Source organism: Triticum aestivum, chromosome 7A (genome assembly GCF_018294505.1).
Source record: "Triticum aestivum cultivar Chinese Spring chromosome 7A, IWGSC CS RefSeq v2.1, whole genome shotgun sequence".
Lineage (NCBI taxonomy): Eukaryota > Viridiplantae > Streptophyta > Magnoliopsida > Poales > Poaceae > Triticum > Triticum aestivum.
In genome coordinates, this window is record NC_057812.1 from 206,755,827 (window position 1) to 206,827,915 (window position 72,089).

At 45.6% G+C, this 72,089-nt stretch overlaps 1 protein-coding gene across 2 annotated transcripts; it reads right to left on the reverse strand.

Moving 5' to 3' along the window:
* Positions 1-12,625: 12,625 nt before the first annotated feature.
* On the reverse strand, positions 12,626-22,924 carry LOC123151614 (protein DETOXIFICATION 16). Of its 2 annotated transcripts, XM_044571296.1 has the most exons (8): positions 22,452-22,904; positions 14,308-14,852; positions 14,154-14,240; positions 14,009-14,065; positions 13,669-13,907; positions 13,465-13,583; positions 13,291-13,377; positions 12,626-13,173 (listed from the first exon to the last, which is right to left on the reverse strand). In XM_044571296.1, exons 1-8 carry the CDS (start codon positions 22,707-22,709, stop codon positions 13,111-13,113), a joined length of 1,455 nt encoding a protein of 484 aa, XP_044427231.1. In that variant the 5' UTR covers positions 22,710-22,904; the 3' UTR covers positions 12,626-13,110. The 2 variants fall into 2 exon arrangements, 1 of the variants encoding a protein (XP_044427231.1); XR_006475737.1 differs by lacking the exon at positions 12,626-13,173 and having other exon boundaries at positions 13,465-13,594; positions 22,452-22,924.
* Between the last annotated feature and the right edge of the window lie 49,165 nt (positions 22,925-72,089).

Genomic DNA, 72,089 nt, shown 5'->3' on the forward strand with positions numbered 1-72,089 from the left:
GGAGGAATTTCAGAAGCAATAACTACCAGTCTACGATTATCTGGCCATCACACCACCCAAATCAATGTTAACCGTCTTGCCAGGAAGAGGGAGAAGGAGAGGGGAAGGAAGAGGAGGAAGATCTTACTGATCAGAGAAGCCGGAGGCGGACCGCGGAACGGCTTGGTGGTGCTCCCGACCCTCACCGACGCCGGCGCACGGGAGGGGGCTCACCTCTGATCTTGCTGATGTAGACTCGACTAGATGGCGAGTCGGTCGTCGGCCCGAACTTTCACGGTACTAGCAGCAACAAGAAATTCCGATCGAGCAAAGATACAAGACCGTAATATCAAAAACTGGCGTCGAGTAGATGAATCAACTCCACGCGTAGCAGCGAAAAAAATCCGTCACGGATCAGCAAAAGCAAACACGATATTTGGTGTCCCCCGACATGGGACTTTTTCTGACTTTTATTCAACTCACGATCTAAACAAAACTTCTCAAATAAAACCTCCTCCTGTACACGGCCGTAGCCGGCCCCTTATATAGGCGCACACAACCGACTCTCTAGCTAGCTCAAACTGACTTGGACTCCTATTCTTATCCCAACTAACAAATTAACAAACTTAATTATCCGGCACCGTTGATCACATAGCAACCTATGAAAAACTAGGACTCTTCTTTATTAGACCAAAAGAAATCAACGTGACATATCCTTAAATAAACTAAATCTTGATTTTCATGGTGCCTACCATCACGTATTGGCTTGGTGTTCTAAACCGTGGCTCAACCTTGTCTTGTACTGGTATTTTAATTACCATGTCCCCTATTCGTAACATATGCCCTGCGCTACCTGAAGCTTGCTCCGTCGTTAGCTTGACTGCCCTGCAATCTTTTGGTCCATTGTTCTGCTGCATATCAAGCTCGCGATTTATAGTAACGACAGCACCAGTACACCGTTGAGCCGGAAACATAGCAATGGCACTAGTGGCCACATCATTCCCTCTCTCTTGGAATGAAGCCGTCCTCGGTTTCTTGGTAAATTTTGGGACTGAATCAATAGCATCTTGCTTTATATCACTAGAAAACATCGGTCGGAGCACACGCCGTCTTCCAACATCCCAGAAAGAATAAGTATTGGATCTTCCTTCATGTGTAGCATGATGATCATATTGCCATGGTCTACCTAACAATAAGTGGCATGCATCCATTGGCAATACATCGCAAATCACTGTATCTGTATAGTCACCGACTGAAAAATTGACACGCACCTTGTGAGTAACTTTTAATTTGCCAGACTGATATAACCACTCGATGCAGTGCGGCTGCGGGTGTTTCCACGCTCGCAATTCTAATGCGTCCACCAATGCCTTGCTGACCGCATTGGTGTAGCTTCCACCATCTATGATTAGCTTGCAACTTGTGTTGTTGATCATGCACTGAGTTTGAAAAATATTCCAACGCTGTCCTTTATCCTCAATACGATCGTCTTGCACTCGCTGCACCATTAGTGAAGGATATGACTCAGCAGCTTCAAAACTCGCAACGACATTTTCAGTATCCTTAGACTTTTCACTAGAAGTGTCAGAAACTGCCTCTTCATCACTAGCGGATGCATAGCCATCTCTCGTGAGCAACACTCTTTTCTCATTAGGACATTCACGCTTCATATGTCCCCTTCCTCCACACTTGAAACACTCTATGCCACTAGTGCGGCCGGTCGATTGTGCACTAGAATCAACCATCGACAGTCCTGATTTTGGAGCATCCTTTTGCACGGAACCATGAGAGCGATTTGATGAAGTCGCCCTGGAGCTAGGTCCGTCATCCTCATTCTTATGCTGCGAGCGTCGCCATGTGTTCAAAGTGGCACAGGAAACTGTGTTGACTTGGCGTCGCTTAATCTGTTGTTCCGCACGCACAGCTTGGTGCACAAGATCTTGTATGTTGTAGTAGACCACCATCTCAACACGATCCTGCACCTCGATATTTAGCCCGTTAAAGAAACGTGCCATGGTCGCCTCTGGATCCTCCGTTGTCCCTGTACGTATCATAAGCAATTCCATCTCCTTGTAATATTCATCCACACTCATATTACCTTGAGAGAGCCGCTGCAACTTGTTGTACATATCTCTTTTATAGTGCTCAGGAACAAAACGTCGCCTCATGAATTCTTTCATACCTCGCCAAGTCGTCGGGCGATGTCTTGAACGACAAATTTGATTCCACCAAATTAGCGCGTAACCGGTGAACTCAATTCCAGCAAGTTGAACTTTCTTCTCCTCACTATAATGATGGGCATCAAAAATTTGATCAACACGCATCTCCCACTCCAAATAGCCTTCTGGTTCGCACTTGCCGGAGAAAGAAGGGATTGAAATTTTTATGCGCCCAATTCCATCGTCCAAAGGAACACGCACAGCTTGACCAACACGGTCATGCGCTCCACCACGAGCGGAAGTTTCAGGACGAGGCTCATAGTGTCGTGGTCGTGGAGCGTACCCCACTGCCTGGTCAACGCCATCATCAAGACCATCATCTCCAACATGAGGTGCCGCCAAACGGCGATCATGCACGCCGGCATGTCCGTCGTGAGCCGGTGGTGCATAACGCAGTGGAGCAGCCGGAGCAGTCTGTGGTGGTGCAGAATTCGTTGCCGGCATATTGATGATGTCTGCCAAACCATCGAACCGAGTGATCAGGACATCTATCCTTTTGCCGAGCGCATCATGACATTGCTTGATGTAGTTGCATGTGTGGTCAAAACCATCCCGAATATTTTGAGGAATATCATCCGCGTACACTGGACGTACAATTTCCTGAGAATCAGCAGCAACCTCGTCTTCCTTGTTGACCGAGGTCGACATCTTGATCAACACAATACCGTGAACAACCTTAGCTCTGAATACTACTTGATGTAGACTCGACTAGATGGCGAGTCGGTCGTCGGCCCGAACTTTCACGGTACTAGCAGCAACAAGAAATTCCGATCGAGCAAAGATACAAGACCGTAATATCAAAAACTGGCGTCGAGTAGATGAATCAACTCCACGCGTAGCAGCGAAAAAAATCCGTCACGGATCAGCAAAAGCAAACACGATATTTGGTGTCCCCCGACATGGGACTTTTTCTGACTTTTATTCAACTCACGATCTAAACAAAACTTCTCAAATAAAACCTCCTCCTGTACACGGCCGTAGCCGGCCCCTTATATAGGCGCACACAACCGACTCTCTAGCTAGCTTAAACTGACTTGGACTCCTATTCTTATCCCAACTAACAAATTAACAAACTTAATTATCCGGCACCGTTGATCACATAGCAACCTATGAAAAACTAGGACTCTTCTTTATTAGACCAAAAGAAATCAACGTGACATATCCTTAAATAAACTAAATCTTGATTTTCATGGTGCCTACCATCACGTATTGGCTTGGTGTTCTAAACCGTGGCTCAACCTTGTCTTGTACTGGTATTTTAATTACCATGTCCCCTATTCGTAACATATGCCCTGCGCTACCTGAAGCTTGCTCCGTCGTTAGCTTGACTGCCCTGCAATCTTTTGGTCCATTGTTCTGCTGCATATCAAGCTCGCGATTTATAGTAACGACAGCACCAGTACACCGTTGAGCCGGAAACATAGCAATGGCACTAGTGGCCACATCACTTGCCATCCATCCTTGTGGCGGCGCCGGTGGCAGATCACATATTGAAACTACCGCCACCACCTCTCCTCCCACCCAATCCTCCCTCGAGGTGCACAACCGGTGCGTGCTCGCAGCCGCTTCCTCTCATCCACCGCCCCACCTCCCCGGCCGCTGGCAGCTGCTCTGCTTCCTCCCGATGGCCAAGAATGGGAAAGACCAGACCGTTGGGTCTTTAGGTCTTGTACACAATTTCAGGAAGGTTTGCAACTCTGGCGTATAACAAACAAGAGATATTGAATAGATGTTCATACATTAAAAATGCACTAATTGATTTCATAGCTTCAACTAATTTCGGATGCATTAATGGCTTCAGATTGGACGTTGTGACTTGTGAACAGCCATGGACATACTGATAATCGAAACTCAGGTTAAACTGAGAATTTCCATATCCTACACTACATCTTACGGAAACTGACATATGCAAAACTTATTGGGTTTCTTGCTCGGTCGCCATGTCGGCTGTTGGCTCAGAATGTGGAGGTATTTGGGATATTGCTGGAAAAGTATCAGCAAGTACTTCCTCCTCCGTGAAACAATTCAATGTCTTTTATTAGGACAAGTAAAGAGCAGTTTTCAGACAGAAGATACATACCATCGTCTCATCGGTTCTTGTTTCATGACCCGTCAGAAAAATCTGAGCACTTATAGCTGAAAGATGTTGCCTCTTCTTGGCATGCCGCAGTGACGAGGGAACGGTCCGACCGGCATGATTGTGTATGGCTAAAACCTGAAAGTAGGAGACTCAATATTGAGATGTGAATTTGGTGCTCTGCCAATGGCTTAAGAAAACATCCAATGCGTGAATGTCCCGAGGTTAGAAACACTAACATCAATAATACATTCAGAGACAGGTTAAGTTAGATTTGTTGTTAAAAAATATTACAATATTAGTTTGTAAAACACACAAATATATTTGTTGGTTAGCCATCAAATTTGAAAACCATTTTCCACACATGCTCCTATGCAATCAGCAAATCAATAGGTAAAGATGGAAAGAGAAAGGGACAAAGTTGTCCATGTTCCTAGTTTTATGAGACAGCAATCAGTACATGATCTTAATTTCCTAGGGACTGGTAGGTCCACAAAATCACAGTCCTCAGCCACCTTTGAATTTGCAAAATGAAAATTAAATTAAGCTGTGCATACTGGGACCAAATAATGACCGGTACTCGCTATTTTCACTGTTTCCATGAATAAGATCACAAATCCAGATAGCATAGTACAGATCCATGCTTCAGTTCTCATCCTGCAAATTTCAATAAGAGATGTAAGCTATAAATAAACATGTAAAACCAAAAATGGCATGCACTTACAACACAAATTAGAATCTACACCAAATTTTTGGTTAAAATCATGGCAATTTGGAAAGAACCAGAACCACAAATCATGGGCTTGAAATCCTTCATGTGCATTGACGTACATAATTCACACAAACCAAACCCAATAAAATCTCATACGAGGAGGTTACGATCCAAGAGAAAGAGCTCACCTCCTCCTTATTTGCCAGGATCCAGATCCTCCATGTCATGTTCTCCAGCCGTGTGTTCCTTGTTCGTGTATGACAAATCTTGCAGATCGATCAATAAACCAGTGTAATTAGTTGTTCAGCAAGGATATTTAATCCATCACATCTAGTTCTATTTGATAGTGCTCAGATAAGTAATGAACTGCAGCTTCATTAATTCAATCTAGTATGAGGATTGGATAAATCTGCCAATTTAGCATCCAGTTATGTACTTTGTTGTGCTGCCACCACGGCTCTTTTTGTGTATAAGAGAGAGAGTCAGGAAGAGAGATAGGGTAAGGGAGAGGGAGCCGAGGGGAGAGGGGGAGTATCTGTCGTGGAGCCGTGGAGGGAAGGCTGGCCTCACCAGCGTCCACCCGTGGCGGCGAGGAGGTCACGTAGACGACGGCTGTCTCAAGCAGAAGAACGACGCCGATGACGGATCCGACGAGCTCTCGTTGCAGTCGTCAACAAACTCGCCGCCCTCCTCAGGTGGCCCCATCGTCGTTCACCAGGGCCGTCGGGTGGTGCTCCTACCACCCAGCACCTCCGACAACAACTTCGACCGAATCGATCCGCCGCCTCCCACATCGAGGCAGATCACAGATCGAAACCAACGCCGCCGCCGCCTTCTCCTCCGACCCTCTCATCTCTTGTGGCGACGAAGTTGGTGGGAGAACGGAGCTAGCTCCTCTCCCGCTGGCGATGCTTGTGGCGGCGGCTTAGATGGAAGAGGACACGAGAGAGAGGGAGGTCGCGTACGTGGGTTGCCTAGGGAGGAAAGTAACAGGGAAGGTGTTATCTGGGGTGGACAGGCAGCACAACCACCTATCCCTGCGACAGTAAATGCGTCGACGTGGCTATCGCGAGGGCTCGTCCCTGATGCACACCTGAATGGTTTTAATTGGTGAGGCTGGTCACAATGGGCAAGAACATAAGCTAGTAACTTACACATTTCCCTAGACTATGTTACTACCTTCATAGTGGGTAGGAACATCTATGTAGTGTCATGCAACGATGTATTTATTAGGTTATAGACTCATTGTTTTTTGGAGTGTGTGATGTTCCGGTAACTTAGCTAGTTACCACAAGCACCTTTCTCTTCATTAAATATGTGCCACATAAGCAAAGTTGTATTGGAGTGTGTGATGTTACTCCTAAATTCCTCCCCATTGTGACCAGCCTGAGGACACGTACTAGTATCTTCTGAAAAGGGCATAAGGTCATCTTCAATGCCGGGTCCCAAATCAGACTAACTGTCCATTCGTGGATGTGTCCGGATGGTCTGTAACAGAAGCCGACCATTTCACCATGTCCATCAAAGATTTGGACACATTATGAATAAAAATAAAGAAACCATACAAAATCGAATTGGACACAAACTAGCCTAGTCAACGCTTCGCCGGCCGTGGGCGGCCGTCTCCCGTCACACGCTCCTCATTAGAGTGGTCACATCTGTGTCCCACATTCCTACTCTTCGTTGTCATCCGTCGGCTAGCTGTTGGAGGCCGTCCCCTGGCTATCGACGTCGCTGATGGAGATGAGGTCACGATCAAGCCGGACGAAAAGTGCGAACAACACCGACAGTGGCATTGTTTTTGTCCGCTACAGCCTGTCACGCCGCAACATCATCATCCACCTGGACATGGCGCCGCCACCATGCTAGACAGCGCGGCCATTGCGCGCAGACTCAAAGATCGCCCACTGCTGGTCCATGAATTCCGGGTTCTCCCCTACCATGGCCGGGACAGCGAGCTCGTTGGCCTACTCATTGGTGATCTGCTGCTCGGCCAACCGATGATGCTCGAGGAGGTTGAGGTTGTATCTCTGCTCCTCCTTCAGCATCCAGAATACTGACAGCTCGAGGAGGTTGAGGTTGTATCTCTGCTCCTCCTTCAGCATCCAGAATACTGACACCAGCGGCGACGGCTGCTCCTGCTTCACCATGATGATATTGAAGTGCGCCTGCATCCACGCCATGGTGAAGTTGGTGAGCAGCGCAGACGCATGCGTTGGCACGTCGTCGGATGCCTCCTCCATCGCCGGGGCATCCTCCTCCGGGCTATCATCCATGAGCTCGGAGCCAGTCCCGCCATTATGTGTCGTGCTCGCTCAGCATCCCACTCGTGCACAAGCTCGGCTATCTTGTGTTGGTACCACGGTGAGAGGCTCTTCCACCATCCTTTGAGGGTACGTCCATTTTGTCCGAGGAGGAGGTGATAGAGGCGAGGGTCCCGATCTTTCGATGAGATGATAACTATCGATTTGGTGGAGACGACTTTGATGATCCGACTACAAACGTGCACGACGTTGCGCCTTAGCAACCGCTAAACCAATCTCCTGAGGTTACTGACGATGCTAGAAGCACGGTCAGCCTGACCACGAAGGTCTATTCCTGCAAGCAATCGAAGAACGAGCAAGAATATGATAAAGCAATCTGAATATCACAAATATATATGAAGTATTGATAATGGTGGGCATCCGGAAGCGGTCTTGGTCTGGTCGTTGGACACAAACGAAGTACACGAAGTTGCAATGGCTAGCTTTTAACTAAACAAATCCCTAGCAAAAAGCTACTAGATGGATCTACTTATATAGGAGCAAGGGGTGGCGGCCAAGGAGGTGGGAGGACGTCCCAAGGCAGCCTAAAACTAACCCTAGGTCGTACAAGGCTCATGGGCCCAAATGGAGATGATGCAACACCTTTGGGCTTGTAGTTTGACTCGGATTCTGCTGCAGCGTCAGATTGTTTCGTCCGTAACTCAACGCTCCGGAAGAATTTGAAGGTGAATCCAATTGGGATGGAAAGAGCACGAAATCTAGTTTCCAACAAAAAAAGAATCACCCAAATCGGAGTCTGTATGAAAAAGTTGTTGGCGTTTTGAGTCAGGTATGTCTGTGCAGTCCAAATCTGAATCCAGAACGTGAGAGACTTGGACTCTATCTTCTCTTGGCCCAAAAGTGACGTGAGAGGACTTTTTGAACACAACCTAAACATCTTCTTTTCCCTTATCTTCATATGTGGATTGTACAAATGTCCCATACACCTGCAATTGGACAAAACACAAAAGTGTGTGAAGTATTTTTGTTCTGGATAACATAAATAGACTATTGAATAGTTTGCATTAGAAATCACCTGACAAATATGCATGTATGCAATATTTTTGGTCGTATGCAAGGTAGTCATGTCCTCATCATCCTCCCCTTTTGAAAACAAAGCCGTCCTCGGCATTGCTTAATCTGAAATGTGGCTAACAAAAGAGACAAGATGTACATGTTGTATATGTATATGTCATCCATTTTAACTTCCCTTGATTTTTGCACATATGTCACATGTATACATGAGTAACTTTCATTGTTCATAAAATCTAAAGCCAAAAAAATATCACAAGAAGTAGAAGGCATGAAAATATTGCAACTCAGTTTGCACATATAAGTGAAGCTCTTATTCACTTCAAAAGATTCGCAATGTTCATCATTAAACCATCCCAACTTTGATGAATAAACCTTACTTGCATCAAATTTACATGCTACAACATGCTTAAATAAGCAAACATGCAATAAGTCATTGGACACAGAATCATCACCAAGATTGGAGGCCATATCAAAATGATTAAACATTAGTTCTTTTGCATCAACAGTTAATTCAATGGGTGCACTCAAAATTGTTGATATTTCAGTTGTTTGATCACATGACGCATTCATGACAGTAACAAGATTCTCTAAAATAGGTGGTGTGCTCAAATCAACAGGTAACTCAGTACATGACGCATTCAAGTTAACTAGGCATGCATCATTCTCATGTGAAGTTATATCATCAATACCTTGACTGTTACCTTGTGGCAAAGATGTAGCTGATGTAGGTACGGACGTTGACAATGTACCATACCCTTGAGATGATGCCGCGCTCATAATCCGAGGTGCAATGATGGAGGAACCCACCGGCGGTGGTGAGCATGAACTGGAATAGTAGTTGTTGTAGTCACCTAATGCATTCTCCTGTATCTGTCTCTTAAAGGTACAGGCACGGACATACATACCAGTAATGCAACGAGGAATATACTAAAATCTTGCCTGAATATTATGGTTCAAACCACCAAAAAATCTATTCATTGTATCATTCTCATATTCTTCTATGTCATAATGATGCATATAAGATTTGAACTCTTGGTAGTAAGCATGAACAGTGTTGTTGCCTTGTTTAAATTGTTCAAATTTGCGAAGCAATTCACGATGATAATAAGGAGGGAAAAATTGTTGTCTCATTACAGCTTTCAAAACTTTCCAAGTTGTGGGTTGGTTATCAATGTTTTTCTTACAATGTACACTCCACCAAACAGAAGCAAAATCAGTAAATGCTCTAGTGCTGCTCGCACTCGCTCAAGTTCAGAAAAGTCATGGTGACTAAAAACTTGTTCTACTTCAAGCTCCTAAGCTAGATAAGTAGTAGGATTAAATCTACCCTCAAATGACGGTAAAAAAATAACCTGACCATGTGCTTGTGTGTGTTGTCCCAACTCTCGTGATGGTGAAGATGTGTTCGTCGTCTAAGAACTTCTATCTTCGGAACCTGTCATGATTAGTACAAATAAGAAACAAAATTCAAGAATAATGTTCCTATGAACTACCAGGGTGTGGTGGTAAAGTGCTCACAGTAAAGCAAATATCAATATCTTACAAGTTCTTACCAAGCAGCAGGTGGCGACAGGCAACCAACGGTGTCAAATAACTCTGAAGATTGTGTAAAGCGATTGCCAGGGGAACGTACGTATACACGGTGTAGAAATATGTGGAGCTGGGTTGGCTATATATGGTAGCAAAAGATTAGCAATAATCAATTCAGAGATGCAATGTTGAATAAACGCTCAACGACGGTACTGGTCCTAGGCTAGACCAAACTAGAGACGCGAGCCTAGAACACTAATGAGGTCACGTCGTAGCACAACTAGCATCAATAAAGGATATGAAGTAGCTCTGGACAACAAGATATAAGTGAAGATCACAATAGCAGTAGACCTATTTAGAAGCTGATGTTGAGGTGCCAAATACTGAACTAGTTTCTGCAACTATTTAGATGCGGCTCGTCGCTAGCTTTCATTTGAGTACTCGCGGAGCCAAAACAGACTTCATACAAGGAAGTTATGCCTGTTTTACTGAACAGTGCACAAAACAGATTCCAATCCGAATTCAACTACGAGATTGAGTCTAGATAGATCCGAATTTTGTTTTTTTTCTCCTCTCTTTTTTTTCTCACACTTTTTTTTCTTTTCCTTTCTTTTTTTTTCTCTGACTTTTTTTTACTTTTTTTTCTCTCGTTTTTTTTCTCTATCTTTTTTTCGCTCTCCCTCTTTCCAAAACAAACTAGATAAGATGTAGATTGGATCAAGCGAAGATGGGAACGATCTCAACTATGATTATGATAATGAATGGTGGGTAGCACGTGGAGGAAATTGATGGATGAGTGGTGGACAGCGGAAGGGATAACGATGCAGCGGCGACATGACTAATGTGAACAGAACTCGAAACTCTAAACGACCTAGACACTAAGACCAGGAACTCGACACGACAATGCAACCGATAATTCAACTATGCAAGCAATGAAAAGAAAATTGCAAAGGCTCAGACTGGCTTGGACAAATGATGAATAGATCTAACTCTTTTTTGTGGATTTTTCTTGGACAATAGGTAAGAAAATAAATCTAATCTAGGAAACTGGAAATTCTCACCGAGCAACCTGAAAACTGATACCACTTGATAGAGGCGAGGGTCCCGATCTTTCGATGAGATGATAACTATCGATTTGGTGGAGACGACTTTGACGATCCGACTACAAACGTGCACGACGTTGCGTCTTAGCAACCGCTAAACTAATCTCCTGAGGTTACTGACGATGCTAGAAGCACGGTCAACCTGACCACGAAGGTCTATTCCTGCAAGCAATCGAAGAACGAGCAAGAATATGATAAAGCAATCTGAATATCGCAAATATATATGAAGTATTGATAATGGTGGGGATCCGGAAGCGGTCTTGGTCTGGTCGTTGGACACAAACGAAGTACACGAAGTTGCAATGGCTAACTTTTAACTAAACAAATCCCCAGCAAAAAGCTACCAGATGGATCTACTTATATAGGAGCAAGGGGTGGCGGCCAAGGAGGTGGGAGGACGTCCCAAGGCAGCCTAAAACTAACCCTAGGTCGTACAAGGCTTATGGGCCCAAGTGGAGATGATGCAACACCTTTGGGCTTGTAGTTTGACTCGGATTCTGCTGCAGCATCAGATTGTTTCGTCCGTAACTCAACGCTCCGGAAGAATTTGAAGGTGAATCCAATTGGGATGGAAAGAGCACGAAATCTAGTTTCCAACAAAAAAAAGAATCACCCAATTCGGAGTTCGTATAAAAAAGTTGTTGGCGTTTTGAGTCAGGTATGTCTGTGCAGTCCGAATCTGAATCCAGAACGTGAGAGACTTGGACTCTATCTTCTCTTGGCCCAAAAGTGACGTGAGAGGACTTTTTGAACACAACCTAAACATCTTCTTTTCCCTTATCTTCATATGTGGATTGTACAAATGTCCCATACACCTGCAATTGCACAAAACACAAAAGTGTGTGAAGTATTTTTGTTCTGGATAACATAAATAGACTATTGAATAGTTTGCATTAGAAATCACCTGACAAATATGCATATATGCAATATTTTTGGTTGTATCCAAGGTAGTCATGTCCTCATCAGGAGCAGGAGAGGTAAACGGCTGCACTGGCAGCTAGGACTACCAAAGATGTGGCTCGGCTCAGATGTGGTGCGGGTTGTGTCATGGATGTCTTTATATAGCGAGTCATGCCAGGCAAGCCCAGCGGCAGTTTGAATGCGGGCTCCAGAAGTAAGTTTCTCGGTTGTCGCACATGTTCAATGCCAACACGCGGACGGATGGGGATGGGCATCCGGGTTCAATGCAGTGGGAATCTGTCTCGCCGAGTCGTCCGATCATGTCGCTCTAACCCAGCATTCAATGTGGTGCGGAGAGCAAGGGGAGGCGGCGCTCTCGGCCACCACATTGCTTCAGTGTCGCGCCTTTCGACCGGCATGCTCTCAGCCCCACTTAGCGGTTGTATGTTGGAGTTGAAAAATGTTATTGGATTTATAATATTCAATGAATAAAGATGTTCATAAATCTAAATAAAATTCATGGATTCAAGAAATGTTCATGAATTTAAAAATATAGTGATTTGAAAAAATATTCATGGATTCAAAAATATTTATTAATTTAAAAATATTAACAATTTAAAAATGATCCTCATTTTTTAAAATGTTTGTGATTTAAAAAATGTTTGTAACTATAAATAATGTTCACGATCTGAAATAATGTTCGCAAATTTAAAAAAAGTATTAGGATGCAAGCGAGAGCCTGTGCAAACCCGCACACAAGTAGTATGTTAAAGTCGACCTAGTGAAATTTTCATTTAAAAACAATATATAATTTTTTTGCGGGCAAAAAAAAAACCGGAAAACAATATATAATTGACCTTGCCATATACTCTCTCCGTCCCAAAATTTTTGTCTTAGATTTGTTTAAATATGAATGTATGAAGTCACATTTTAGTATTAGATACATTTGTATCTAGACGAATCTAAGACAAAAATTTTGAAACGGAGGGAGTAATTGTATGCGGATTTTCTCGGGATTTCATGGCATCCCTATTCTGCTCACACATCTCATCGTATTTTTTGGAAATGGACACATCTCATCGTATGATAGCAAACATTTTTTTATGCCATGGGAATTGGGAACTTGGACCAAAATCACAAGACCAGACCATGTGCTCTGTCTTCTTACGTATCTGCTCTTGCAGGCCCTGCCCGCACACTCTCCTCCATGCTAAGCATATGTTGGCTACTTCAGCAGCACTACCCCATATCTTCATTTCTCTAGTAGATCCGTCGGAAGAGAAGAAGTGAAGACTCTGTTCTTCGCCTTCGTAGCCTATGCATTATACATACACATATTCAGTTGACAAAGCATGTAGTATTACCGTATACTAATTACACGCATGAACATAAATCTGCCAAAACGGAAAACAATCTTTCAACATATATATACCTCCTTGTGCCAGTCGGTGCAGAGTGTGATGGCCACGAACAGCAAGACCTGCACCAGAATACCGAAGATGATTCCGATCCAAAGTCCCTGCCCATCCAAATTATTTCCACACCATCAGCATGCTATCGAACCCAAAAGAGGCAAAAACTTGCGAAAGAAATCAAGGATGAGCACCATCCCGCCGACGTGCAGCACGAAGGCGAGCAGGTACGCCGCCGGTATGCCCACGGCGTAGAACGCGCCGAGGTTGATGCAGGCGCAGATCTTCTGCCACCCACAGCCTCTAGCCACACCTACATGCCAACTAATCCGTGAGGGTTATTTGTCCGAGACAAGCTGCTCCCCTGCTGAGAAGTGAATCCATGGCCGTTTGCATACCTGAGAGAACGCTCTGAATGCCGTCGAGGAAGTTGGAGACCGCAATGACCAGCACCATTTTGGCCACGTACGTGACGACCTCCTCCTCGTCGCTGTAAGCGTGGCCCCAGACGCGGCGCACAGAGACCAGGACGACGCCCATGATCAACCCTTCCAAAATGGCGAAGAACATGACGACGCGCACGGCGAGGCGGGCAGCCCCTGGTCGGCCGGCGCCCAGCTCGTTCGAAACCCGGGTGCTGCGCGGTCAGATCAGATCATAGATCAAGAAACAAATGAGCACTAATGTGACCAGTCAGTGAGACACCCAGCTGAGTTAATGAATTTGCAAGTAGTTTACCTTATGGTGGCGCCGAGGCCGTAGGGGATCATGAACAAGCAGTTGGCGGTGTTGAGGCTGTCACCAAGAACATGCATGAGACCAGTGTGAAGGGAATAAGGACGGTAAGAGTCGCTGCGCTGGTGAGGTTATCTATATATCTTACGTGATGGACAGGACGGACGTCTCCAGCTTGGGGTTCGGAAGAAGCCCCGAAAGCAGCACCAGGGTCTCGAACGACCACCATTCCAAGCTGCAATGGCAATGTCAAATAGAAACACCAGATCTCACTTGCCAATTTGAAAGGAAAACTCACTCACCAGACCATGAGAGCGGACGGCACGGCGAGCCTGAAGAAGCTGAGCTGGTCATGGAACGCTTCCATGGAGAACCCCGTCCATGTCTTCTTGCAGGAGCTCGACACCCTCACGTACACGGCTAGGATGACCACGTTGATCCAGTAGGAGACGGCGTTGCCGATCGCGGCGCCCTTGCTGCTGAGGCCGAGGACGTACACAAGCAGCCAGCAGACGACGAGGTGGCACAGCGCGGTCGCGGCGGCGCTCAGCATCACCGGGAGCACGATGTTCTGCGTCTGCAGGAACCGGACGTGGCACTGCAGCAGGCCGAAGGCGAAGAGCGCCGGGATCATCCACCGCGCGTACGTGCCCGCCTCCGCGGCGATGTCGGGGTCCTGCCCGAACAGGAGCAGGATCTCGCCGGTGTAGAACCACACCACGGCAAGCGGGACGCTTGCGGCGGTGAGCACCACCATTGCGCGTTGCTTGTAGATGCCAAGGAGGTGGTACTGCCTGGCGCCAAATGCTTGTCCGCATAGAGTGTCCAATGCAGTTGCCATGCCAAGCTGATCAAGATCGTGGAAAGGACATGAATATTAGGGACGGCTGAAAATGCAGCATCGGCTGCCATGCCATGATGCCAAGCTGATCAAGTTGTTTTGTAAGTTTTGTAACTCGTCGGTGAAAAGTCTGTGTCCCTACGCCCACTCCAGTTATAAGAAGAGTGAAATCCACCATTAGTGCCTTAACTCAAATTGGTTACCAATTTTAGGCCAAGAAGTCGATTGACAAATTTAGGTTGTAAGCTCGTTTATTTGATCAAATAAGGTCAAAACTGATTCGGAGGGGAAAAAAGAGGGGGATGTGGCTGCCACATTGGCGTATGTTTGGCTTCAACTTTTAAATAAGGTTTGAATTCAAATTCAAATAAATTCGAAGCCAAACCACAAGTCAAAATCAAATGCACATTTTTTAAAATTAATTCAAATGATGACCACAGCCCATTTAGCTGTTTTGTGACCAACCCTACCCATCAAGTATGAATTATTTCAAATCTGAAAACGAACCAGTTTGAATCATAACTTCCACATTCAACATGAATCCTTGCGTACATTCTTAAATTCCAATTGAGGTCATTCATATTTGAATGAATTTGTTAACCCCTCACCTAATTGCAATGATTCCTTTTTGCATTTTGAATCATGCAAAGAAACCTTACCTATCAGAAACTCACTTGATACCAATATCCAAATCACTTGACCTAGTTGAGTTTGAACTCAAATCAAATCATATTCCATTAAAAATTGAGTTGTAGCAGTGTTCCTACCCAAACCAAAACCATTTGCACATGAACCTTAAGTCATATGTAGTCCAGTGACTACGCCCCTCCCCCGTCCCCTCCCCCGTGCGGCGGCGCCGCCCCGCACCAGGGAGCCCCCGCCCTCCTCCTACAGCCTCGCCCCACCTCCGCTCCTCTCCGCCGCCGTCGCCCGGGGCGTCACAGGGCAAAGCCCTTGTGGCGTGGCGGCGGCGGCGGTTTTCTCCTCGGATCGCGATCTGGTTGGGAGGCGGCGCTCCTTTCTGGCCAAATCGGCGGCGGTGGCGTACATCGGCGGCGACATGGAAGTGGTGCGGCGGCGGGGGAGGACGGCACCAGCAACGGCGGATCTGGCCTTGACTCGGTTGGGCTAATTCGTTGTGCTACCGATCTCAATCGCCGTCAGCGGTGCACTGCTCCTGGACCAGATCTGCATCACGAGGATGTCTGGGGCGTCGGCCCTAGGCTTGTTGGTGGTGGCCTTCTTCTTCGTCGGAGTTGGTCGGCTGGCTGGCTGTGCTCGCATGGCGGCGGTGGTCGCAGTGACCGGCGGCTTGGCCGGTCGGCGGCGGCGGAACTTGGCCGGCCGCAGCGGCAATGTTCTGCCTGGATCCCGGGGCGGCGACCCTGGAGGGTGGTGGCCGGTGAAGCTAGGGTTTCCCGCGACGGCATGGCATGGTGCAGTCCCTGTCCAAGGCGGATCTGTGATGGCGATCTGCTATGGATTGGTTCGGATCAGAGACGGTGACAAGTGCGGGGATCCTTTTCGATGGCTCTCGTGGCTTGGCGAGGCGGGGTGGGAGCCCTCTTCCTAGGCTCCAATGGTGGCACACTCAGGCAGCAGTGGCCGGTGCGCCAGGGATCCCACGGTGGCACTGTTGTTGCGGTTGGTCGCCGGATCTAGGCGACTGGATCTGGGGCTTTGAAGGCGGTCGAGACAGTGCACAGTTTGTTGTGTGGATTTCTTGGAACGGATCCGGGTGAAAACCTGGTCTTCGGTCGATGGCCGGGGCCGATGATGACGATGCCCTTATCATCGTTTCCTTCATGAAGACATCATCGAGGTGAAGCTCCCAACTCCACTCAATACCTCCGGGGGAAAGCCTAGATCAGCTGATCGGATGTTGGCGGTAATCATGTGTCGTAACCCCCTTGGGGGCGGCATTCTTGGAGGTGCACTCGGCTTCGCGGGGCCAGCGGACGGCTTCTTTGGTGTAGCGGTGCTTCATCCATACATTGATGGCGACAGATCTTGACAGCGTGGCGCAGTGTAGATTCGGAGTCCGATGTGGGAGGATGGACTCGCGCAGGAGGACGACAATGTCTGGCGTCGTGGTGGCGTCGATGGCAGAGAGACCTGGCACGGTAGATGCAACAGTACAACTCTGAAGATGGCCTCGTGGCAGGTGGCTGCGGCGGCCTCATACCCGGCAGGCATCCTGGTTGAGGAGTGCGCCGGACTGGTAGGTGCCCCATATCAAGAAGGCGTCCTAGTTGGGACCTCAGGTCTTAGATGTTTAGGTTTGGCTGCGATGTCTGTTCGGTATTAGGCCTAGGCTATCAGCGCCCCTTCATCAATTGGATAGGTGTAGCAACAGTTGTTGCTTAGACGGTGGCTTTAGTCTTGCTGTTGTATAACTTTGTAAGATCTTGTGAGAATAATTAATAAAGTGACCGCATGCATCGCCCAGATGCAGAGGCCGGGGGTCATCCTCCTTTTCTAAAAAAATGTAGTCCAATGAGCAACATGTGTGTTGCATTCCAAACACTTGACCCATCACAAGCCACCTCAATTATAAACTTGTGAAGCCATAGTCATCTCCCATTAACTCTTTTGAGTTGATTCCAACACCTATCACCTCATAGTACTAAAGAAACCCAAACCTTATACCAAGTTAAGCTTTGTTGTTTGTTTAATTCTTCTGTATTGAATGTTTGTTTATTGTATTATTTTCTTATGATAGACTTTTGAGATAGAAAAGAGTAGCAATACCAATGTTGTGAGGTGAAGAACTTCGTCAATACAAGGAAAGTGTAACCTCTGATCATGTCACACTTATTTTTCTATGGATGTAGAACTCTTGAATAGCATTGGAAGTAGGTAGGTAGGAAATATTTAATGTACTATGTTATTGCTAAACCTAGTAGAACAACCATATGATCCTTACCTTATTCCTTGTAATCAACGTGCAATCAATGCTTTGATTGCTATGATACAATGGGGTGGGACCACACTAACTACTATGAAGGTTGATATTTTATTGATGGCTATTAAGTAATCACTTCATTAATGAATCGTCTGGGTGGAACTAGTTGCTTGGCGGGAAATGAAATTGAGCGGCTCCCATGGGGCCATCTCTATGGCAGACTCAGTGGAACATACACTTGTGGTATTCCACCTAGAAATCAAAGAGATTTTACAGGTTCCAAGTTAAATAGCTTTGGTGCGTGTAACTGTGTGTCATTATGGGCTCTGTGTTGACTAAGTTGCGGGAAACATGTCTGGTAGACCAGCATATGTTGCTATAAGTAGGTTGGCATGAGTCTACCAAGGTAGCACATGATACTGCCGCTGAAAAGTCTCATTTTGGAGAATGAAGATATGGGTCATACTTGCATATGGTATTATTATCTGGACCATTGGGTGGGCTGGATCTGCAGGTGGGAAGCGCATTGAATGAAAAGGATGCGAGCGGTGAAAATTGCCGTATATTGGGTGGCAAGCGTATGCACGCCGTATGTACAGCCGCACGGCAGGGCGTGGCAGGTCCACCTTCCGGGAAACGGCGTTCCTATCATGTGCTGGACAGAAGCAGCGAATTATTTTATTAAATGTATTGTACCATGAACTATGAATGCTAGTACAGCGCAGTACTTCCAGTGTGCAACTTTGGTGCATTTGAGTTATCAGGGATGATGTTTCAAGTCCTAACCTGGTTTAATGTTGAGAAGTTGTATCCTCCATGATTTGCTTTACTGAGTCGTACGCTGGCGCAGACGCACAGTACAGTTTTTATAATTAAAAAAAATCAAAATTCAGGCAGAAACTAACCATTACATCAGTGCATCAATCACATAATTAAAAAACAAAGAACACCAGCATCAATAGAACCTTACTTCCTAGTAAAACAAAACATGAATGTATACCACCGAAAACTGCAAAGGGCTTACATATTTACTCCCTCCGCCCGGAAATACTTGTCGGCGAAAATAATGTATCTAGACGTATTTTAGTTCTAGATACATTCATTTTTATCAATTTTTGTGACAAGTATTTTCGGACGGAGGAAGTATTATTTAGTACTTTGAAAGTTCATTTGCAAAAGGCTACACTGAAAAGTTGCTAAAAACTGTTACATTTGTTCATAAGCAGAAAAGGACTAAGGAAAAAAATCCTTTAACTTAGAACAAGTGTCTAGGTTTCCAACCACGGCAGTTTGTGTTTACTGTTCAGACATCCAACTGTTAAACATCTTGTAGTGGAAAAATGCTTCCTACGCCGTCCAGGACCAGACCTTTATTGCCGCATTAATTGAGTGACAGATGTGGGCCATGTGAACTGTTCAATAAAATCAATACTATGACTATAAAGAGATATACGGGAACCTATACATTAAGTGGGCTTGGATCCCAAAACACATCATCGGTTCAGATAGTAAGAGCAAATGCTCATATGAGCCATATGGAATTTCCGCTCACCTTGGTCATCCTTGCAACTCTACATTTATGTATGTTTAGTGGCAAGAAGGATTGACTAGGATCATGCGGGCAAAGTACACAAAGCTCTCGAGAGTGTAAAACGTGATCAATGATTACTTGCGTCCAACGGCGGAGCTTCGTGGGGGCGAACCTGGGCGGTCGCCCCCCAGCGAAAATGAAAATTTTCTCATACCCCTATGTATCAGGCCCACTCATATACTAGGACTTAGTCAACGATGCCTGGAGCCCTGGATACGCACGAATCCAGCCACCAGACCAGGCGGTGACCTACTCCACTACTCCATCTCCAGAATTCTTTTCCCCAACTAGACCGCGGACGGCTGGGGCATGGGGGTGGGGCACCGGCGTCTGGGAGATTGGCTGCTGGCGCCGTGGCTTGCCGGCGTGGGGGACTGGGGGCGACCGCTGGCGGGTGGCCGGACCTGGGATTGGTCGGCTCCTTCCTCCTCCGCTCAGGTTCATCCACAGATCCACTTATGCCTCGGCTATGGCTGTCCGCTACAGCATCAGGCTCCGTCAACGTCGCGCAGTGCCTCGGTGAGTCGTGTGAGCAGACTGTCCTCCCTGTATCTATCTCAATCTCTCCCCTATCGAAAATTTGGAAAGTTGAAATATTGTGACCTCCGTAGCTTTGTAGTGGAGGAAAAATTCTAATTAGATGTGGTCTTTTCATCTGGTCATTGTTGGAGATGCAGCTCCCTGTATAATTTTCTGCATCTCCCAGATTATGTAGCTTTGTTACCTTAGTGGAGGAACCTTTGGTGAGAAAGAAAAATTAGTGGTCATCTCGTCATTGATTTTGTAAATTAGATTTTGTCAATTGGATTTTGTACTGGAATAGAAAATGTCCTTTAAAGATTAAGAGGGACCGAGGGAGGCAGTGATGCTTAAGGGAAAACAATTGATGCATTTTTGAAAAGAAAGCGAGGTGATTCAACTGAATGTGAAGCTGATGAACCAACAACAATGAAAGTAATTCCTGTTCAGCCTCCTCTGTTGTTGCTTGAATTTGAGCAACACGGACAACATCCTTCGATGCCTCAACAACAAGGCCATGAAACTCAAACAAATGAAGTCCAATTCCGAGGGATTGAATTCTTGCAGCGAGACCCAGCACTACGTCCACAGATTCGCCCCTCCAAAGATTTCTTTCAAGCTCCGCCACTGCTTGCGTCCTCGGTTATGCGCAATTTTGAGCAACTTCACATGGAACTATCATGAAGGTCACACCACCACCATTTCTTAACTAAAACTTGATGGACTGAAGAATAGACCTCTTCTAAGAAGCATCTAATTGTAGTGATTTCCTTTGGGTTTGAGAGTAGGTCGTCTAGGGAGGTTGTGTGATGTAGTATGTCCAATATTAGAGTAGATCCACCTATTATAAAATTAAGGAAAATCTACATTTGCTTTCTGGAAAAGAAAAACGGGCCTACACTTCCCCGATACATGATTAGGTATGTTATACATTTCGGTGAAACCTGCCATACATTCAATGTGTAAACCCTTGGGGCTACAACGTGTCATATTCCGGGTTTTCTCAAAGATGAGTTAGTGATGCGAAGTAGGTTTAAGATGTTTGTACTTAGCTTATGCCTGCGAGTGGATGGACACCATAGAGATATTATTGTTTTCTGATGTATTCTAATGTAAGCTAGCCTTGAGCTAAGCAGGTATGTATTGTATTGGAGACTGGATCTGCCATTTAATACTTCTAACACGTGATTATCTTGGTATTTCATCATGTACTATGCATGCTAGGTATTGGTTCAGGGACTAGCACAATAAGCGTAGAGAGGCCCGACCATTTTACCCATGGGAATGGATATCCATGGGTAACCGGCCTGCATGGGTAGGGTATGAGCACATTTTCATGTCCAAGGGCAGTGCCCGAACCCTACGCGACTAGTCGTGGGTAAAATTTTCTATCCATGGTATGCCCAGACCCTACCCGATTATCTTAATTGTGGGTCTCATGTGCTATAAACCATAAGCTACCAAGTCTTTGTATGCATATTCTTTTTTAGGGGCATAAATTCTTGAAAGTGTAGTCATTTGTCCCCCCCCCCTCCCCCCCAAGATGCATATTCTCTATTCTGCACGCAGGTACAATGAAAGTGTAGTCATTTGTCCCCCCCCCCCCTCTGCCCTTGCCCTCTGCCCCCTCTCGCACTTCACAATGTTGTATTCATTCAGTAGTTGTTTATGATTGAGTACATATACATCATAATCATTAGTCCATTGTATAATCACATCTACATTGTGTAGTAAGACTTTATTTCATTGTACCTCATTGGCATTAGGGTCTCCATAAGGCTAGGCACGGTCCTGCCAGGAGTTGCCCTTCCTCGCCCCGTGACGTGCCCTCATCGGAACTATCAATCCGGGATTGGACGGACAACATCCTGCTAGCTCTGTAGAGGAACGACACACAGGCGCAATCACGTGGGTCTCACAACTTCGTGTCGTTGGTGTTACAATCCCAAAAGAAAAAAGAAAAGAAAACTATCATAGGTTGTTCATCCTTGAGCCACACAAAGACTCTACCGGTTACCATTAATTAAGGTATGAAAATTCTGTATAATTTCTCTGTTTTTTGTGGACATGTTGATGGCACTTTCGTCTGTACCAGTGTGTCATCTAGCTGATCGTAGTTTTCTTTCTTCTTGGGTGAGTGATGGTTAATATAATGGTGTTTGAAAATTTCTATCCTGCCTCCGTCGAGATCTGGATTTCTGGATTAAAGTGCAGATTAGGCAATTACTATAATTCTTCCTACTCATAGAGAACCAACCTTCCTGATCAATCGACCTAACACATGGACTACGTGCGGGATTAAGAATAATCGCATATATGTTGACAGTAGCGAACTAATAGCGGCAGTGTCACATTACTTGTCAGTGACTTTTGTCATCTTACAGATAAACTACTGGTCCAGCACCGTGCTAGCTAGTGTGATTAGATCTACTCCAAGCACTAACTAGCAGCAGAAAATCCAGAGAGCACATGCATCATGCAGGTCAAGAGAAAAGGGAGCTTTCGATCTTCCATTAGAGGCGTACTACTGCATGTGCTTGCGAAGCCGAGGGATTAATCGATGACAATAGCCACACGGAATGGTACGTACCAGCAGGCTGAATCCGGTGACGGCGGCGAAGGAGCTGGCCATGGAGGCGCCGGCGAGGGGCAGCTCGCCGAGGTGGCCGACGAACATGACGGAGATCATCTGGATGAGGTTCTGCATCAGGCAGCCGGCGATGAGCGGCCCGGCCAGCCACAGCTGCCGCTTCACCTCGTCGCCCACGGCCAGGCTCTCGTCCTCCCCGAGCTCCTTGCACACCGGGCTCCTCGGGAGGAGCGCTTCCTCGAGGCTTGCCTTCTCCATGCTGGACTCCGACGAGGCCTCCTCCCCCCCTCACCCTTGCTCTATGTGTTGTGTATGAGTGACTACCCGAGAGTGTGTGCCGGGGAGAGAAGGAGTCGCTCGTGTTCAGATTTCCGAGTATATAGACGCACGGCACGTGAGGGTCCGCAGTGACGTGGAACAAAGGGGTGGGTGTGCCCAAAATAGCCTCAAGTGTTTATTGCCCAATCGGATGTTCATTGCGTTTTTATACATCCAAAACAAAAGCCATCGGTCCATTTGTCCGTGCCAAAGCCCAAAGACCTCCAGTTTCGGCCTCCTTTTCATTTTTGTTGTTGTTGAAACTAGGCAAAAGATTTGGGAATTTTCTATATGACCCTCTGCGGAAAACCCTATTCGCCGCTCGCTGCGGCGAATTGTCGGGCATTCGCACAGGGCAAGGTTGCTAGCGACCAGATATGGGCCGGCCCAGTTCCAACTTTACACTGCGCCCGACCGGTTTGGAAACCTTCTAGTAGGTTCCCTGAACCGTTTTTTTCCTTTGTATTCTGTTTTTTCGTTTTTCGTTTTTTTTCTTCTTCTTTTTCTGTCTCTCTTTACTTTTATATTCTTTTCTTTTTCTTTTTTTCAGTTTCTTTATTTTTAAAAATATGTTCAATATTTCCAAAATATTCTAATATAACAAAATTTGTTCATCATTTTGAAATTTTTTCCTGTTTTTTATTTTGATAAGAAATTTAGAAAATCTTCAATTTTTTGCAATTATTTAGAATCTCAAAAATTGTTCGCTTCTTTTAAAAAAATGTTCCGTAATTTCAACCAAGTTTATCATTTCCAAAATTTGTTCAACATTTGAGAGAATGTTTGTCTTTCCAAAATTTATTCAAAAATTGAAAAAATATTTGGTAGTTTCAAATTTTGTTTTCATTCCAAAAATTTGTTCGAAAAATCAAATTTTGTTCATATTTTTAAAATTGTTCGCAAATACAAAAAATGGGGAATTTGAAAAATATTCGTTTTTAATATTTGTCCATAATTTCAAAAAATGTTCGAGTTTTCAAATTTTGTTCCTTTGTAATAAGAAACAAAAAATGGTCTCATTTTCCAATAATTTCACCAATTAAACAAATGTTTTCAGAAAAATTCTCTAATCCAAAAAAAGTTTGAGGAATTTCAAAAAATGTTCACTTTCAAATGAAATGTTCGCATTTTTTAGAAAATTTGTTCAAAAAATTTGAACGTTTGTGTTTTCCATTTTCACCTTTTTTCAGTAGAAATATACTGAAATTTCAAATTATGTTCACATTGTTTCAAAAACTGCTCCGTGTTTTCGAAAATTTGTTGAAATAATTCCAAAAACTATACAGTTTGGTAAACAATTAGGTTGCATTAAATATCCTGCTCCTGTAAAGTCTTAAAGGGATTGTGCTATAATTAGTCACTAATACTTATGCGATTTAGTGGCTAGCGTGTCTCGCCAGTGAACTGCATGTCATGTGTTCAAATTCTCCAAACAGTGTTTCCCTTTTTTGGTTTTTTTCCCCGGAATAAACACAGTTAGCCTGGTCCCTTCGAGTGGGCCAGCCCAATCTCGGTGTGCCTGTGCATCGGCGCGCTGTTGGACGCAGCAAGCGTCCAATAGGAGCTCCCACCCTCTGCGTCAAACAGTCGAGGTAACACATACAGCGATAGGCGAACGACTGGGCCGGCCCATCAGAGATAGCTAACGTGTAGTTTGCATCCGGTTTTAGGAATCTTTATTGGTTTTGGGAGCCTTCTGGAAGGCATTTCCTAAACGGCGCCTTAAGCTCTCCTTAAAGGCCAACCCGTACAGGGCGCACACCCCCTCTCTCCCCGCTGAGCCGGCCCATTTCCTTTTCTTCTTTCTGTTTGTAACTGCAAAAAGTTGTCGAGAGGTGGGATTAGATCGAGGGACTTCATTTGTTCTGCGAAGCTGCAGCAACCAACCAGCCACCTCAACTAGTGTGACTTTTTCCATCGCTTTTTCCTCTTGTCTTCTTGTTTTCTTTCTTCTTTTTTTCTTTTTTCGGTTTCGCGAACTTTTCTGAGTTCACGAACATTTTTTCGTGAACCTTTTTTGAATTCGCTAACTTTTTTTGAAAATCGATGAACTCTTTTCAAAATTTGATGAACATTTTTCTGAATTGATGAATTTTTTTGTGAACTTTTTTCACAATCGATGAACTTTTTGCAAAGCTGTGAACTTTTTTTCAGAATAGATGAACTCTTTTAAATTTTGATGAACTTTTTCTGAAGTCAATGAACTTTTTTTCAAATTCAATGAACTTTTTTCAAATTTAATGAAATTTTATTTAAATTTGATGAACTTTTTTTCAATTTCAATGAACTTTTTTCAAATTTGATGAACTAATTTCAAATTCTATGAACTAATTTCAAAGTTTATGAACTTTTTCAAAATTTATGATCTTTTTTTCAATTTGTGAACTTTTTTTCTATAGGGATGACATTTTTTAATTATTGGTTTTCTTTATTTTTATGAGTTATTTTCGAAATTTGCATTTTAAAAAATCTATACAGCGTATATAATATATGTTATGTACAGTATTTTTTTAGGGGAGTTATGTACAGTATTTAAAGGGTTAAATTGTATAGATTCCTAATTGTACTCATCCTGTCTGCCGGTTGCGAAGGCAGGCTGCTACTCTACGGGTGCAGGGTTCGATTCCTCGTGAGCCCACAAGTTTTTCTTCGCGTTTGTTTTTCCAGCATGTTGGTGGGCCAGCCCGGTATGCACCGCGCGTGCGCGCCGGTTTAGCTCGGCGGCGCTTAAAACGCCAGTTAGGAGCTCCCTTCTGGAAGGTACCTGAACTGGTTTTTTTTTTGACTGTTTTTTTGTTTCTTTTCTTTTTTTATTTTTCCTTTATGTGCTTGTTCAAAATTTCACAACTTCTCAGAAATTATTTGGGATTCAAATTTTTTTCCATTTTCAAATTGTTCGCATTTTTTTAAAATATTTGTGTTTTTAAATTTTGTTTGGGATTTTCAAAAAATGTTCCTGTTTCAAAATCTGTTCGCAAATTCCAAAAAAATATTCATTTTATAAAGTTTTGTTGGGGAGTTTGGAAAAAATTTCTGTTTCAAAAATTATTTGCAAATTTTAAAAAATGTTCATGTTTTCAATTTTTGTTCTGGAGTTTCAAAAAATGTTCGTGTGAATATAAATGTTTCCCAATATAAAGCAGTTGGGTGAATATAAACGTTTTCCACTATTTATTGCCCAATCGGATGTTCATTGCGTTTTTATACATCCATCGATCCCAAAAGCCCTCTATCGTGTTGTCCCTCCCAAAGACCTCTAGTTTCAGCCTCCTTTTCATTTTATTTATTTATACAAGGTGTTTGTACATGCTCCTTTTTATCATGTTAGCATGGTACCCTTGAACAAACATTAGCGAAGAAGATAGAGAAAGCGGTGCCTTCGATTTCCCGGACGGCACCGGCCCGATGGTCCGTTGATGACGAGCTCCCGCATGTCCGGCCGCCACCGCTTTCTCCACCTTCTTCGCCTTGACGCGTTGACCTGGGCGGTGAGCGGATGCGACTTTGCCGGTGGCCACCTCCGGGTCCAGCAGGACGACAGACATCGAGGTGGAGGCAACGGGGGAATGAGATTTCACGTGGAAGAAGTGGCGGGATTATGAGAATGCCCATGCTTCAGGTTAATTATGGATGGGTCCATGGTGTCGGAGTCCGATAGGGCAGATGTCCGGACTCCTTCAAACCTCTACCAATTCAGTGTACATTTGCTAGTTTTTGAATGCCTAGACCAGGCCAGACATCTTATATGAACGCAGTTGGGTGGCTAAAAATGTTGGAACACATTTGGGGTCGATTAGGTGAGTTGCCCTAAGATCTAACTAGCGGCGGAAAATCCAAGAAGCACATGCATGCATGCGTCGAGACGGAAAGACACTATCACCTCATCAACACAACAGCCCGGACGAACATTTGTACGTGATGGCTTTCTCCTTCTTTTGTAATTTTGATGATTGATGCACGTAAGAAAGATGAATACTTGGAGACGAAGCGATTCGGCTCCCGAGCTCAGCTACTTCTGAGCGTAAACAGTAAAAAATAATAGCAAAAAGATTTTGAATATTTTGCATAGAGGAGATGCTCGAGTGCACGATGTCCGTGCCAAATTTTGAGGTGTTTGAACATCTGAGTAGCTCTAAAAAAACCATGTCCACAAGAAAGTTTGAAAAAACGGACTGTTCGAATCCGATATTGTCTTTTTTGTCACGAGCTCTTCAGATGTCCGAACACCACACCTTCATCATATTACTCCCTCCGTTTTAAAATAAATGACTCAACTTTGTACTAATTTTAGTATAAAATTGAATCATCTATTTTGGAACGGAGGGAGTACAACAGTTACAACGTGCCTTTGTAATTTTGAACTTGCTACTTCTTCACACTTTAAGTAATATATTCAGATGGAAAACTCCCCCCACCCCGGGTGATTCTAAAAAAAAAAAAGAAATAAAGACAGAGAAGTCACCAGGTCAAAATGAACCAACTATGTTATGTTGAATAAAATAGCATGAAACAGCCGGTCCACGGAAGAGAAAACAAACACAGAACCTGCGCGTCGTCCCTCGAGGGATCCGGGAGTCTACTTCAAAGCGATCAGTATTTTGTCTGAAGTCGACGGATGGAATAAACGAGAATGGCCTCGCGGAATGATACGTACCAGCACGCTGAATCCGGTGACAACGGCGAAGGAGCTGGTCATGGAGGCGCCGGCGAGGGGCTGCTCGCCGAGGTGGCCTACGAACATGACGGAGATCATCTGGATGAGGTTCTGCATCAGGCCTCGCACGATGAGCGGCCGCCAGCCACAGCTGCCTCTTCACCTCGTCGCCCACCGCCAGGCCCTCGTCCCCTCCGATCTCCTCGCACGCCGAGCTGCTCGGGAGCAGTGTCGCCTCCTCCATGCCCATGTTGGACTCCGGCCGGCGCGGAAGAGTACTCAATACGAGTATATATGATTTTTTTCCGAGAGTATGCCAATGGCATACCATAGTTTTATAGAAGAGAGAAAAGTATTTACAAGATAGTGTTCTAGGTGCGAACGAAGGACACAAAACACACACAACTTCAACTCCTCACTCTTTATGCTAACTTCTCACAAAACGTTGTAGGCCACCTACAACCACACCCGCCATCTTCCACTCCGCGATTTCGTCGATGATCATGAATGTAAGATCCGACGCCGTCTTTTGTTCATTGACCTTATTGAAGACTCTGGCATTCCTCTGCTTCCATAAAGCCCATGCAACCGCAGTCCCCATCATGTCAAACCCTCTCCAATCAGCCCTGAAGAAACTTGTACGCGCAGTAAGCCACCACTCCATGAACTCGACTGTCTCCAGTGGCCCCTGCACGTTGAGGTGAAGGAGGCCAAACACCCTGTGCCACACCTCCTGAGCGTAGGTGCAGTGAGCTAGAATGTGTGCCACATTATCCTCCGCCTGCAAGCACGTGTAGCAAGTCGACAGTTGGTCTTGTAGCCCGTGCTTGGCTCTCCTGTCAGATGTCCACAACCGGTTCTGCAAAGCAAGCCAGATGAAAAGTTTGCATTTGAGCGATGCCCAACTCCTCCAAGTGCGGCATGCGGTTGGCGATCTGGTCAACTCCGAGCAAAGGTATTGATAGACCGACTTGGCCGAGTAGGAGCCTGACGTCGTGAGCGGCCAGGTGAAGCTGTCAGGCTGATCTGGATCCCTTGGCACCGTGTTTATCGCGTGCGCAAGATGCATGAGTTGAGTGAGGGTCGTGAAGGAGGTGTTAGCCTCGAAGTCCTGTGTCCAGCTAGCGCCGTCGAGGGCCTGACGCGCCGTGCGTCTGTTCACCGTCCTGGCTGGGACCAAGGTGACCAGCAATGGTGCAATATCCGTTGCCGCTGCTCCGGGAATCCATCTGTCCTTCCAGAAGAGTACCCGCTCGCCCGATCCAACTTTGATGTCGACCAAGGTGTCGAACACCGCTTTGGCCTCGTCGTCTCTCATCATCGGCAAGCCTTGCCACGGGCGTTGGGCATCGGTCCTCTTGAGCCACTCCCATCTAACTCTGAGCGCGATCGCCTGCCACTTCAAATTCTTGATGCCCAACCCCCCAACAGCTTTGGGATGACAAATTTTATCCCAAGCTACAAGGCACTGTCCTCCATTGCACTTGTCCTTGCCGGCCCAGAAAAAAGATCTCATCCATTTGTTCATATCCTCAAGGACCCACTCCGGCGCCTCCGAGACCATAAGGTGGTGCACCGGTCGAGCTGCGACGACCGATTGCAACAAGATTAGCCTGCCGGGCCTCTGAATCAGCCCCCTCTGCCATCCCGGCAAGCAGTGGCGCACCTTGTCCAACATCGGCTGCCAGTCCGCGCGCGTTAGGCTCTTAATCGCGAGTTGCAACCCTAGATATTTGTAGGGGAAATCAGAGGTGTTGCACTGGAACATGCTCGCCACCCTAGCCTTGTCTTCGTCCGTACCTCTAATGATCACCGCTGTAGACTTGCGGTAGTTGACCTTGAGCCCTGAGGCCTTTCCAAACGTGGCCAGGATAGCTCGGACTGTCGCCAGATTCTGCGCTGTAGGCTTAGTGAACATGGCCACGTCGTCAGCGTATATGGAGACGCTCTGCATTGGGCTGATCCCAGCGAAGGCATTGAGTGCGCCCACTTCCATAGCCTTGTGCATGAGGGCCGAGAGGCCTTCCATAGCAATAACAAAGAGCATAGGAGATATCGGGCCTCCCTGCCTCAAACCACAGGCATGCACAATCTTCCTGCCTTGCACACCGTTCACCTGTTGGAAATATGCCCTAGAGGCAATAATAAAAGTATTATTATATTTCTATGTTCATGATAATTGTCTTTTATTCATGCTATAACTGTATTATCCGGAAATCGTAATACACGTGTGAATACAAAGACCACAATATGTCCCTAGTGAGCCTCTAGTTGATTAGCTCGTTGTGATCAACAGATAGTCATGGTTTCCTGGCTATGGACATTGGATGTCGTTGATGACGGGATCACATCATTAGGAGAATGATGTGATGGACAAGACCCAATCCTAAGCATAGCACAAAGATCGTGTAGTTCGTCTAGAGCTTTGCCAATGTCAAGTATCTCTTCCTTTGACCATGAGAGCGTGTAACTCCTGGATACCGTAGTAGTGCTTTGGGTGTATCAAACGTCACAACGTAACTGGGTGACTATAAAGGTGCACTACAGGTATCTCCGAAAGTATCTATTGTTTTATGCGGATCGAGACTGGGATTTGTCACTCCGTATGACGGAGAGGTATCTCTGGGCCCACTCGGTAATGCATCATCATAATGAGCTCAAGGTGACCAATGTGTTGGCCACGGGATCATGCATTACGATACGAGTAAAGTGACTTGCCGGTAACGAGACTGAACAAGGTATTGGGATACCGACGATCGAGTCTCGGGCAAGTAACGTACCGATTGACAAAGGGAATTGTATACAGGGTTTGATCGAATCCTCGACATCGTGGTTCAACCGATGAAATCATCGAGGAGCGTGTGGGAGCCAACATGGGTATCCAGACCCCGCTGTTGGTTATTGCCCGAGAGTGGTCTCGGTCATGTCTGCATGTCTCCCGAGCCCGTAGGGTCTACACACTTAAGGTTCGGTGACGCCAGGGTTATTAGGAAGACTAGTATGTGACTACCGAATGTTGTTCGGTGTCCCGGATGAGATCCCGGACGTCACGAGGAGTTCCGGAATGGTCCGGAGGTAAAGTTTTATATGGGAAGTTGTTAAACGGGCACCGAAAAGTTTCGGGGTTATACCGGTATTGTACCGGGACCACCGGAAGGGTTCCGGGGGTCCACCGGGAGGGGCCACCCCTCCCGGGGGGCCACTTGGGCTGCGTGGGGATAGCAGCCAGCCCCTAGTGGGCTTGGCGCGCCCCCCTCCTTGGGCCCATGCGCCTAGGGGTGGGGGGGAAACCCTAAAGGGGGCGCACCCCCTTTGCTTGGGGGGCAAGCCCCCCACCCCTTGGCCGCCGCCCCCCCCCCTAGGGTTTTCCCTAGAGGGACGGCCCCCCTTGCCCTTTCCCCTATATATAGAGGGGTGAGGGGAGGGCTGCAACACACCATAACTCAAGGCGCAGCCCCTCCCCTCCCCAACACATCTCCTCCTCCGTACGTGCTTGGCGAAGCCCTGTCGGAATACTGCCGCGTCAACTGCACCACACCGTCGTGCTGCCGTTGGAGCTGCCTTCCTCAACCTCTCCTTCCTCCTTGCTGGATCAAGACGGAGGAGACGTCTCCCGTCCCGTACGTGTGTTGAACGCGGAGGTGTTGTCCGTTCAGCACTAGGACATCGGTGATCCAAATCATGTTCGAGTACGACTCCATCATCACCATCTCCTTGGCAAGCTTCCGCTCGTGATCTACAAGTGGTATGTAGATGCAAACTCTCTCCCTTGACTCGTTGCTTAGATGAACTCATAGATGGATCTTGGTGAAACCGTAGGAAAAATTTTAAATTTTTGCAACGTTCCCCAACAGTGGCATCATGAGCTAGGTCTATGCGTAGTTCTCTTTGCACGAGTAGAACACAATTTTGTTGTGGGCGTGGATTTTGTCATCTTACTTGCCTCTACTAGTCTTTTCTTGCTTCGGCGGTATTGTGGGATGAAGCGGCCCGGACCAACCTTACACGTACGCTTACGTGAGACCGGTTCCACCGACTAACATGCACTAGTTGCATAAGGTGGCTGGTGGGTGTCTGTCTCTCCCACTTTAGTTGGAGCGGATTCGATGAAAAGGGCCCTTATGAAGGGTAAATAGAAGTTGACAAAATCACGTTGTGGTTATTCGTAGGTAAGAAAACGTTCTTGCTAGAACCCAATTGCAGCCACGTAAAAGATGCAACAACAATTAGAGGACGTCTAACTTGTTTTTGCAGCGATTGATCAAGTGATGTGATATGGCCAGAAGTTGTGATGAATGATGAATTGTGATGTATGAGATCATGTTCTTTGTAATAGGATTCACGACTTGCATGTCGATGAGTATGACAACCGGCAGGAGCCATAGGAGTTGTCTTTATTTTTTGTATGACCCGCGTGTCATTGAAGAACCCCATGTAACTTACTTTACTTCATTGCTAAACGCGTTAGTCATAGAAGTAGAAGTAGTCGTTGGCGTGACAACTTCATGAAGACACGATGATGGAGATCATGATGATGGAGATCATGGTGTCAAGCCGGTGACAAGATGATCATGGAGCCCCGAAGATGGAGATCAATGGAGCTATATGATATTGGCCATATCATGTCACAACTATATAATTGCATGTGATGTTTATTATATTTATGCATCTTGTTTACTTAGGACGACGGTAGTAAATAAGATGATCCCTTACAAAAATTTCAAGAAGTGTTCTCCCCTAACTGCGCACCGTTGCTACAGTTCGTCGCTTCTAAGCACCACGTGATGATCGGGTGTGATGGATTCTTACGTTCACATACAACGGGTGTAAGGCAGTTTTACACAGCGAAAACACTTAGGGTTAACTTGACGAGCCTAGCATGTGCAGACATGGCCTCGGAACACGGAGACCGAAAGGTCGAACACGAGTCGTATGGAAGATACGATCAACATGAGAATGTTCACCGATGATGACTAGTCCGTCTCACGTGATGATCGGACACGGGCTAGTCAACTCGGATCGTGTAACACTTAGATGACTAGAGGGATGTCTAATCTAAGTGGGAGTTCATAATTTGATTAGAACTTAATTATCATGAACTTAGTCTAAAACCTTTGCAAATATGTCTTGTAGATCAAATGGCCAACGCTCATGTCAACATGAACTTCAACGCGTTCCTAGAGAAAACCAAGCTGAAAGATGATGGCAGCAACTATACGGACTGGGTCCGGAACCTGAGGATCATCCTCATAGCTGCCAGGAAACAATATGTCCTAGAAGGACCGCTAGGTGACGCTCCCGTCCCAGAGAACCAAGACATTATGAATGCTTGGTAGTCTCGTGCTGATGATTACTCCCTCGTTCAGTGCGGCATGCTTTACAGCTTAGAACTGGGGCTCCAAAAGCGTTTTGAGCATCACGGAGCATATGAGATGTTCGAAGAGCTGAAACTAGTTTTTCAAGCTCACGCCCGGGTCGAGAGATATGATGTCTCCGACAAGTTCTACAGTTGTAAGATGGAGGAAAACAGTTCTGTCAGTGAGCACATACTCAAGATGTCTGGGTTGCACAACCGTATGACCCAGCTGAATATTAACCTCCCAGATGAGGCGGTCATTGACAGAATCCTCCAGTCGCTCCCACCAAGCTACAAGAGCTTTGTGATGAACTACAATATGCAGGGGATGGTAAAGACCATTCCTGAAGTATTTTCTATGCTGAAGTCAGCAGAGGTTGAAATCAAGAAAGAACATCAAGTGTTGATGGTCAATAAGACCACTAAGTTCAAGAAGGGCAAGGGTAAGAAGAACTTCAAGAAGGACGGCAAGGAGGTTGCTGCGCCTGGTAAGCCAGTTACCGGGAAGAAGTCAAAGAATGGACCCAAGCCTGAGACTGAGTGCTTTTATTGCAAGGGGAAGGGTCACTGGAAGCGGAACTGCCCCAAATACTTAGCGGATAAGAAGGCCGGCAACACCAAAGGTATATTTGATATACATGTAATTGATGTGTACCTTACCAGTACTCGTAGTAACTCCTGGGTATTTGATACCGGTGCCGTTGCTCATATTTGTAACTCACAGCAGGAGCTGCGGAATAAACGGAGACTGGCGAAGGACGAGGTGACGATGCGCGTCAGGAATGGTTCCAGAGTCGATGTGATCGCCGTCGGCACGCTGCCTCTACATTTACCTACGGGATTAGTTTTGAACCTTAATAATTGTTATTTAGTGCCAAGTTTGAGCATGAACATTGTATCTGGATCTCGTTTAATACGAGATGGCTACTCATTTAAGTCCGAGAATAATGGTTGTTTGATTTATATGAGAGATATGTTTTATGGTCATGCTCCAATGGTCAATGGTTTATTCTTAATGAATCTCGAGCGTAATATTACACATGTTCATAGTGTAGATGCCAAAAGATGTAAAGTTGATAACGATAGTCCCACATACTTGTGGCACTGTCGCCTTGGTCACATTGGTGTCAAGCGCATGAAGAAGCTCCATGCTGATGGACTTTTGGAATCTCTTGATTATGAATCATTTGACACGTGCGAACCATGCCTCATGGGCAAAATGACCAAGACTCCGTTCTCCAGAACAATGGAGCGAGCAACCAACTTGTTGGAAATCATACATACCGATGTGTGCGGTCCAATGAGCGTTGAGGCTCGCGGAGGATATCGTTATGTTCTCACTCTCACTGATGACTTAAGTAGATATGGGTATGTCTACTTAATGAAACACAAGTCTGAGACCTTTGAAAAGTTCAAGGAATTTCAGAATGAGGTGGAGAATCAACGTGACCGAAAGATAAAGTTCCTACGATCAGATCGTGGAGGAGAATATTTAAGTCACGAATTTGGCACACACTTAAGGAAATGTGGAATCGTTTCACAACTCACGCCGCCTGGAACACCTCAGCGAAACGGTGTGTCCGAACGTCATAATCGCACTCTATTGGATATGGTGCGGTCTATGATGTCTCTTACCGATTTACCGCTATCATTTTGGGGATACGCTCTAGAGACAGCTACATTCACTTTAAATAGGGCACCATCTAAATCCGTTGAGACGACACCGTATGAATTATGGTTTGGGAAGAAACCTAAGCTGTCGTTTCTAAAAGTTTGGGGATGCGATGCTTATGTCAAGAAACTTCAACCTGAAAAGCTCGAACCCAAGTCGGAAAAATGCGTCTTCATAGGATACCCTAAGGAAACTGTCGGGTATACCTTCTACTTAAGATCCGAGGGCAAAATCTTTGTTGCCAAGAACGGATGCTTTCTGGAAAAAGAGTTTCTCTCGAAAGAAGTAAGTGGGAGGAAAGTAGAACTCGATGAAGTACTACCTCTCGAACGGGATAGTGATGCAGCTCAGGAAAATGTTCCTGTGATGCCCACACCAACTGAAGAGGAAACCAATGATGATGATCAAGGTACTTCGGATCAAGTTGCCACTGAACTTCGTAGGTCCACAAGGACACGTTCCGCACCAGAGTGGTACGGCAACCCTGTCCTAGAAATCATGTTGTTAAACAACGGTGAACCTTCGAACTATGAAGAAGCGATGGCGGGCCCAGATTCCAACAAATGGCTAGAAGCCATGAAATCCGAGATAGAATCCATGTATGAAAACAAAGTATGGACTTTGACTGACTTACCCGATGATCGGCGAGCGATAGAAAACAAATGGATCTTTAAGAAGAAGACGGACGCGGATGGAAATGTTACCATCTATAAAGCTCGACTTGTCGCTAAGGGTTATCGACAAGTTCAAGGGATTGACTACGACGAGACATTCTCTCCCGTAGCGAAGCTTAAGTCCGTCCGAATCATGTTAGCAATTGCCGCATACTATGATTATGAGATATGGCAGATGGACGTCAAAACGGCATTCCTTAACGGGCATCTTAAGGAAGAGCTGTATATGATGCAGCCAGAAGGTTTTGTCGATCCTAAGAACGCTAACAAAGTATGCAAGCTCCAGCGATCCATTTATGGGCTGGTGCAAGCATCTCGGAGTTGGAATATTCGCTTTGATGAGATGATCAAATCGTTTGGGTTTATGCAGACTTATGGAGAAGCCTGCGTTTACAAGAAAGTGAGTGGGAGCTCTGTAGCATTTCTCATATTATATGTGGATGACATACTCTTGATGGGAAATAATATAGAATTTCTGGACAGCATTAAGGCCTACTTGAACAAATGTTTTTCAATGAAGGACCTTGGAGAAGCTGCTTATATATTAGGCATCAAAATCTATAGAGATAGATCGAGACGCCTCATAGGTCTTTCACAAAGCACATACCTTGATAAGATTTTGAAAAAGTTCAAAATGGATGAGTCCAAGAAAGGGTTCTTGCCTATGTTACAAGGTGTGAGATTGAGCTCAGCTCAGTCACCGACCACGGCAAAAGATAAAGAAGAGATGAGTGTCATCCCCTATGCTTCAGCCATAGGATCTATTATGTATGCCATGTTGTGTACCAGACCTGATGTAAACCTTGCCGTAAGTTTGGTAGCAAGATACCAGAGTAATCCCGGCAAGGAACACTGGACAGCGGTCAAGAATATCCTGAAGTACCTGAAAAGGACAAAGGACATGTTTCTCGTTTATGGAAGTGACGAAGAGCTCGTCGTAAAGGGTTACGTCGACGCTAGCTTCGACACAGATCTGGATGACTCTAAGTCACAAACCGGATATGTGTATATGTTGAATGGTGGAGCAGTAAGCTGGTGCAGCTGCAAGCAGAGCGTCGTGGCGGGATCTACATGTGAAGCGGAGTACATGGCAGCCTCGGAGGCAGCGCATGAAGCTATTTGGATGAAGGAGTTCATCACCGACCTAGGAGTCATACCCAATGCGTCGGGGCCAATCAAACTCTTCTGTGACAACACTGGAGCTATTGCCCTTGCTAAGGAGCCCAGGTTTCACAAGAAGACCAGGCACATCAAGCGTCATTTCAACTCCATCCGTGAAAATGTTCAAGATGGAGACATAGAAATTTGCAAAGTACATACGGATCTGAATGTCGCTGATCCGTTGACTAAACCTCTCTCGCGAGCTAAACATGATCAACACCAAAACTCTATGGGTGTTCAATTCATCACAATGTAACTAGATTAGTGACTCTAGTGCAAGTGGGAGAATGTTGGAAATATGCCCTAGAGGCAATAATAAAAGTATTATTATATTTCTATGTTCATGATAATTGTCTTTTATTCATGCTATAACTGTATTATCCGGAAATCGTAATACACGTGTGAATACAAAGACCACAATATGTCCCTAGTGAGCCTCTAGTTGACTAGCTTGTTGTGATCAACAGATAGTCATGGTTTCCTGGCTATGGACATTGGATGTCGTTGATGACGGGATCACATCATTAGGAGAATGATGTGATGGACAAGACCCAATCCTAAGCATAGCACAAAGATCGTGTAGTTCGTTTGCTAGAGCTTTGCCAATGTCAAGTATCTCTTCCTTTGACCATGAGAGCGTGTAACTCCTAGATACCGTAGGAGTGCTTTGGGTGTATCAAACGTCACAACGTAACTGGGTGACTATAAAGGTGCACTACAGGTATCTCCGAAAGTATCTATTGTTTTATGCGGATCGAGACTGGGATTTGTCACTCCGTATGACGGAGAGGTATCTCTGGGCCCACTCGGTAATGCATCATCATAATGAGTTCAAGGTGACCAATGTGTTGGCCACGGGATCATGCATTACGATACGAGTAAAGTGACTTGCCGGTAACGAGACTGAACAAGGTATTGGGATACCGACGATCGAGTCTCGGGCAAGTAACGTACCGATTGACAAAGGGAATTGTATACAGGGTTTGATCGAATCCTCGACATCGTGGTTCAACCGATGAAATCATCGAGGAGTGTGTGGGAGCCAACATGGGTATCCAGACCCCCGCTGTTGGTTATTGCCCGAGAGTGGTCTCGGTCATGTCTGCATGTCTCCCGAGCCCGTAGGGTCTACACACTTAAGGTTCAGTGATGCTAGGGTTATTAGGAAGACTAGTATGTGACTACCGAATGTTGTTCGGAGTCCCGGATGAGATCCCGGACGTCACGAGGAGTTCCGGAATGGTCCAGAGGTAAAGTTTTATATGGGAAGTTGTTAAACGGGCACCGGAAAGTTTCGGGGTTATACCGGTATTGTACCGGGACCACCGGAAGGGTTCCGGGGGTCCACCGGGAGGGGCCACCCCTCTCGAGGGGCCACTTGGGCTGCATGGGGATAGCATCCAGCCCCTAGTGGGCTTGGCGCGCCCCCCTCCTTGGGCCCATGCGCCTAGGGGTGGGGGGAAACCCTAAAGGGGGCGCACCCCCTTTGCTTGGGGGGCAAGCCCCCCACCCCTTGGCCGCCGCCCCCCCCCCCCCTAGGTTTTCCCTAGAGGGTCGGCCCCCCTTGCCCTTTCCCCTATATATAGAGGGGTGAGTGGAGGGCTGAAACACACCATAACTCAAGGCGCAGCCCCTCCCCTCCCCAACACATCTCCTCCTCCGTACGTTCTTGGCGAAGCCCTGTCGGAATACTGCCGCGTCAACTGCACCACGCCGTCGTGCTGCCGTTGGAGCTGCCTTCCTCAACCTCTCCTTCCTCCTTGCTGGATCAAGACGGAGGAGACGTCTCTCGTCCCGTACGTGTGTTGAACGCGGAGGTGCTGTCCGTTCAGCACTAGGACATCGATGACCCGAATCACGTTCGAGTAGGACTCCATCATCACCATCTCCTTGGCAAGCTTCCGCTCGTGATCTACAAGTGGTATGTAGATGCAAACTCTCTCCCTTGACTCGTTGCTTAGATGAACTCATAGATGGATCTTGGTGAAACCGTACGAAATTTTTTAATTTTTTGCAACGTTCCCCAACATCACCACCACCTTGGTGCTAGCAGTCATCAAGAGTGTTGCCATCCAGTTTAACCACCTTTGTCCGAAGCCCTTCGCTCTCAACATCTCAAAGAGGAATGACCATGAGAGGGAGTTGAATGCTCTCGATATATCCAACTTCAGGAAGACGCCCGGTGTTCTTCTCGCATGGATTTTCCTTGCCACTTGCCTCACCAATAGGAAGTTGTCGTGTAGGTGTCGGCCCTTGATGAACGCCGACTGGTTCCTAGAAACCAGCTCCTTCATTTGGAGTCTTAGCCGGTTGGCCAGGATCTTGGCGAATAGTTTCGGGATGCTATGTATCAGACTTATTGGCCTGTAGTCGCCAATCTCCTCAGCGTCGGGCTTCTTGGGGATGAGGATGATGTTTGCTTTGTTCATCTTGGCAAATCCTCTCGTGTCCCCCACAAAGAGCTTCATTATAACGGTCATAACATCTTGCTTAATAACTTGCCACGCTTTTTGGAAGAAGGCTCCAATGTAGCCATCCGGCCCCGGGGCCCTGTCCGGAGGCATTTCTTTTATAACCTGCCAAACCTCCTCCTCCGTGATCATCGCTTCCAATATGCTCAGCTCCCTTGCTTCAATCCCTAAGTATTGCAAGTTGAGTGTATGCTCCCTAGTTTGTGTCGTTCCCAACAGCCTTTCATAAGCCTCTGTGAACGCCTCCATTTTTCTGTCCTGATCCGTGATGACACTGTCCCCCACTTTGACCTGAGCGATGAAGTTTTTGGTCCTTCTACCGTTGGCCACTGCCTGAGAGAGCTTGGTGTTGGCGTCTCCTTCTCTGATCCATCTCACTCGGGACCGCTGCCGGTTAATCGTTCGCTCCAGGGCCGCCATGCCCAGCAGCGCATGCTTGAGGGTGCGTCGCAGCCAAATCTCCATGACACACAAAACCCTATTCTCCTGCGTGATGTCAAGCCTCTCTATCAGCCAAGTGGCAACCCGCATTAGGAGCTTCACATTCCCGACCTTACATTGGCCCCATGCTTGGAGCGAGATCGCCGAGTTGCGCAGCAACGCGTCCAGCCTTTTGTAGGGATCCACAATCCTGAGATCACAGAACCAAGCCTCGCGCACTGCCTCCTCAAAACCCTCAAGTCTGGTCCAGAAAAAGCTCGAATCTGAAGCACTTTGGGGGGGGGGGAAGCCTGCACTCGTGGTGAGAAGGAGAGGTGCATGGTCTAAGACTCTCGTGGAAAGCGCCTGGAGCAGGTGGGTCGCATTATCGAGCTCCCAGTCCACCATCATGAGGACACGATCGATCTTAGTCAGCGTGGGCGCGTCCCTTTCATTGGACCAAGTATACTTCCTCCCGTGCATGTACATCTCCCGAAGCCCGTGATCATCCACGAAGTCTTTGAACTTATTCATCACGCTCCTATTGAGATTGTTGTTGCTCTTCCCGAAGGCACGCAGAATCATGTTGAAATCACCTAACACAAGCCAAGCACCGGGGTAGATCATTCGCCTCAGTCTGAGCTCGTCCAAGAACTGGCTCTTTCGGTCGTCTCCTTGGGGGCCATACACCCCCAAGATCCACCATGGCTCACCAACTTTAGTTTGCACCCTACCCGTGATGAAATTTGAGTCAAGTTGGATGGCCTCCACATCCAGAACCAAGCAATCCCAAGCTAGCAACACCCCCCCCCCCCCCCCCCGCGTCTCCTCCGCCGGCAAGTAGGCAAAGCCGTCAAAGGATGGCCCCATGCATTGCATCACCGTAAACCTATCTATTACATCCAACTTGGTTTCTTGAAAACAAATGAGATTGACATCTAATGTGCTCACGTACTCGCGCACCGCCTTGCGTTTGGCTGGATTGATCAGCCCGCGAACATTCCAGCATAGCACTTTTGGGTGTGGATCCATGAAAAGGAACACGCCAACTCCGCAGTGCACGCCGCCTAGGTGCACACCACCACCGCATTTTGCGCCTCCATTTCATCCACCAAAGCTAGCGCTTTGCCGAAGAGAGCCGCGATGATTCGCACGTGCTGTTCGCACAGTGGAGAGTCGAAGAGCTCCTTGAGCTCGTGCACCACCCCATCATCCACCTCAAGATCTCCCGGCACTATGCCAAGTGCGTGAAGAAGCACATTCTCCATTGGCGTGTCACGCGGCCTCTTGGTCGACGTGCCCTTCTTGGATGCTCTTGTCGTCCTCTTTGGCGTGAAAGGCTCGGCCTCAGGATGTAGTCGGGAGGCCTGCACTTCTCGGAGCAGCGGTGGGGCGAGGCATTTGATGATATTGGAGCAAAAACTCTTGAGTTTGCTGTATGCTGCCGCCTCATTCGCAGTCATCCCTTCTGTTTCCTGCTCAGTCATCCCCTCTATTTCCTGATCCCTAGGAGCGCATATCATCATTGTGCAAGCGTTGGCCGTTGCCGCAGTCTCCTCAACAAGACCCGGCTGCTCTCTTTCGCGTGCGATCGACGTAACCACCCCCGACGTTGCATGTGCATGATTTCTTTCCGGGTGGACCCCCTCCTCCCTTGGTGGTTGGGTCTCGGCAAACATTGTGGCATGCACCATCCCGCCCATCTGCACCTGGCACCTCGGGTCTCGCCCCGCTGGGTCCGTTGTCCTCTCCTTATCTTCCAGCACAGCCCGATCCTCTTTGTCACTTTCTTCCTGGGGTCCCGCCTGCTCTGTAGGACCCACCTGATCTCCTGCCTGACCTTCGAGCCGACCGCATGGTGGTGGCCCGCTCATTGTCGCGACATGCCTTGGATCCTGGGCGGCCAATGGCTCGCCCTGAATCCGCGCCCCCACGCTCTCTGACCGCAGCAGCATGCTAGCTGTCCCTGGGTCCCGCAATGCATCCACCTCGGTTCCCCCTCCTGGGTAGACAGCGGATCCGAGGCCACCCTCTTCCGCTGATTGGATAACGTACCCGGGGCCAGTCCACGCATTGGCGAAGCCCGCAGCAGCGCAGGCCCAGTCTGTTGAGCATCTCTCCTAGTTTCCTCGTTTGAAATCGCAACCGAACGTTCCTCTGGTCCCACGGTCGTGGTCAGACGATCAAAAGCCGACTGCCCGCGCGTTATCCTGTTCGCAGCCGTCATCCTTGTGGGACCCGGGCCTGCATCGCACGTCATGCCCATTGGGGGGAGACACCAATCAGAAGCGGAGGCTCCGTCCCGGCCATCCTGGCCGCCGGCAGCCCCATGGACACGCCCGCCAGCACTGCCGCCGGCGACTCCGCCAGCACCCCGCGAGTCACGGACCCCGAACTGCCACTGCAATCTGCGAGGCCTAGGGCCAGGCCCTCCCAAGTCTCTATCCTGCTCCGGAATGCCGCTCTGGCTGCTGTCAGACGAGCCATCAAAGAACACCGGCTCACCAGCCTCCCGGAGATCCATCACCGCGTCTAAGTGTATGAGCACCTTGTACTGTAGGAACATCGGCGGTCGCTCCTCACCCGGCTCCGGCACGGCGAGCCAGCGCAGGGTGGGGATGCTCTGTGGATCCGCCATCCATGCCGAGATCTTGAACGAGTCCAGGTTGGCCCGAGAAGTGGTCTCTGGCGCGACGGTGTCAATTTTGCATGACGAGCCCAGCAAGTCTTCCACAACAGAGCGATCTACTCTCCCGAGTATATATGATAGTATCATTGCGGCTGCATATGCAGCACGTCCATTAATTAGCCCGGTATAGGTGTCCAGACTCCAGTGTGGTTCTTTGTCACAATGGCACGGTTGTAATTTTATCTTTCGTGCTAATTTTTACTTTATGTAACTGGTATAATCTGTATTGTTTCATCAAATTTATTCCCACTTATCTTAATATAAGAGCATCTACAACCACAAGTATCAAAATCATTCTCTAAACGTCCGCAGACGTGTCCGGATGTGTCCGCAGACAGTGATTGATCAACACAGAAAAATTGTTTCCACAATCGGATATCCCATTTGCAAATCATCAAATTTATACAATTGTATGTAATGTAAAACTATTCTAAATTTTCGCCGGTGATCGTCATTGTTCCGAAAGTGTCCATGTCCAATAGCTGGTTGTGCCCCTCGGAGTGGAAGTGAGGCCACACTGTTCGGACACCAGACGGATCGCACCGCCTCCAGCGAGGCAGTGGCGATGTGCCTCGCACCAGATCCATGTACCATTTGGGTGGACACAATGGATTCCCACTAGATGGAGTCCGAGCGATGTTGGGCAGACTCCTCCCGAGATTGGCGGAGCACAATGCGGATAACCATCTCCTCTTGGAGGTCGCGTGGGACGAGTTTCGAGTCAACGGATCAAGATGCATAGGACTCGGATCCGCTGTCTGCCTTGCCGGAGAACGCGTGAAGGGAGTTTGGGGGCGGAGGGGAAGTAGAGAGGGTGGGGGTGGAGTGGAGTGGAATGCATCTATGGTTGAATATATGTGGGATCGGGTGCGCCCCAGTGGGCAGGATTTGACGTGTCAGGCACATTCCCATATCCGCCCCGGATATGGACTGGATATGGAGGTTGCCGGTCAGTCTAGGCATTTGAGCCGTATTCGACATGTTCGGTTGGATGACAGTTTTGCGCCCGGGTAGTGACCAGGCAGCCCGCCCGGATGTTTGGGTGGATATGTAGGGTCCGGTTGTAGATGCTCTAATGTAGGGTCGTCCTCTTTGATGTACTCCAGTTTGCCAAAAAGACAGTCAACCATGGGGAAGGAGATTATGACAGAATTTTGAATTTAGCACAGAGGCAGTGGAATAATTTCACATGGTGAATATAGGAATAAAAATAATAAAATGATTAAAGTAACTAAAAGGGGATATTATCTATAGGAAAAGGAAAAGCATGGCAAATCATCTAACCCAATGTAAAGAGGGGCAAATTATCAAGTGTCCAAATAAAGTGCGAGCCAATCTGTGGTTGGATGGTTAGAGGGGGATTCAGTGACCCCCCTCACCACCGATGACCAATTGATCACCGATGGAGGGGGCCGCCGATAGACGGTGCCTGAAGGATTGGCTCTCTTGGCGACGTCTAGGGTTTCTGATTGCTTGCCTCAGAGGAAAGCTAGGCTTAGTTCACACGAACGAAAAATGTCAATCTTTTCAAAAAAAATCACGATCGATTCCTTTGAGCTGGTGAGTCCAGCGCCCCCTGCGAGTACATGTGTGACGTCCCCGATTCAATAGGTCTTCTGTTTGTTTATGTTGTCCTCTATTTGCTGTTGCAAACTCTTATCTCCTTATCTACTCATCACAGACGAACCACTGTGTCGCAAGCACAATAAGCCATACGAGTATATATTCATCGCCCACGCAAAGCAAGCTCAATCCAAAAGTTCAAAGTCAAGAAAATCCATCTAAATCCAGGAAAGTACATTCTCCATGGTAAGGGCTACATTACTCTTCTCATTCCAACAACTCTCACAACAACTGCTAAAAGATATAGTTGTATACAATTTAACATAGGCGGGCCTTGCATCCACTACTTAGACGAGTTTAGTCGCCACATTGTGCGGGGCAACACAGTTAAGCTCTACGACCATAATGTTCGTAGATTACGAAAGATTATCCGCAACACCACCACGCCTGATTGCTACTATGTGTGCCACATGGCAGAACATTTGCAACAGACGGCAAAATAATGGTAATCCTTTGCAATTGCTCTATCAATTTCATACAATAGCACGGTATAAAATGATATAGTAACTAACCTTTACTGTTATTTTCAGTACTTTAGCGTTCCCTTATCTACGGGTTCCCTTCTCCCACACATGGATGCTGACCGTGGTGAACTGCCAATCACTACTAGAGATGGAACTACCATTGTCACAACCCGCTTTATCAAGGGTGTTGACAAAAGAGCCACCATCACTAAAGGCTGGAGCAACTTCTTCCGTCAGGCACACATGAACAAAGGGCAAGCATATGCTTTCACCTTCAAATGCACTTCAAAGGGACCGCGCCTGATCGTCTGCTCAATATAAGCAAACTGCAAAAGCCCCTTATTATATAACTGAATATTAGTATAAATGCCTACCAAGACCATCCTGTGCATTTAGCTATCGGTTATTTGCTGCATAGACTGTTGTGTGGTATGCTTTTGAAATAACCATGATAAAAGAAATATATGCTTTCGTCTTCAACTGCACGTCCAAAGGCCTCTGCATGATTGTCTATCCAATCTAGACATATCAAAATAATCCTTTGCTACATGACTTAGTGCATCATTTTTGATCTTATGTTAAACAAACCATGACAATCCTGCGTGTATGACTATCGCTTGCTTCCTACATATAGTATCATGAGCTATGCTTTTCGAACAACAATATGTTAACACACACTCTTGCAGTACTTGGCTTACACTCGGCCTTTGCGCCATTGGCGCAACGGGTCATCTAGTCTAGGTAAAAGCTGCATTAGCGGGTGATACTTGCCCTACCAGCAAATGAGTAACAATGCCTGCTTCATAAGAATTTAATCAGTTAGTAGTCTTTTCATAGAAAATTGGAGGAAACCAAACAAATAACCAGAACCTTTTGAGTATTTTTTTAAGCATAAACAATAGAGTGGGTTCCTACTGAACTATTGAGTGTTCAAATTGATCTTCTATTTTCTTCTCTCTATTCTTTCTATCTTTAAATAATCTTTTCTTTATACTATTATAAATATTTTTCATGTGAACTTCCCAAACATCATCTCATCAATTCATGTCGTGTTGTTTCCCAAATATGCATTAAGCCATGATGTTGTAATTATGTTTTTTACACCATGCAATTAGGTTAAAATAAAATGTAGTGTGCAAACATACATATGTGTATACTATGTATGAAGAAAAGATACCTACGCCTTTGAATATATTTTTTCCTCCAAAACGGAAGAATCATACAAACATATACTATCTCCACATAAAAGAAGAAAAATACACCTCCGAGTATTGTATCCTTTTTGGTTGTGTAGAATAACAATGTCTAGAATATAATGAAGAACAAGTTGATATGTATTTTCCTGATGCAACCTCAAATTTTATTCTATATATTTAAATATGCATCGAATGGCCTACCAATACCTTGAACCTAACATAATAAATATAATAAATGATTGAAAGAACAAATAAAAAATTACATCTAGCCGCGTAAATGCGCGGGTTACACTGCTAGTTTAAAAATAAGTTTGTATGAGTAAATACAGTGATACAAAAACAAAGCAGTATGCACGATAGCAATGAAATCTTAAATGAGAACAGTTGTTCTTTAGGTTTAAGCACTTGTTCTACACAAATAAAGTACAGTAAGACAGAGGCATATAGTATTTAAAAATAAAAAAATGAGCTCATAGACCTTACCACATTCTTGGTTCAGGACTAGTACAAAACAAGGCGTTCGCAGTCATCATTCGTAAATGTGTCTCGGGAGAACGTAAGGGAATTTGATGAGTTTCTTTGCCAGTGAAGTACATTTTCTTCAAGTAATTCTGTTACTGCCACCGAGAAAAATGGGAAAATTTGTTGTATTATAACCATCATGAAGGTATGTATGGGACAAAGCAAAGTAATTGCCATGAATAACATTACTTACACATAACTCTTGGACGAACACCTGCAACTGGAATTTTCCTTCATCTTCAATATAATATTTCCATGATGGGAAGATATGCACATAGGATTTAACAACGTCAAATGTGATATATGCTAAACTACGAATGGCTGGTTGTGCTTCCTCCACAGGAATAGGTGTACTAACTGATGGAGTTGAGGTTCACCGTGGTAGTACTGGCGCCTTGGGCACTGGAGCTGGCTTACTAACTACTCTTGTTTGGGAGCTCTGTGGTGGAGATGGTGCTATGTCAACATGAACTGGGTTACTATCTGCTGGGGTTGGGGTTAGATTGGGTGAAGCTGGTTCTCTGCTCATTGCAGTAGGGATACAATCCACGGGAGTCTGGGTTATGTGTGGTAAGGTTGGTTCTCGTGCATGTACAACTGGGGTGCTATCTCCACCAAGAGGTAGCACTGTTTTATTTGAAGACCGTGTTTTTACTCCGCTAGATACTACCATCACCCGCTCCAATTTAAATGGCTGATAAACAGTAAACATAGTTGAATGTACAGACCGTGTATGTGAGACAGATGCAATAGATACACTAGTAGAAAAACTACTTTACGTGAGCCACATTAATTAGTCCCAGTTTGTAATCAGACCAGTACTAATGTGACCATTAATGTCAGTTCCAACGGCTAGGGGGCGGGAATCATTAGTCCCGGTTCGTGTTGAACCTCTAGTTCCGGTTCGTGACATGAACCTGGACTAACGGGGTGGTGGTAGGCTGGTGTCAGGCTGGGGCCCCATGAGCTCCTTTAGTCCCGGTTCGTGTCATGAACCGGTACTAGAGGCTTACATTTAGTCCCAATTTGTGTCACGAACTGGGACTAAATATGCTCCTATACAAACCCTTCGTCTAGCCCGCGAGCTCTCTGCTCTTCCCCTTTCCTCTCCTCTCTATTTTCTTCCTCTCCTCTCAAGCTCATCCTCCATTTTTGCCAAAATTTGTCAAGATTTGAAGGCACCCCATCCATCCAAGTGCTCACAAAGGTTAGCAACCTTGTGCTTTCATCCCTCATTGCTAGATTATCTCTTGCAATGCTCTATAAGTATAGTGATTTGTGGGTTTTAGTTTGGGAGTATTTATATGTGGTAGTTTATTTGATTTATATGCAATTTGAGCTCAGATTAACTTCTTAGTTTGCATATGTAGGTGTGGTTTACTTAGTGCCTTCTCATCCCCGTCGTGACCATCGCCGATCGCCCGCACCATCCCATCGCTGGCACCACCTTGGTGAGCCTCTTGTTCTTATCCTTTTTATAAAAAGAAAATCATGTTTGTGTGATTTAGGTAGTTACTTGTATAATTTTCTTACCTGTACGTTGTTTATTATACATAGTGGCATGGTTTTGATATCCGTCCCCGTCGGCTCTTGTCCGTTTTATGATTCAGATGTGGTATATATTCTCTTTTATAACTATTTATTGCATTTCGTGTTTATGACAATTATGCCGACCAACGTGACATAGATGTTTTTATCTAGGAGGTATGTGAACCAGAAATTCCAACCGACCCTCTTGTCGACACGTTAAATTTAGTCGAACAAGAAAACGAATATTTGAAAGAAAAATTGAAAAGAATTGAAGAAGAGAAGATGAAACTAGAGTTGTATGTTGCCGATGTCGTCGATGATCGCAAGATCAAGATGGATGTAATGCACTTGAAGATTAGAAAGATTAGAAAATATGCCATTGATAGTGAGGCTTGGTATCATTATGCTGTTGGATGAATTGTTACCTTAGTTGCGATTTTGATCGCATTTGTTGTTGCATTTAAATGATTTAGCTAGAGAGTTTGCATGTTGTCTTATGAGGATAACTATGCATGAACTTGTATTAATTTGGTATTTTCGGTGTTGTGTAATGTAGATGAGACGACAATAGATGTACGATGACTGATGCTGTCCCCAGTTCATTAAAGGCATGCATACTTTTCTGATTGCAGCTGAGGCAAACAAGCGGGCAGATGGTTTTATGTGTTGTCCATGTGCTGACTATAAGAATGATCGAAATTACTCTAACTCAAGAACCATTCACATCCACCTGTTTGAGTCCGGTTTCATGTCCGGCTATAATTGTTGGACCAAGCATGAAGAAAGAGGGGTCCTAATGGAAGAGAATGAAGAAGAAGAGGACGGCGATAGCAATCCTGGCCATGTGTTTCCTGAATACGATTGTCAGGACCCCGACTCAATGCCACATCGATCTAGCATGTAACACCTCATATCACTTTGCGGCCTCACGCACGGTATTCCCACGGGTTTCGCCTTACCTTAGCCCGGGACCGTTTGCGCCTTTTGGCACACGTATATGACGGTGTCGCTAGCATCCATATGATAAGGAGCCCGGGCTGACATGGCTAGTCGTAAACCCAAAGTGGCACAGACTTACAGGGACAGGCATCCATGACCCAACATCGAACGTGTCGGTCATCAGCGAGTGAATCCAGGCTGTAGCACTGGGCTAGCAGGACTCCGGTGAACCGGGCTGTAGCGGGCTAACAGGACTCCGGTATTCATCGCGTGACATTTCCCCGAAGGGACAGACACAGGAACGAAGAAGGACACATGCCGGCCAGCCTAAGTGTTCCGGAGCAGTAGCAAGCTACCATGGCTTGGTGGAAACACTAGGAGACATTTCCCCGTAAGAGAGGCTACTAAAGATAAACAACTAGATGGTCAGATCCCACACATACCAAGCATTTCAATAACATACACACAATATGCTCGATATGTGCAATACAACATGGCATCACAAAATGACTCTACGACTCAAGTAGTTTATTCAATAGGCTCCGAGGAGCGAGATATTACAAACAGGGGTCTCACGACCCAACACTCAGAGCATACAAATCAAAGCACAAGCGGAAGCTATCATGTCTGAGTACAGACATCTATAAATGAAAAAAAAGGCTGAGAAGCCTGACTATCTACCAGATCCTGCCGAGGGCACAAGATCGTAGCTGAGGTATCAAGCTAAACGTCGAAGACCACGCGGAATTACTAGTGAGACTGAAGTCTCTCTGCAAAAACATAAAATAGGCAAACGTGAGTACAAATGTACCCAGCAAGACTTACATCAGAACTAACTACATATGCATCATTATCAACAAAGGGGATGGTGGAGTTTGACTGCAGCAAGCCAGCTTTGACTCAGTGGCTAACCTGAACTACGACTGCAAATAACTTTTGAGGTGGCGCACACGAGTCCACATATTCACCATATCAATACACCACTATGGATCCGCTCCCGTCTCCCTACGAGAACGCCATCCATAGCACTCACGCTTATCTTGCGTATTTTAGAGTATCCACTTTCACTTGTCTATGAACTGATATAAGCAACCCAGAAGTCCTTTTCCGCGGACACGGCTATTCGAATAGATTAGGTTAACCCTGCAGGGGTGTACTTCTTCATACATGTTTCCACCACTTAGCGTCTGCACACGACATGTGCTCGGCAGACTTCAAGCGAAAGCCGACGTGGGTGTAGACCACGACCTACCTAAACACTCAAGTCTCTAGTCCAGGTTTATCGCCTATTCGGGTTCCATCCATGAGGAGATCCGGCCGGAGTTTCGCTCACAGCCCCAAACGATGTGAACAGGGTTCCCGAGATACCTAACGGGCATCCGGTACACCGTGCCACGTACCTACCGCATCACAGCCCACCCCTACGGTCAGCGCTGTCCACGGCCTCCAGTAAGCTACAAACACTAGAAACTACTTGCAACTCCTGGACAGAGGACAAGGGTGAATAAGAAGTCGAGCGGGGTCATATTTCAGGGCCCAATGTATGGTAGTAACTGAATCATGGATCACAAACACAGAACTCAGTTCCTGAGGACGGCTACAATGAGACAACCCACCATGTACTCCTACATGGCCTCTCACCGCTACCTTTACCAAATCGTGTTCACACACTTAGCTCACACACAGTAGGACATGTTCACACGCCTCTGATTCATCCCCGATGAATCAGACCTGACTCAACTCTAAGCAGTAGCAGGCATGACAAACAAGCATGAATGAGTAGGCACAACAGGGCTCAAACAACTCCTACTCATGCTAGTGGGTTTCATCTATTTACTGTGGCAATGACAGGTCATGCAAAGGATAAAGGGGTTCAACTACCGCAGCATGTAACAGTTGAATCGGTGTTGTCCTAATGCAGTAAAAGAGAGCAGGAGCGAGAGGGTAGGATTGTATCGGAATGAACAAGGGGGTTTTGCTTGCCTGGCACTTCTGAAGATAACATTGAGTCTTCATCAGTGTCAACGATCACATCCTCAGTATCACGTCTATCGAGAGGGGACAAATACCGGCAACACAGAAGGAAACACAATCAATGCAATGCACAATATGATGCATGATCATGACATAGCAAAATGAATGTGTTTTGGGCTAATGCATCTAGCAACAAGTTAAATGAAGTTGGTTTGAATACAAGATTCAAATTCAAACTCCATATGTGATTATTTAAATGCCCTTTAATTGATTTGTGCTAAACAGCAGCTATAAGTTGTTCTAACATGCATGAAAATGGTACAGATGGATTCCTTGAATTTTTCTGATAATTTTTCATATATAATTTATTTCATTTGGAGTTACGGTTAATTTTCTATGATTTATTGAAGTTTTAGCTATTTTCTGGAATTTCCTGAATATAATTAAATCCAGAAAATACTTTATGACATCAGCAGTGCGTCATGCTTGCATCAGCAAGTCAACAGGGCTGCCCCGGGTCAAACCTGACCAGGGGGTCCCATTAGTCAGTGTCACAGGAGTTAATCCCGGTCAAACCCAGCGCTGACTGGGGTTTGACCAGGGGTGGGGCCTACTGTCAGTGGGTCAGTGGCTTAACTAAAAGTAGTTATTAACTTAACCAAAGTTAGCAGGGGTCGGGCCCACCTGTCATGGACCCAGGGGAGGTCAAACCCCTGGTCAGCCGAGGCTAATACGCCGGCGGCTCGTCGCCGGTGAAGCCCGAGACGGCGGAGGGGGTCGGAATTCCTCCTCCGGCGACCAAATGGCCGGCGGAGGGCAGCTACGTGACGCTGAAGATCCCGCGCGTCGAGTGGTGCGGTCAGTTAGGCCGGGGGCGACCTATGTCGACAGCGGCGAGCTCAAAGGCGGCGGCCGGAGCACGGCGAAGTCGGGGTTGGCGCTAGGGGGCACGGCAGGTCACACGGGTGGGCGCGCTCGGCTCCTGGAAGGGTGCTGAGCACGTCTGCGTGCTCGGTTTGGACGGAGGTGAACCAAAACGACGACGGCGACAAGTCCGGCGCCGGTGAGGTCTCGGTCTCGACGGAAACGACGGATACGACGAGCTAATGGACAGGGAAGAAGGGGGGGTCGGTAGAGGAGCTCACGGCGGGGTCGTTGGTGATCTCAGAGAGCTCGGGGACGGCCTGGTGATGACGAATCGGTCGACGGCGGCCGTCGGTGCGGAGGACGAAGATGGCGTCGGCGACGGCGCTGCTAGGCATCCGCAGGCGTGTTCTTCGGCGTGGAGCTTCACGACAGCGAGGCGGAGCTAGGGGTCACAACCACGGGGCAAGGGGACGGCGGTGGGCGCGGTGCCTTGCAGCGGCGGGCACCGGCTGATTTGGGCGGCCGTGAGAGAGAGAGAGAGAGCAGAGGAGCGAGGGGGAGAGAGAACCAGAGAGTGAGAGAGCGTCGGGGTCGCGTGGCGTCGCGGAGGAAGTCCAGGGCGATGAGGGGACAGCAGGAGGTGGAAGCAGGAGGTGGCGCTCGGGCGCGGGCGCGTCGACACGCCTCTGCCTACTGGCAGAGGTTGAAGACGGTGGGGAGCTGGGCTGGGCCTCAGCCGCATTGCTGGGCCAGGTGGGGCGCCAGATGGGCTGCAGGTGAGTGGGCTTCTTTCTCTCTTTTTTCTTATTTACTGTTCTGTTTTATTTTAATATCTTTTGCCATTGTTTGAATTTAAAAAATAATTCAAACAATGCCAAAACTCCTCTGAATATTTTTATTTGGCTAGATGGACTTTTCCAAAAGCTCATAAAATATTTCAGGGGTATTTGAAATTATATTCTAATTATATGAATATAATTCAAATTCAAATAGCTAATGATTTAAATTCAAAGTCCCAAAAATAAATCCTTAAAAATGTTCAATATTTTGGTTGGGACCAGAACCCTTACCAAAAATTATCAAACATTTAAGAAGAGCCTTTTGGAGCAATGAATGAGATTTCTAGGGTTTTTGCCCCTCTTTTATTTAGGGTTTTGAGGCTTCCAATATTCCTCAATTCAAGTTTCAAAAAAAATATAGACATGACGCACACATGAAGCTAACCTAGAGCAATGCCTGAAGCTAGGGATGTGACAACTCACCCCCACTAAACAAGAATCTCGTCTCGAGATTCAAGCGTAGGGTAGGATGAAGGGGAAGCGGAAACTAGTACAATCTTCACGATCCAGGTTGCACTTCAAATGAACGTTGATTTGAACACCATCTTTGCCTTGTCGTCTTGCTCTGAGAAATCCTGCCAACATGGCCTGGAGGGAAGGAGACTCTAGAAGGGTCGATCTTCTCGAAGGTCGAACAACTCAGGATTAACTCACGGAATGAGACATAGAACCATCTCTCGGGTTGAGACACGAGATACACATCCATAGGAATGGAGTGAAGCAGATGACGAAGGTTCACTAGGTAGACCACAATTTCACGCTTAAGAAGGTGGTAATCGGTTGTCAACGTAGCGAGGAGTTGAGTTGCCATGATACCACGGCAAAACATCCTGAAGGAGGGTGATTCGTAGATTATCCCCTTAAGTGGCAAAAAGAATTACCTTTGATTCAAAGATCATTGAAACTCTTCATACCAGCATAAGGCAATTCACAACGATCGTTTGGAGGGGGTCTGTAGAATGGCATACTCGGACTTGGATGATGTGGATTACCTTGTTGAAGACAACGTAATGGATGAATTTGCTTATCACCGGAGGTGGAAGAGACCCATGGTAGAATGGCACATTGGCGGTGCAAGCTGGGAACAAAATGCAAATGCTGGGAATGATTCTGGTAACTGGGGAAGAACCCAACAATAAGAGTGAATTCACTGTTGGAGTGGTTATAGCATAACCGAGGAAATCTGGGGCAATCCCAGCTAGTGCCGATGATAAGACGTAGCGCTTGTGCGTGCTCTCAAGAACTTGAGCATTTCCACAATCATCAAGGTTTTATCAACAACCGCGTCAAGGGTGCTGACAACACAACATACTACCATGATGAATAGCGATGGACGATGCAGATGCGAAGGAGGATAACACTTTCTCAGATTTCACCTTAGCGAGGCCAAGGAAATAAAATCTGGATGATCGACCGAGAGACATTTAGCACTCCGCTTCTAATGTTCTCCTTGATGTGCTAGTGTAACCCATTCATAGATATGGTTTGATATCTAGAACATCAAGTAAAAGGTCGGACTTCGGGATCTCAGAAATCCATAGGGGCAACTAGGGAGTAAATCCTACGAAATCCCTATGGGGGGGTGGCCAACTTCCTCAGTCAAGATATTATAATAACAGGTCTTCCGGCTGGGTGTGTTGGCCACGACATCCACTTTACCGATTATCGAGGGACCAATATTATAATTCTTGGGAAATGTTCCAACCATCACATCTGCCTGAGATTCAGATCTGGTTGGTGTCAGGATATCCCAGACTCATCAAGTCTAGAAAGAAAAATGAAAGTTTGCAACGCAAATCGACGAGATAATGTTGCGGGATTCTCGGGGAGTGAGCTACGATAGTAAGCTCCAAAACATGAGCTGGTTCTGCTACAACATGTGAACACGCTGTCCCAGACAAACATGACCACGTGGTAGTCTTATAATAAAACACTACCGAGTTCAGGAGGGAAAACCATCATTAAGGACATCGAAGTCTCCACGCGTGGAAATCCAAAGAGTTCACCTTGGACAGACTCCTTTATCTTTGAACAACTCAATCAGTGGCTTGGTGTGCTAGGGTATACATATAGCATGGAGGTTGCAAATCTCCAGACCACAGAATACTTCGCACGTGTGCATGACTGATTTGGGATGATTCCAAAGGAGGCAAAAACATGCTTTCTCGAATTCACGTCGGCAACTTACATCAAATGCACGTGAATCAAAGGAAGTCACTTCTTTTATCCAAACATATACTTCATGAACGGGGCATGAAGTAAATGCTTTCAAAAGTTTCCAACACTAACTTAATGTTCAACAACATCATGGAGGAGATAAGAATGTTGTCAATGGGCTCAACAACAACTCATCAGAATTTCCATATCACTGGACTTCCACCATCGTGTGAACACGGTGATAGCATTGGTCAGCCCCAAAGATATAATGGTGTATGCTCGAGGGATCAACCACGAGTAAGACAACATTACGAACATCGTTGGTTCTGACTTGATTTGACGATAGCCCACACTCAAATCAAAGGATTGATAAGACAATAGGTCCAGCAACTGATCACAGGGACCAATTGATGAAGATATCATCTTTCTTCAATACACACTACACAAGAATATCCCTTTGGAACGAACTAAGTCAGGCAAGCTTTTATCTTCCAACCCTCCAAGTTATTGTTTAGCTTAACCAACTAGCTCAGGGATATCTAACACCGATTCTTGGAGAGAAGGTGGTTCACAAGAACCAACTGGATCACGAGCTCAACATAACAGTCAGGTGACAGCCTGGTGATACTTTCGAGAAGATATTCGGAAAATCACGAACCACCGATATGTTACTAAGCTCGAGAACAATCTCGCTTTTGAGGGCAAGACGATATGATCAAATGAGTGAGGACTTGACAAGATCCTAACTCATCAATCGAAGGGTGCACCGAAATAAGGACTAGGTAGCACGATCAGTCTTAGAATGATGACTCAAAAACCAACATACTAAGAATGAAATTATTATCCTTTAACTACCAAGCAACAGAGTTGCTAGCAGTATTGATTTCACACATCACAATTCATTTGTCGGTATTCCGGTTGCATCAACACGAGGGCCGAGGAATGAACAGTGATGGCAAGAAGTATCACTGTACCAAGAGTTCATGGGATGGTGTGCAATTCCTATAATAATCTCGATATAAAATATGTAATACTCCAAGGTAGAGCAGAACCAAAAGCTGGATTGGCATTTGATCTGCGGAATACAACTACTTTGACCCAATCCTAGATATGGATGAGGTACTGGAGTTTGTTTCTCCTAGTCATTCTGCAATAGAATGGCTTGACAGACCACAAGAGTCATAGGCATCGATGAACGAACGCACGCATACTCTTGACTATCAATTGATAGACGAGGGTCAGAATGCAACTAAAGAGAACAACTCAAAGGAACATATAACTTTCTGAGTTGTGGATGCATAGATTAGTATGTCGAACCAAGTTCAACATATTTCTCCCGGATAACCCATGCAGAAAGGTAGAACTGGCAGAGTCACAATATATAACGGAGAACTCATCAAGAATAATCCTGTTGTGATATTTCAGTTCAACGAGGAACTTCTGCCATAAGTAGTTCATGGTATTTGGAAGAAGAAGATACCACGGACTTTAAGGACTATCGCAAAGGTTACTAATAACCTAAGGGAGCTAGCAATTACTATCGACATGAAGTAAGTAGAGTGAATCTCGGGTTCAAAGCCCAAGGAGTAGAATACCTACTACTAAGTGGCATCACGGGATGCTTTCGAGAATAAAAGCCAGAATCATCACACTGGGACACAAAACATTGCTAGATTACTAGGTGACTCCCTAAATACCTAGGGTCATAATAGTAACTCCAACATAAATGTCAAGGCAATAGAATACCTCAACTCAACAATTAGTGTGATTGAGCTGGCATAAAGGAGCATCGAAACCAGAGGGAAAGGATTTTGCAAATGCATCAGACTATTTAGAAACCTGGAATGACTCGGACAGCATAACGGCTATAAATGCTCAGAAAAGATTTGAGACATTCACAAAAATGGTGGCATAACCACTCAGAAGCACAATATCAAGGTCTCGAGATCAATAATTAACATACAGAAGTACTAGGAGCTGAAACGAGGCTTAAGCCAACAATCTTATAAGTCTACTGATTAGTAACACGTGATCCTAATAGAAAGAAGAGATAGCCTAGTTCTTAATCCCCGCAGGAAAGATAAGATGACTCAGATCAGAAGGGCATGAGGTATAAGGAGTAAAAGAGCCTTACGTTCCATCCCACAATCAATTCCCTTATATAACTAAGAATTTCTAGACTCAACTTCGACCAGTTTGGCTTGGTAATCCTACAGGCAGTCAAGCTCTAATACCAACGCTGTCAGGACCCCGACTCAATGCCACATCGATCTAGCATGTAACACCTCATATCACTTTGCGGCCTCACGCACGGTATTCCCACGGGTGTCGCCTTACCTTAGCCCGGGACCGTTTGCGCCTTTTGGCACACGTATATGACGGTGTCGCTAGCATCCATATGATAAGGAGCCCGGGCTGACATGGCTAGTCGTAAACCCAAAGTGGCACAGACTTACAGGGACAGGCATCCATGACCCAACATCGAACGTGTCGGTCATCAGCGAGTGAATCCAGGCTGTAGCACTGGGCTAGCAGGACTCCGGTGAACCGGGCTGTAGCGGGCTAACAGGACTCCGATATTCATCGCGTGACATTTCCCCGAAGGGACAGACACAGGAACGAAGAAGGACACATGCCGGCCAGCCTAAGTGTTCCGGAGCAGTAGCAAGCTACCATGGCTCGGTGGAAACACTAGGAGACATTTCCCCGTAAGAGAGGCTACTAAAGATAAACAACTAGATGGTCAGATCCCACACATACCAAGCATTTCAATAACATACACACAATATGCTCGATATGTGCAATACAACATGGCATCACAAAATGACTCTACGACTCAAGTAGTTTATTCAATAGGCTCCGAGGAGCGAGATATTACAAACAGGGGTCTCACGACCCAACACTCAGAGCATACAAATCAAAGCACAAGCGGAAGCTATCATGTCTGAGTACAGACATCTATAAATGAAAAAAAAAGGCTGAGAAGCCTGACTATCTACCAGATCCTGCCAAGGGCACAAGATCATAGCTGAGGTATCAAGCTAAACGTCGAAGACCACGCGGAATTACTAGTGAGACTGAAGTCTCTCTACAAAAACATAAAATAGGCAAACGTGAGTACAAATGTACCCAGCAAGACTTACATCAGAACTAACTACATATGCATCATTATCAACAAAGGGGATGGTGGAGTTTGACTGCAGCAAGCCAGCTTTGACTCAGTGGCTAACCTGAACTACGACTGCAAATAACTTTTGAGGTGGCGCACACGAGTCCACATATTCACCATATCAATACACCACTATGGATCCGCTCCCGTCTCCCTACGAGAACGCCATCCATAGCACTCACGCTTATCTTGCGTATTTTAGAGTATCCACTTTCACTTGTCTATGAACTGATATAAGCAACCCAGAAGTCCTTTTCCACGGACACGGCTATTCGAATAGATTAGGTTAACCCTGCAGGGGTGTACTTCTTCATACATGTTTCCACCACTTAGCGTCTGCACACGACATGTGCTCGGCAGACTTCAAGCGAAAGCCGACGTGGGTGTAGACCACGACCTACCTAAACACTCAAGTCTCTAGTCCAGGTTTATCGCCTATTCGGGTTCCATCCATGAGGAGATCCGGCCGGAGTTTCGCTCACAGCCCCAAACGATGTGAACAGGGTTCCCGAGATACCTAACGGGCATCCGGTACACCGTGCCACGTACCTACCGCATCACAGCCCACCCCTACGGTCAGCGCTGTCCACGGCCTCCAGTAAGCTACAAACACCAGAAACTCCTTGCAACTCCTGGACAGAGGACAAGGGTGAATAAGAAGTCGAGCGGGGTCATATTTCAGGGCCCAATGTATGGTAGTAACTGAATCATGGATCACAAACACAGAACTCAGTTCCTGAGGACGGCTACAATGAGACAACCCACCATGTACTCCTACATGGCCTCTCACCGCTACCTTTACCAAATCGTGTTCACACACTTAGCTCACACACAGTAGGACATGTTCACACGCCTCTGATTCATCCCCGATGAATCAGACCTGACTCAACTCTAAGCAGTAGCAGGCATGACAAACAAGCATGAATGAGTAGGCACAACAGGGCTCAAACAACTCCTACTCATGCTAGTGGGTTTCATCTATTTACTGTGGCAATGACAGGTCATGCAAAGGATAAAGGGGTTCAACTACCGCAGCATGTAACAGTTGAATCGGTGTTGTCCTAATGCAGTAAAAGAGAGCAGGAGCGAGAGGGTAGGATTGTATCGGAATGAACAAGGGGGTTTTGCTTGCCTGGCACTTCTGAAGATAACATTGGGTCTTCATCAGTGTCAACGATCACATCATCGGTATCACGTCTATCGAGAGGGGACAAATACCGGCAACACAGAAAGGAACACAATCAATGCAATGCACAACATGATGCATGATCATGACATGGCAAAATGAATGTGTTTTGGGCTAATGCAACTAGCAACAGATTAAATGAAGTTGGTTTGAATATAAAATTCAAATTCAAACTCCATATGTGATTATTCAAATGCCATTTATATGATTTGTGCTAAACAGCATCTATAAGTTGTTCTAACATGCATGAAAATGGTACAGATGGATTCCTTGAATTTTCCTGATAATTTTTCATATATAAATTATTTAATTTGGAGTTACGGTTAATTTTCTATGATTTATTGAAGTTTTAGGCATTTTCTGGAATTTCCTGAATTAAATTAAATCCAGAAATGATTTAGTTGCGTTAGCATGACGTCACAGTGACGTCAGCAAGTCAACGGCCGTTGTCCAGGTCAAATCTGACCTGTGGGCCCCATATGTCAGTGTCACAGGAGTTAATCCCGGTCAAACCCAGCGCTGACTGGGGTTTGACCAGGGGTGGGGCCTACTGTCAGTGGGTCAGTGGCTTAACTAAAAGTAGTTATTAACTTAACCAAAGTTAGCAGGGGTCGGGCCCACCTGTCATGGACCCAGGGGAGGTCAAACCCCTGGTCAGCCGAGGCTAATACGCCGGCGGCTCGTCGCCGGTGAAGCCCGAGACGGCGGAGGGGGTCGGAATTCCTCCTCCGGCGACCAAATGGCCGGCGGAGGGCAGCTACGTGACGCTGAAGATCCCGCGCGTCGAGTGGTGCGGTCAGTTAGGCCGGGGGCGACCTATGTCGACAGCGGCGAGCTCAAAGGCGGCGGCCGGAGCACCGCGAAGTCGGGGTTGGCGCTAGGGGGCACGGCAGGTCGCACGGGTGGGCGCGCTCGGCTCCTGGAAGGGTGCTGAGCACGTCTGCGTGCTCGGTTTGGACGGAGGTGAACCAAAACGACGACGGCGACAAGTCCGGCGCCGGTGAGGTCTCGGTCTCGACGGAAACGACGGATACGACGAGCTAATGGACAGGGAAGAAGGGGGGGTCAGTAGAGGAGCTCACGGCGGGGTCGTTGGTGATCTCAGAGAGCTCGGGGACGGCCTGGTGATGACGAATCGGTCGACGGCGGCCGTCGGTGCGGAGGACGAAGATGGCGTCGGCGACGGCGCTGCTAGGCATCCACAGGCGTGTTCTTCGGCGTGGAGCTTCACGACAGCAAGGCGGAGCTAGGGGTCACAGCCACGGGGCAAGGGGACGGCGGTGGGCGCGGTGCCTTGCAGCGGCGGGCACCGGCTGATTTGGGCGGCCGTGAGAGAGAGAGAGAGAGCAGAGGAGCGAGGGGGAGAGAGAACCAGAGAGTGAGAGAGCGTCGGGGTCGCGTGGCGTCGCGGAGGAAGTCCAGGGCGATGAGGGGACAGCAGGAGGTGGAAGCAGGAGGTGGCGCTCGGGCGCGGGCGCGTCGACACGCCTCTGCCTACTGGCAGAGGTTGAAGACGGTGGGGAGCTGGGCTGGGCCTCAGCCGCATTGCTGGGCCAGGTGGGGCGCCAGATGGGCTGCAGGTGAGTGGGCTTCTTTCTCTCTTTTTTCTTATTTACTGTTCTGTTTTATTTTAATATCTTTTGCCATTGTTTGAATTTAAAAAATAATTCAAACAATGCCAAAACTCCTCTGAATATTTTTATTTGGCTAGATGGACTTTTCCAAAAGCTCATAAAATATTTCAGGGGTATTTGAAATTATATTCTAATTATATGAATATAATTCAAATTCAAATAGCTAATGATTTAAATTCAAAGTCCCAAAAATAAATCCTTAAAAATGTTCAATATTTTGGTTGGGACCAGAACCCTTACCAAAAATTATCAAACATTTAAGAAGAGCCTTTTGGAGCAATGAATGAGATTTCTAGGGTTTTTGCCCCTCTTTTATTTAGGGTTTTGAGGCTTCCAATATTCCTCAATTCAAGTTTCAAAAAAAATATAGACATGACGCACACATGAAGCTAACCTAGAGCAATGCCTGAAGCTAGGGATGTGACAATGATGGTACAACAATGGGGGAAGAAGCTGAGCCAGCAATGTGAGAAAGAGCTGAAGAAGAGGCATCAGATGAGCCCGCTGAGGATCTTGGTCGGGCCATTGCCAATGCAAAGAGAAACTACGCAAGTGAAAAGGAGAGGCTAAAGTTGCAACACATGTTAGAGGATCACAAGAAATTGTTGTACCAAAATTGCGAAGCCGACAAGAAAAAGTTGGGCACCATATTGGAATTGCTGCAATGAAAGGCAGAGAATGGTGTATCTGACAAGGGATTTGAAAAGTTGCTGATAATGTTAAAGAAGATGCTTCCAAAGGATAACGAATTGCCCGATAGTACGTACGAAGCAAAGAAGGCTGTCTGCCCTCTGGGATTAGAGGTGCAGATGATACATGCATGCATGCCCTAATGATTGCATCCTCTACCGCGATGAGTATGAGGATTTGAATGCATGCCTGGTATGCGGTGTAATGCGCTATAAGATCAGCCCTAGTGACCCTAGTGATGTTGAGGGTGAGCGCCCCAGGAAGAAGATTCCTGCCAAGGTGATGTGGTATGCTCCTATAATACCATGGTTGAAACATTTGTTCCAAAACAAAGAGCATGCCGAGTTCATGCGATGGCACAGAGAAGACCTAAGGAAGACGAGAAGTTGAGAGTACCCGCTATCACAATGGAGAAAATCAAGAGAAAGTGGGGGGACTTTGCAGATGACACAAGGAACGTATGGTTTGGTCTAAGCGCAGATGGCATTAATCCTTTTGGGGAGCAGAGCAGCAATCATAGCACCTCGCCTGTGAATCTATGTATGTATAACCTTCCTCCTTGGTTGTGCATGAAGCGTAAGTTCATTATGATGCCAGTGCTCATCCAAGGCCCTAAGCAACCCGGCAATGACATTGATGTGTACCTAAGTCCATTAGTAGAAGAACTCTTACAGCTATGGAACAAAAAAGGTGTATGTGCGTGGGATGAGCACAATCAGGAGGAATTTGACCTACATGCGTTGCTATTTGTGACCATCAATGATTGACCTGCTCTCAGTAATCTTTCAGGACAGACAAACAAGGGATACCGCGCATGCACGCACTATTTAGATGATTTCAATAGTATATATTTGGATAATTGTAAGAAGAATGTGTACCTGGGACAGCGTCAATTTCTTCCGAGCAGGCATCCCATAAGAAATAAAGGCAAGCATTTCAAAGGTGAGGCAGATCACCGGAAGAAGCCTCGCCACCGTACTGATGATGATGTACTTGATATGGCCAAGGATTTAAAAGTAATCTTTGGAAAGGGTCCTGGCGGACAATCTGTTCCGAATGACGTTGACGGACGCGCACCCATGTGGAAGAAGAAATCTATATTTTAGGAGCTACCCTATTGGAAAGACCTAGAGGTCCGCTCTGCAATTGACGTGATGCATATGACAAAGAATCTTTGCGTGAACCTGCTAGGATTCTTGGGCGTGTATGGGAAGACAAAAGATACACCGGAGACACGGGAGGACGAGCAACTATGCACGAAAAAGATGACATACATCAGGGTCGTGCCAGCTACGCTCTTACCAAAGAAGAGAAGGAAATCTTCTTTGAATGCCTTCTCAGTATGAAGGTCCCGTCTAGCTTCTCATTGAATATAAAGGGAATAATAAATATGACAGAGAAAAAGTTCCAGAACCTAAAGTCACATGACTGCCACGTGATTATGACGCAACTACTTCCGGTTGCATTGAGGGGGCTTCTACCGGATATCGTTCGATTAGCCATTGTGAAGCTATGTGCATTCCTCAATGCAATCTCTCAGAAGGTAATTGATCTAGAAATCATACCAAGGTTAGAGAATGATTTGGTGCAATGTCTTGTCAGTTTCGAGTTGATGTTTCCGCCATCGTTCTTCAATATCATGACCCACGTCCTAGTTCACCTAGTCGAAGAGATTACCATTCTGGGTCCTGTATTTCTACACTAAAGAAATATGTTCGTAACCGTGCTAGGCCAGAAGGAAGCATCTCTAAGGGCCATGAAAATGAGGATGTCATTGAGTTATGTGTTGACTAAATTCCTAACCTTAAGCCGATTGGTGTTCCTGAATCGCGACATGAGGGCAGACTGGGTGGAAAAAGCACGCTATGACCGAAAGCAATAATATGTATGAAAGGCATTCTCTCACTCAAGCACACTACACAGTTCTACAAAATTCCTCCTTGGTGGCTCCGTATATCGAGGAACACAAGAATATTCTATGCTCCAAACACCCGGAGCAGTTTGACTACTAGATTACACGTGAACAAATGGGGACTTTCGCCGGTTGGTTGCAGACACGTCTCATGCATGACGACGCTGTTGGATATGAGCTACACTTGCTGTCCAAGTTACCATCTTCGAATATATTGAATTTCAAAGGGTACGAGATAAATGGGAATACATTTTACACGATCTCCCAAGATAAAAAGAGCACCAACCAAAACAGTGGTGTCCGCTTTGATGCAACAAACACCAATAGGCCAAATGGCACATATTATGGTTACATAGAGGAGATATGGGAACTTGACTATGGACATGATTTGAAGGTCCCTTTGTTTTGGTGCAAATGGGTCAATCTGACAGGAGGCGGGGTAACGGAAGACCCAAAGTACGGAATGACAACAGTGGATCTCAACATTCATGCATACACAGATGAACCATTCGTCCTAGCAAATGATGTGGCGCAGGTTTTCCATGTGAAGGATATGTCTACCAAGCCAAGAAAAAGAAAAAATAAGGAATGGAATACATCATACGATGAGCCAAAGTGCCACATAGTTCTTTCAGGGAAAAGAAACATCATGGGAGTGGAAGACAAGACAGACATGTTAGAAGATTATGAAAAGTTTCATGAAATTGCTCCCTTCTCAGTGAATATTGACTCGAGCATCCAGTTAAATGATGAAGATTGTCCATGGTTACGGCGCAAAGGGACACACGCAAAGAAAAAGTTTTATACCTAAAGATCCCACTCTAGGATGTGACCGGCTTCACTGTCATTACTTTCTTCTCTAGTGAGTTTCCGGACTTATATATCTGGAAAGTCCCACTTCAGACAAACCAAAGGGAATCTTTGTAATAGTTCGGTTACTTATGTGTATTGGCATTTGAAAACTACTGGACAATCTCTTTCGAAGTATCAGAGTTTCAGACGAAAACTCATCTGTTACAAAGGCATTTTAATTTTTTAAACTTATTTCAACTCCAAACTTTTTGTGTGTTCAGTATGCACCATTAAAAGCCACATCATCAATTTTCAACCCTTTCTGACCTTATTTGCTATTTTCATGCATTTACTGATTGTTTTGAGCTAAACAACCCTGAAATTGAAAAGCACTACAAAATTAATTCTAAAAAGGTTGAAAGTTGTCATGGTATAATCATTTCACCCACATAGCATGTGCTAAAAAGTTGAGAGGTTTACGGCAAAAACTTGATGCACTTCGTACAAAATGGATAATCTCTTTCGAAGTATAAGAGTTTCGGACAAAAACTCATCTTTTACAAAGGCATTTCACTTTTTAAAACTTATTTCAACTCCATACTTTTTGTGCGTTTATTAAGGCATTCCTCCGGTATCCGAGAGTTGCATAATCTCATAGTCGGAGGAACATGTATTTGACATGAAGAAAGCAATAGCAATAAAACTGAACGATCAATACACTAAGCTAACGGATGGGTCATGTCCATCACATCATTCTCCTAATGATGTGATCCCGTTCATCAAATGACAACACATGTCTATGGCTAGGAAACTTAACCATCTTTGATTAATGAGCTAGTCTAGTAGCAGAGGCTTACTAGGGACACAGTGTTTTGTCTATATATCCACACATGTATCAAGTTTCCGGTTAATACAATTCTAGCATGAATAATAAACATTTATCATGAATAAGGAAATATAAAATAACAACTTTATTATTGCCTCTAGGGAATATTTCCTTCATCTAGCACCATATCTTGTTGCCGTACTCTCCTCGACCAATCAATCCATGCTAAACCGTATAAACAATAAATTAAGTTGCAAAATACAAACACTCAGAAAGGGGGAACGAAGCGTAGCGGAGGAGCAGAGATAGATATTTGGAATACCCTTTGTATTGTTGTCTAGTGATTAGAGGAAGGCACATAGGGCGTGAAAAATCCACTGCATGTCAAGTGTCAATGCCAAGGAAGAGTCGAGCGAGGCTCTTACCTATAGAACCAACAAAAAATAACCCCAACCTTACTTTGTCCTGCATCAATCAGTCAGGCCCGCCTTGGTTCGCCCTACATCGATCAGTCAAGCCTGACTTGAATGGATCGGATTGAAGATCGGCGACTCGATGAGTACCAACCTCCAAGATTTGCCCGAATCAGTTGACTGGAACCTTGATGAACACAACATGTACAAAATTGAGATCGAAAAGACATTAGCACCTGAAATCCCATCTCCAAACCTCGCAACCTTTTGCAGTGGCCGAGATATGGAGTGGCACTGTTGATAGGATTAAGGAAAACGGGTCAAAAAATAGGATGAATGAAAGCGGTTGCGGTGATATCTACCAGAGGACCGGGAGCAGTAGGGATGGTGGTGAAGGAAATATGCCCTAGAGGCAATAATAAAGTTATTATTTATTTCCTTATATCACGATAAATGTTTATTATTCATGCTAGAATTGTATTAACCGGAAACATAATACATGTGTGAATACATAGACAAATAGAGTGTCACTAGTATGCCTCTACTTGACTAGCTCGTTGATCAAAAATGGTTATGTTTCCTAACCATAGACATGAGTTGTCATTTGATTAACGGGATCACATCATTAGGAGAATGATGTGATTGACTTGACCCATTCCGTTAGCATAGCACTTGATCGTTTAGTTTGTTGCTATTGCTTTCTTCATGACTTATACATGTTCCTATGACTATGAGATTATGCAACTCCCATTTACCGGAGGAACACTTTGTGTGCCACCAAACGTCACAACGTAACTGGGTGATTATAAAGGTGCTCTACAGGTGTCTCCGAAGGTACTTGTTGGGTTGGCGTATTTCGAGATTAGGATTTGTCACTCTGATTGTCGGAGAGGTATCTCTGGGCCCACTCGGTAATGCACGTCACTATAAGCCTTGCAAGCATTGCAACTAATGAGTTAGTTGCGGGATGATGTGTTACGGAACGAGTAAAGAGACTTGTCGGTAACGATATTGAACTAGGTATTGAGATACCGGCGATCGAATCTCGGGCAAGTAACATACCGATGACAAAGGGAACAACGTATGTTGTTATGCGGTTTGATCGATAAAGATCTTCGTAGAATATGTAGGAGCCAATATGAGCATCCAAGTTCCGCTATTGGTTATTGACCGGAGACGTGTCTTGGTCATGTCTACATAGTTCTCGAACCCGTAGGGTCCGCACGCTTAAAGTTTGATGATGGTTATATTATGAGTTTATGTGTTTTGATGTACCAAAGGAGTTCGGAGTCCCGGATGAGATCGGGGACATGACGAGGAGTCTTCAAATGGTCGAGACGTAAAGATCGATATATTGGACGACTATATTCGGACATCGGAAAGAATCCGAGTGATTCGGGTATTTTCGGGAGTACCGAGGAGTTACGGGAATTCGTATTGGGCCTTAATGGGCCATACGGGAAAGGAGAGAAAGGCCTCAAAGGGTGGCCTCACCCCTCCCCATGGGCTGGTCCGAATTGGACTAGGGAGGGGGGGCGCCCCCTTCCTTCCTTCTCCTTTTCCCTTCCCTTTCCATCCCTCCTACTCCTACTACTTGGAAGGGCTCCTAGTTCTACTAGGAAAGGGGCAATCCTACTCCCGGTGGGAGTAGGACTCCCCTAGGGCACGCCATAGAGAGGGTTGGCCCTCCCCCTCCTCCACTCCTTTATATACGGGGCAGGGGGCACCTCAAAGACACAACAATTGATCTCTTAGCCGTGTGCGGTGCCCCCCTCCACCATAATCCACCTCAATCATATCGTAGCGGTGCTTAGGCGAAGCCCTGCGTCGGTAGAACATCATCATCGTCACCATGCCGTCGTGCTGACGAAACTCTCCCTCAACACTCGGTTGCATCGGAGTTCGAGGGACGTCATCGAGTTGAGCGTGTGCAGAACTCGGAGGTGCCGTGCATTCGGTATTTGATCGGTCGGATCGTGAAGACATACGACTACATCAACCGCGTTGTTCTAACGCTTCCGCTTTCGGTCTACGAGGGTACGTAGACAACACTCTCCCGTCTCGTTGCTATGCATCACCATGATCTTGCGTGTGCGTAGGAAATTTTTGAAATTACTACGTTCCCTAACAGTGGCATCCGAGCCAGGTTTTATGCGTTGATGTAATATGCACGAGTAGAACACAAGTGAGTTGTGGGCTATATAAGTCATACTACTTACCAGCATATCACACTTTGGTTCGGCGGTATTGTTGGATGAAGCGGTCCGGACCGACATTACGCGTACGCTTACGCGAGACTGGTTTTACCGCCGTGCTATGCACACAGGTGACTAGCGGGTGTCAGTTTCTCCAACTTTAGTTGAACCGAGTGTGGCTACGCCCGGTCCTTGAGAAGGTTAAAACAACACCAACTTGACAAACTATCATTGTGGTTTTGATGTGTAGGTAAGAACAGTTCTTGCTAAGCCCGTAGCAGCCACGTAAAACTTGCAACAACAAAGTAGAGGACGTCTAACTTGTTTTTGCAGGGCATGTTGTGATGTGATATGGTCAAGACGTGATGAGATATAAGTTGTTGTATAAGATGATCATGTTTTGTTGAAGTTATCGGCAACTGGCAGAAGCCTTATGGTTGTCTCTTTATTGCATAAGATGCAAGCGCCAAATAATTGCTTTACAATTATCGCTATGCGATAGCAATATTTGCAAGAGCAATAGTTGGCGAGACGACCATGTGACGACACATTGATATAGATCAAGATGATGGAGATCATGGTGTCATGCCGGTGACGATGGAGATCATGATGATGCTTTGGAGATGGAGATCAAAGGCACAAGATGATGATGGCCATATCATGTCACATATTATGATTGCATGTGATGTTTATCTTTTATACATCTTATTTTGCTCAGTTATACGGTAGCTTTAGAAGATAATCTCTCACTAAATTTCAAGATAAAAGTGTTCTCCCTAAGTATGCACTGTTGCCAAAGTTCGTCGTGCCCAGACACCACGTGATGATCGGGTGTGATAAGCTCTACGTCCATCTACAACGGCTGCAAGCCAGTTTTTGCACAAGCAGAATACTCAGGTTAAACTTGACGAGCCTAGAATATGCAGATATGGCCTCGAAACACTGAGACCGAAAGGTCGAGCGTGAATCATATAGTAGATATGATCAACATATTGATGTTCACCATTGAAAGCTACTCCGTTTCACGTGATGATCGGTTATGGTTTAGTTGATTTGGATCACGTGATCACTTAGAAGATTAGAGGGATGTATTTCTAAGTGGGAGTTCTTAAGTAATATGATTAATTGAACTTTAATTTATCATGAACTTAGTCCTGGTAGTATTAGCATATCTATGTTGTAGATCAATAGCTCGCGATGTTGCTCCCTGTTTATTTTTTTATATGTTCCTAGAGAAAACTAATTTGAAAAATGTTAGTAGCAATGATGCGGATTGGATCCTTGAACTGAGGATTATCCTCATTGCTGCACAGAAGGATTATGTCCTTGATGCACCGCTAGGTGACAGACCTATTGCAGGAGCAGATGCAGACGTTCTGAACGTTTGGCTAGCTCAATATGATGACTACTTGATAGTTTAGTGCACCATGCTTAAACGGCTTAGAATCGGGACTTCAAAGACGTTTTGAACGTCATGGACCATATGAGATGTTCCAGGAGTTGAAGTTAATATTTCAAGCAAATACCCGAGTTGAGAGATATAAAGTCTCCAACAAGTTCTATAGCTAAAAGATGGAGGAGAATAGCTCAAGCAGTGAGCATGTGCTCAGATTGTCTGGGTACTACAATCGCTTGAATCAAGTGGGAGTTAATCTTCCAGATAAGATAGTGATTGACAGAATTCTCTAGTCACTATCACCGAGTTACTAGAACTTAGTGATGAACTATAATATGCAAGGGATGACACGAGTAATTCCCAAGCTCTTCGTGATGCTGAAATCGACGAAGGTAGAAATCAAGAAAAGCATCAAGTGTTGATGGTTGACAAAGACCACTAATTTCAAAAAGGACAAAGGGAAGAAAGGGAACTTCAAGAAGAACGGCAAGCAAGTTGCTGCTCAAGTGAAGCAGCCCAAGTCTGGACCTAAGCCTGAGACTGAGTGCTTCTACTGCAAAGGGACTGGTCACTAGAAGCGGAACTGCCCCAAGTATTTGGCGGATAAGAAGGATATCGAGGTGAGCAAAGGTATATTGGATATACATATTATTGATGTGTATTTTACTAGTGTTTGTAGCAACCCCCCGGTATTTGATACTGGTTCAGTTGCTAAGAGTAGTAACTCGAAACGGGAGTTACAGAATGAACAGAGACTAGTTAAGGGTGAAGTGACGATGTGTGTTGGAAGTGGTTCCAAGATTGATATGATCATCATCGCACACTCACTATACTTTCAGGATTAGTGTTGAACCTAAATAAGTGTTATTTAGTGTTTGCATTGAGCATGAATATGATTTGATCATGTTTATTGCAATACGGTTATTCATTTAAGTAAGAGAATAAATTGTTGTTCTGTTTACATATATGGTTACACACCCAATGAAAATGGTTCGTTCGATCTCGATCGTAGTGATACACATATTCATAATATTGAAAGCAAAATATGCAAAGTTAATAATGATAGTGCAACTTATTTGTGGCACTGCCGTTTAGGTCATATTGGTGTAAAGCGCATGAAGAAACTCCATGCTGATGGACTTTTGGAATCACTTGATTATGAATCAGTTGATGCTTGCGAACCATGCCTCATGGGCAAGATGACTAAGACTCCGTTCTCCGGAACAATGAAGCAAGCAACAGATTTGTTGGAAATCATGCATATTGATGTATGTGGTCCGATGAATATTGAAGCTCGCGGCAGGTATCATTATTTTCTTATCTTCACAGATGATTTGAGCAGATATGAGTATATCTACTTGATGAAACACAAGTCTGAAACATTTGAAAAGTTTAAAGAATTTCAGAGTGAAGTGGAGAATCATCGTAACAAAATAAAAGTTTCTACGATATGATCGCAGAAGTAAAATATTTGAGTTACGAGTTTGGACTTCAGTTAAAACAATGTGAAATAGTTTCACTACTCACGCCACCTGGAACACCACAGTGTAATGGTGTGTCCGAACGTCGTAACCGTGCTTTATTAGATATGGTGCGATCTATGACGTCTCTTACTGATTTACCGCTATCGTTTTGGGGTTATGCATTAGAGACAGCTACATTCATGTTAAATAGGGCACCATCTAAATCCGTTGAGATGACACCGTATGAACTATGGTTTGGCAAGAAACCTAAGCTGTCGTTTCTTAAAGTTTGAGGTTGCAATGCTTATGTGAAAAAGTTTCAACCTGATAAGCTCAAACCCAAATCGGAGAAGTGCGTCTTCATAGGATACCCAAACGAAATTGTTGGGTACACCTTCTATCACAGATCCGAAGGCAAATTTGTTGCTGAGAATAGATCCTTTCTAGAGAAGGAGTTTCTCTCGAAAGAAGTGAGTGGGAGGAAAGTAGAACTTGATGAGGTAACTGTACCTGCTCCCTTATTGGGAAGTAGTTCATCACAGAAATCTGTTCCTGTGACTACTACACCATTTAGTGAGGAAGCTAATGATGATGATCATGTAACTTCAGATCAAGTTACTACCGAACCTCGTAGGTAAACTAGAGTGATATCTACACTAGAGTGGTAGGGTAATCCTGTTCTGGAGGTCATGTTACTTGACCATGACGAGCCTGCGAATTATGAGGAAGCGATGATGAGCCCAGATTCCGCGAAATGGCTTGAGGCCATGAAAGCTGAGATGAGATCCATGTATGAGAACAAAGTATTAACTTTGATTGACTTGACCATTGATCGGCGAGCCATTGAGATTAAATGGATCTTCAAGAGGAAGACGGACGCTAATAGTAGTGTTACTATCTACAAAGCTAGAATTGTCGCAAAAAGGTTTTCGACAAGTTCAAGGTGTTGACTACGATGAGAGTTTCTCACTCGTATCTATGCTTAAGTCTGTCTGAATCATGTTAGCAATTGCCGCATTTTATGATATCTGGCAAATGGATAAACAAAATTGCATTCCTTAATGGATTTATTAAAGAAGAGTTGTATATGATGCAACCAGAAGGTTTTGTCAATCCTAAAGGTACTAACAAAATATGCAAGCTCCAGCGATCCATCTATGGACTGGTGCAAGCATCTCGGAGTTGGAATATACGCTTTGATAAGTTGATCAAAGCATATAGTTTTATACAGACTTGCGGTGAAGCCTGTATTTACAAGAAAGTGACTGGGAGCACCACAGCATTTCTGATAAGTATATGTGAATGACATATTGTTGATCGGAGATAATGTAGAATTATTCTGCAAAGCATAAAGGAATGTTTGAAAGGAGTTTTTCAAAGAAATACCTCAGTGAAGCTGCTTACATATTGAGCATCAAGATCTATAGAGATAGATAAAGATGCTTGATAAGTTTTCAATGAGTACATACCTTGACAAGTTTTTGAAGTAGTTCAAAATGGAACAGTCAAAGAAAGAGTTCTTGCCTGTGTTAAAGGTGTGAAATTGAGTAAGACTCAAAGCCCGACCACGGCAGAAGATAGAGAGAGAATGAAAGTCATTCCCTATGCCTCAGCCATAGGTTCTATAAAGTATGCCATGCTGTGTACCAGACCTATTGTATACCCTGCCCTGAGTTTGGCAAGGGAGTACAATAGTGATCTAGGAGTAGATCACTGGACATTGGTCAAAATTATCCTTAGTGGAATAAGGATATGTTTCTTGATTATGGAGGTGACAAAAGGTTCGTTGTAAAGGGTTACGTCGATGCAAGTTTTGACACTGATCCAGATGACTCAAAGTCTCAATCTGGATACATATTGAAAGTGGGAGCAATTAGCTAGAGTAGCTCCGTGCAGAGCATTGTTGACATAGAAATTTGCAAAATACTTACGGATCTGAATGTGGTAGACCCGTTGACTAAACTTCTCTCACAAGCAAAACATGATCACACCTTAGTACTCTTTAGGTGTTAATCACATAGCTATATGAACTAGATTATTGACTCTAGTAAACCCTTTGGGTGTTGGTCACGTGTCGATGTGAACTATGGGTTTTAATCACATGGTGATGTGAACTAATGGTATTAAATCACATGGGGATGTGAACTAGATTATTGACTCTAGTGCAAGTGGGAGACTGAAGGAAATATGCCTAGAGGCAATAATAAAGTTATTATTTATTTCCTTATATCATGATAAATGTTTATTATTCATGCTAGAATTGTATTAACCGGAAACATAATACATGTGTGAATACATAGACAAATAGAGTGTCACTAGTATGCCTCTACTTGACTAGCTCGTTGATCAAAGATGGTTATGTTTCCTAACCATAGACGTGAGTTGTCATTTGATTAACGGGATCACATCATTAGGAGAATGATGTGATTGACTTGA

What these genes read in the sequence shown, in the direction of transcription:
- LOC123151614 (XM_044571296.1), bottom strand. Translation starts at nt 22,709, where the DNA reads ATGGAGAAGGCAAGCCTCGAGGAAGCGCTCCTCCCGAGGAGCCCGGTG. An exon ending in GGCCTCGGCGCCACCATAAG is followed by an intron (nt 13,908 to 14,008) that starts GTAAACTACTTG and finishes CTGACCGCGCAG; the next exon opens with CACCCGGGTTTCGAACGAGC. An exon ending in TGCTGCACGTCGGCGGGATG is followed by an intron (nt 13,378 to 13,464) that starts GTGCTCATCCTT and finishes TTGGATGGGCAG; the next exon opens with GGACTTTGGATCGGAATCAT.